Source organism: Athene noctua, chromosome 16, assembly GCF_965140245.1.
Source record: "Athene noctua chromosome 16, bAthNoc1.hap1.1, whole genome shotgun sequence".
Classification (NCBI taxonomy): Eukaryota; Metazoa; Chordata; class Aves; order Strigiformes; family Strigidae; genus Athene; species Athene noctua.
The window spans coordinates 8,078,343-8,149,931 of record NC_134052.1 but is presented as its reverse complement, the minus strand read 5'-3'; the positions used below and the strand labels follow the sequence as shown (position 1 = coordinate 8,149,931).

Here is a 71,589-nt window from a genome sequence, read left to right as displayed (position 1 = left end):
CTTTGCAATGCAAATGTTGGCGAATGTCAATGGATCTACTTGCACACTTGCAGAGATTTTGCAGAAAATGAGTCTCATAGGCCTAAGGTGTTCAGTGTATCATAGGAGCCTAAAAGTGTGCCAGTCTTTCCAGTTTTGTTGGGAAAAGCAGGCAGGTATGTGGCATGAAGGAGGTACCACAGCTGAAGGACACAAGGAATGGCTGAGCTGAAAGTGCTCTTTATTCGCAGCACGTCTGTTCCTTTGAGATAATTTTATGAAGCACATAGACCCTTTGCACCATCCCCACAGCTCAGCCCTCATCATTGCTATGAAATAGCTGAGAGCTGGAAGAGTTTTCTCTGTAGTGATGTTTAAAGATGACTGTCAGGTATCCCCCACTGTGACCGGGGTAGCTACAAACTCTGTGGATGGTTCTTAGCTGGTCTGAGTGCTCCCTACTTATATTTGGGTTTTATGCCCTTTGCTTTCCAGGCTTTTGTGTGATCCTAGGAAAGTAACCCCAAGGTGTGTGCTAACCCTTGACTCACAGCATCAGAGCCTGCTGCAGGACCTTCAGCTCATTGCTCCACAGATGTTTGCCCTGCTCCCCTCTGCTTTGGTCTCTTCACTGAAGTTTGACTGCTGAGAAATGATGGCAAGGGGTGAGATGAACTCTTTGTGGCAGGGGAAGGTGGAGGGGGAGCACCCTGATTGCTGTGCTGGCTGTTCCCTCCTGGCAGTGCTGGCACGGGGTGGGATCCAGCCCTCAGAGCTCTCCTGGGGATGCTTTGTAGTATTCTGTCTGGGGCCATGGAGCTGAACAGGGCTGATTTAGTGAGAGCCTGGGAGAGGATCCTGAAAGTTAAGGGTTAAACTCTGGCCAGCTGGACTTTAAGTAGCAGGCAGCATTCAAAGCACAGCGGACAAGTGGGATGTGAGAAGCCAGAATATGCAGGCACTGGGAATTGTGGGTGGCATTGAAAAGCCAAATACAAGAACAGAAACATGTATTTTAATATATATTTCCATTACAGTCACAAGCACAAATTGTGAGGGGGGAAGTGCATCTCAAGAGCAACATATGTGTTATCTCATGCCTCCATCTAAGTATACAAGCATGGGATTAATGTCTATTTAACATAAAACTGAAAGTTTGGTGTACAGATGGTAGGAAGTTGGGCCACAGCATGTGTAGCTTGTAGCATAGATCTGTCTTAAATGAATGCCATCACCTAGTGTCGTTTCTTGCAAAATGTTACCCTTCAAATCCATCCCTAACCCACTCGCAAAGATGCTGAGCTGCCTCTTCAGCACAGACGTACTCAGGAAATTATAGGCCAGTGAATCTGACCTCAGTCAGGCTAGGTAAGAATCTAGTGATGATAAAATGAAATGAGAACACAAAACGGTGGGAGAAATATGAGTTGATAAAAATCAGCCAGAGTGGCTAAATCTTGTCAGAAAAATGTAGTGGGTTTTCTTCCCCCCCCACCTTTTAAGGTGATGATGCAGTGAGCAGTGTTACACACAGGCGGCGATGGACATGGACATCTGTAAGAGACTTGACAGAGAGAGGCACAACAGACTGATGGGTAGGATCAGTAGGTACAAAATGTGCCTGGGAGATACCAAAGGAGAAAATGTGACTGGCATGCTGAAGAACTCATTGCGTGCAGTTTTTGGAGCCATCCACAGACAGGTAATAAGCAGAATCTCATACCACACTGTGTGCAAAACAAATACTATTAATGCTGTTTGCAGGTGGGGATACAGAGGCCCAGTGAGATGATGCGTTTCACTAAAAGGGACAGCAATGGAACTGGAAATAATGTTTTCCAAATTGATTTCATTAGTATGACACACTGTGACTGTTTTGATACATCCCTACTCTAGCCAAATGATTGTGGGGTACTGAGAGAGGGGCTAAGGCTTTACAGAAAAACCTCATTTATGTTCTGGCAATTCTGCTTCAGAATTTTCTTCTGTGCCTATTTGTGATTATTTTCTTTGTCTTTGTGAATCTGACCAAGAGTATCTTGAAAGAGAACTTACCTTTCAATCAGCTGTTATTGAGGTCAAATGTTAGGAGCATGCTTTTAGGGAAATCTCTTTGACATTGTTGTTATAGCTCTGTCTTTTCTAAAGGTTAGGACACTGTTTGCTTTATGAAGGCAATTGAAATCGGCACATTTATTCTCTGCTCTCCATTTGCTCTCTAAAATTAAATGCCTTTGTGGTCTGAGTGGAAGCCAAGAGTGGTAGTATGCAACACTTTAGCTGCAGCTGGCTGGCTTAGAGACCTCTTCACAAATTTTCTGCCAAGTGGGGATGATAATGCTTCACTAAGACACCCTGCTCATACATGGCAGTGGAGCTGGGAAGGGACTTACAGAGTATCTGCTGTGTTTAGTCCCTTTGAGCAGCTGCTTGAGCAGATCCAAAAGCCCTCTCTTCAGTTTCACATGTTTTATTTAGTGGATCAGTTCTGTGTTTTTCATTGTATTTAAAATTAATCTACTTGTTGATCCCTGGTTTTAGTTGAAATAGTCACCAAGTTTTGTCCTTCATGGGCTCTATTTCATCACAAATGATCCTCTTAATTCATCACTGCTTATTTTTATAGACCTTTCCTTATACTTGGTAATTCTGTGAGATATTGGTCTGTCACTTACTGACAACTACAACTTTCTTTCAAAATAATTTTGTTGATTGTCCTGAATGAATTTTGCCTGGCAACTGCTGATATTCCTTTAAAATTTCCTGTGGCAGACCTGACTAAAACATCAGTGTGCTTTGAGCTTTGGTATTCTTGGGCCAGTCATGGGCTGCAGGCAAGTCATGTCAGTTATCCATCCTGCTGAGTGCTTGCCAGTACATGAGTTTAATAGCAGGGCTATCACAAGGAGTTAAATACCAGCTCTGTCAGTGAAAGGTTTTATCTCTAAAGTAAGGAAGCACAAATGAGGATTTGTACTGACTTAACTCTTCATCTCAGTTGTGGCTACCAAAGCTTAGTATCACCCCAAGAGCTGCAAAAGGTGCATTGTTGGTGTTGCATGATGGAGGTAACAAGACAGAGTTTCAGTCACTTGCCTAAAATTACAGAACACTTCAGAAGCAGAGCTTGGAGCTGTTCCTGTGGATGTGAGTAGCAAAGTCTGTAGCTTGCTGCGCAATGGGCAGGACAATACGAAGACTGGAAGAAGGTGGCTGGGATAAATGTTCAGGAAAATGAGTTCCCAACACAGGATGAGGAATGCTGGAAAAAGGGGTTTATCCAATAGTTATGTGGAGGTGATAAATGTTGGTGGGAACCTGATGTAGTGCAACCTCTAACTCGGAGAATTATGAGGGAGATCAATGTCCAGACAATATTTTCTGTGCTTGTATAGGTTCAGAAATGAAGGTTCTACCTTGGCTTTGTCTGGGAGTTTGGCTTTGGCTGGTGAGCAGTGTTGCCCATGGTCTGATCTCTGTGGATCTCTGTTCTTTGAAAAATAAACAATTTTTTACTGTTCTTTGAGACAGGATGTTTTAAGGTCGCAATTTGTCTAGAGATTGGAAGAGGCACCTAGGACCAGGGACTTTCAGAGGTCCAAGCCAGCTGTCTCGCAGTGGGAAGCCACTGCCAGCCATGTTTTCTTTGTGTTTGTTCAGTACAGGCATTGACTTTGGTTACACCACAGGAACAGTATGTGATAGGTAAGTAATTGTTTAGAATAACTTGTTTAGTCTCGCGTAGCCTTTTTTGCTCATACAAAGTGCTGACAAAGGAGCAAGTCCTCCTAAGGGTTACTGTTTCATTCAGCTTCCACCTGAAGCTTCTGCATTAGCCCAAACAGGTTTGGGCTGCAGTTGTGCTGATGCCCATGTATGGAGAATGTCAGACAAGGGCAGAAGTGAATCCCTTGCAAGGATGTCGTGCAAGAGTCACCCTTTGGTTCTGATACTGCACAGCATTGTGCTCTATACGTGATGGGCAAAGTGGGTAAGTGTGTCCATCTGCACATCAAGACCTTTCTACCCCTCCCATGGCCATTTGGTTGGTGTCCCTCACACTCAAAACAGAGCTGTCTCTTAGGGAACTCCCTTTCCTCCAGCCACTAGCACTGGCCTGTGCAGTGGAGATAGTGTTTGCATCTGGTACTGAGCCTTTTGCTGCCTGCAGATAGCCCTGGTATCGGACACAGCTGTTTGGACAGTTCTATGAGTCATTAATCCAGGAGAGTATTGAGATAGTTTCCTCCCAATTGTCTCTGCACTCTCTTGTTCCATGAATACATCCATAGACTAATTTTTCATTCGACTGAAGGATGAGGCTCCTTTCAGCTCCCTGACAATGCAGGATGCAGCAGCTTTTGGTTTGGGCAGCACAGTGCAGCTGGCAGACTCATACTCCTTGTGACCGCCCCTGTCCTGGCGGTGAGACCCTTTCATGGGGCTGTGCTATTTCTACTTGCTCTCAGATTCGTGACTCTGTCCCCTTTTGCACAGGAGTTTGAATTTCCATCTCCTGCTGACATGCTGTAGTGGGCTGCCTGCTCCTGCACACGTTTGCTCTGCCTCCTCGTGCTGTCTCCCCGAGCCTCCCGCTTCACAGGTGAGCGACTGTGGGGCATAACAGCTCTAATTCCTCCTCTCCATCCCATTGTCCTGCTGCTCACCTGCTTGGGAGGTGATGGAAAAGACTCATGTCTGAAACACCATGAAGGGCAAGGCCACCCCCAGAGTCTCCATCTTGACCAACCAACACAAAGTGATTATTCAAGCCTCTCTCTCTCCTGAATAGTTTTGATATCATGGTTTTTGAGCACAACATCCTCAGAGCTTTATTGCCACTTGAGCCCTGGATTCCTGCTCCCTGTCGCTTTATTTTTGCCTCTCCTGGCTTGATTATTGATGAGAGCAATTTGCAGTATGTGCTGCTTTATTCGGCAGGAACAAACTAGGTGTATAAAAGAGAAAAATTCCCATAATCTTTGTAGGAGATTGAGCAATGTGCTTCCAAATCTCTGCACACATGTGCTGTCATTGATTTATGTTTGTGTGGACAACTCTGTCATTTGCATATGAATGACCGTGGTTCTTCCAGGCTTCACCACACCTCAGGCTGTGGCTGGTCTTCATGTTCATGCTATGGAACATGTTCCCAATCTGTATCTGTCACTGCTACTTAATGAAAAATCTAAACATTGCCTCTCTTGCAGCCTCCTCTAATGGTTCAATTTTAATCTGCGTGTTGCTGACTGATTTTCTGTTCAGGCTATGATAAATAAAAATAAAACATTCAAAACAGATCTCTAGCTAGTGATGTCAACACATTTTGCAAATGTAAATTATGCCTCACAACATCCCTGCAATCTGTTTTCTTCTGAGAGGGAAACTGAGGCAACCAGAGGTGACCAAGGAGACAGAGAATCCTAATGCTGGAAGCAAATCTGTTGCTGTCAGCACAGGGTCACTGGGCATAGTCCAAGTAACATCTCTGTGTGCCAGCCAGGGGCTGGTCTGAGTTACCAAGGGCATCAATTGAAAGCTCTGGAAAATCTGGTTGTAGTGGTCCGAGGCAATCCCATCCATGACTGTCTGCTCTGATCCTCTGCTGGAACGAATGTACTGCAGCAGAGACTGCGGGAAGCAGCCTACTCCTGCACATCAGCCCCTCCAGTCTGAGCCTCACGTTTCATTATAAACCTTCTAGCTGAAACGCTCGACTTTGCAAAGAAATTATTCAAGTGTGGGAGAATTTCTTCTTTCTTGGCTTTGTGCTGAGGGTCTTAGCAATTCAGAGGTTTCTGTAAGACTGTTCCTAGAAGTCATTGGGATGGAAAAGAAATGTTTCACTGGACATTTAGATGTGCCACTGCTGCCGTGCTGTGTGCAGGTGATGCGTACGCACAGTTATCTTCTACTGACATCAATGTTCAGTCTGTTAAAAGGATGTTAATGTTCAAACTCAAGAATTTTACAGGGAAGGGGAATGATATTTTCATGTGCTGCTGAATACTGGAGTTTCTAACATTCCGGGATGTTAGTAAGTGTTATATAAGTGTTGTTTCCTTACAGTTTTCTAATAGTGTAATTTCCTTACAATTTTTCTAAATGCCTGTCCCTTTAAAAAACTGAAATGTGTGATTAGAAGAGTTGTATGGGTTTGAGTTCAAGGTGTAGACTGCACCTTTCATTGCCCATAAAGGTCACTCACGTAAGTAGGAATAGCTCTTTGTAAGCAACATTATCTGCCAACAATACAGGTTTCATGGATGTTTTGCCTGAATCATTACCTGTGTTGATACTGTATTCAGTACTGCCATTGCCAAAGACCTTTAAAATGGGTGTAAGCATGTCTGTTTTCATAAAAAGAAAGAGAAACACCATGGTTTAAGAGTAAGGGCAGAAGACGGATTCAAGACTCAGCTCAAGCCAAGGAGATCATTAGGGTTGAATTCAATGCCGTTACTAATCAGGAACAGGCCACTTACAAAATGGCTCAGATGATGGAGTTCTATGGATTTCAGGATGGTCTCAGTCTCATGATTGACCATAACAATCCTGCCTCTTAGTCCATCAGTGCTTTTATCAGTGATGGAAACACACTAGATAACCTAATCTAATTTTAAAATAAAATATTTGTACCGCCAAAGCACTGAAATACAATAAATTCACAAATGACCTCCCAGCTCTACTGCTGTAAAAATCCTAAATGGAAATCTGAACTTCATCAGGGCTTAAAAACTACTTAGAAACAAAATAGATAAATACATTGAAAGAACTAATAACAGTTTGGGAACGTAGGAGGTCTGTGTGATAAAACTGGCACTTGCTGCCTTGGCGATGGATCAGTAACAAGGAAAAGTCTGATAGCATTTTTATATCGCTGAAGCAGCTTGTGGATGCATGTAGCACATCCACAGAGCTTTCTGTTCAAAAGGAAGAGGCCAAAATCTCAGCCTTGGTCATTAAAGCAACCATCACAGACTGGAAGGGCTGCTTGATTCACTCTCTGAGCAGCACAGCCCGTAAAGGAGCCTGTCTGCCTACAACTCACTCTCAAACCTGTCATTCATGCCAATACACCCATCCTACCATGGGACACAGGCTGGCTTGGCTGCTGAATGGCAGAAGTTCACCCTCACCAGCAGCATCGTCCCAAGGAGCTGTCTGGGGCCTTGAGCCTGGGCTGAATTCCAGGCTGAGGTTGAAGAATTGCTATGAGTTGCTCTTTGAAAATGGTAAGGGTGAGGCCCTAGGGGTGCTTGGTGGGGATGTAACTCAGGTCTGGTTGAAGGCATCATCCCTGGGTGACGGTGAGTCCATTTTACTTTGTTTGCATGGCCTTTGATGGAGGAAGAGCAAGATAGGAATAAGGGTATAAAAATTTAAGTGCAAGGTGCACAGTTCATGCTGCCTTCTTAGGAATGCTGGTTTAATTAGACCTGTCTGTGATCATGACAGGTCTAGACTTTTGTGTTGTTGAGGAAATTAATAGCTAATTAAAAATTCTTTAGTTAGATTAGTACCAGATGTTTCACAAAGCACTGTTATAAACATCTGTCCAGCTGCCTTAGCAAAATCCAGGTTGTACTGATCTTCAGTTTGAGGAAATACACTTGACAAGTGTTTTCAATTTTGGATCAAGTTTATGTAAATATTTAAAGATATATCAGATTAATAGGACTTTACAATAACTCCAGAAGCATTTTTACACTCCATGAATACAAGTAGTGTCTTTCTATACACAGCATCAGCCTCTGGAGATGGATGACAGCTCTCAGTTTGATTGTCAATTACGTGTTTATACTCGGTTTGACAGTTAATTTTTTCACAGTGATTTACTCTTCCTCATAATTAGATGTAGCAGTTAGGATATCTTATATATTATGCTGGAATTTTCTTCTAATGATGCTGTAGCTAGATGGTCTCTCAGACACCTGTTCCACAGCAGAGTGAGCATGGGAATTAACTCTCCACCACACCAATCTGTTTTGTTTTGTTTTGTTTTGTTTTTTCCCTTTGAATCATTTTAATCTCCTGGTATTGGGGAACTTCCACTGTTTTCCCAGGATATTCTCTATCCCTAATTGATGTTTGTTTATCTTTATCTAAGTTACTTGCTTACAGATCTGATTAGCTGGCTTGCTATCTTTTACTGAGCAGCAGCATCTCTCCTCATTTGTCTTGGAAAACAGATGCTCTGCCATGTCCCTTTGGTACCTCAAGGAATGCTTTTTCATTTCACCATCAGTGCAAAAAAAATGGCCAGAGATGAAAAAAACATACAGAGAACTGAGCACCTGGCAACACTGGCAGCACTGCCTGCGGCCATGTATCCTCTGTCCTTGACCTCTTAAAACCAGCTTTCCTTGCTCACTATCACAAAGCATGTACTGCAGTAAGGAGGAGAGTTCCCAGCCAGAAATTGCTGCTGGGGCAGTATTCAGTGTTGGAGTTGATCTACAGAAGAGGCATGGCTGTGTGTCTATTTTCCATGTACAAGTGTTACACAAGTAAATTAACTGCAAACACACCTCCATAATGAAAGCTTATGTGTTGAAATGCCCGCTTTGCATGGAAAAGGATGTAGGATTTGCACATACAACTTAGGTGCACAATGATGTAGTTTAAATGGCTGAACACGCTGGTAGCTTATGAGTTCCTGCAGTCAGTGTCTCCCAGCACAGAGGCAGAACTGCAGGGAAGGAAGTCCAAATGCAGCCAGAGTGGTGGTTCTGTCTCGTCTCCTCCTTACCTCCAGCACTATCAGCGTTGTGCTGCCAGCATTTTAATGGGGGGCTCCCAGGAAAGGGTCCTGTATCTGGTGGCGAGCTGGTAGTTTCTAAAAGGCAGAGGGATACGAGTTTCAGGTTACTTCCCACCATCTGGACTTCAGGAATGCTAAGCTGAGGCTGGGCAAGGACACGGCGCTGCAAAGCACCTCTGATGGGTAGCAGCTGGGCTGCACTGCCCCTTCTTCACCCTGCACAAAAGTGATACCAGCATCCTCGCTGGGCCAGCTGGGCAGCAGGAGAGCCAGCCCCATGGGGGAGAGCAGCCGCGACCTGCCCTGAGAGGCTGAAAGCCTGAGCAAGCAGCCGTGAATATAACATTTCATTGGCACAGCTGCAAAACAAGGCAACTTCTGTAGATTTGTGTCACTGTGTGTAGAGCTGGTTGAAAGTTTTAGGAGGTGAGCCATGCTGTTGTTTGGCTATAACGTGCCTTATTAGGTTCCTCTGGGCAGGAAGGTGTAGCATGTGCACTGCATGTGCATTTTCTTTCCCTACCAGCTTCCCATGGCTGAAGGAGAACCCAGACATCCATTTTGAAGGGCCATAGTAATTTGATTTTGTTTGTTTGTTTCATTTTCAAGTTCTCTGAAGGAAAAAGAGCCCATAAGCTTTATTTCAAAGGTGAAACCTGGAACGCTTGCTCCTGGGTCCAGAGGCTGGTGTTAAAGGGAAGGTGTGCCAGCTGCTGCAATGTCCTTCTGCTCGCTGGTGAGCAGGGGAGCTCCCCTGTCCCAGTGCTCACTGCCACTCCCCTCAGTTTCCTGCAATGATGCTGTAATTTCTGTGATTGTACGCTTTTAAAACCTCACATATAATTATATGAAAAAGCTTGTTTGATTTGATTAGCAGAGACTTACAAAAGCATCTAGAGAAAGTACCTTCCCACAGGGAAGCTGTTCTTTACAGAGAAGAGTTTAGAGAGTTAAACCCTGGTCTTTTTTTGAGGCATAGCTGGAACAGAGACCTTAGACCAACAGGATCTGCTGTACAAAGCCACCTCAGCTGTGCAAAGGGGCTCTGGTGGGTTAGGAGTAAAACCAGGTACTTACAGTCTCGAGATTTAACACAGACAGTGTAGAAGTCTTCAGGATGTGACCAACAAGGAATCAAAAGCTTCTGGTTAGGCCTTTGCCTGTGGCCCTTGGGGCAGTGAGGGACAGAGAAAAATGAAACAGGATTACAGTCCCAATGCTGTGATTAATGTTGGTGTTGAAAGGGGAACAGGGCTCTCCGAGTTGCCTGCCTAATCACAGGCTGGAACCTGCTTGGCAAGTTGTCTCCACTTGAGACTCCTCTGGCTGGCAGCCAGAAATATTGTCTGGGACAGGTGACATTGTGTAGGTTTGACATACCTCTTCTGTTGTCCTTGTAATGCTGCCAGCATCCTGTGGTCATTTTTTGTCGATTAGGTTCCTGTTCCTTTGGGGAATTGACAGCTTGAATATTTATTCTTTCTTTCTGGTTCGTTGTTTGGTTTGGGTTTTTTTTTTTTGGTTTTGGGGGAAGGGAGGGAAAGAAGAGAGAGCTTAAAAAACAAAGTTAGATGGTTGAGATAACACAGGCTATACTGAAATCTTTAGGATTCACAGCAAAGAATTATGCTTCAGGTCAATTTTGATTTCCAGAAATCAATTTGTTGATTACATCCCTGTAGAAAAGTGCTCCTTTAAAGACTTGCTCTGTGCCTTGACCATTGCCATAAAAAGGCAATGTTGAGAGAGTGTCGTAGGTCTGGGTTTAAGCACGGCTCGCCATGTGCTTAGGCTTTAAGAAAAAAGCTGCTCCATGAACAGCTGACCTTATGAAGTCTAGTTTCCTGCAGGTTTGGTTTTCTCTCTCTTAAACCCCTGCTCCTCCATCTCTCTCAAGAAATCTCTTGCAGACAAGAAGGGAGGCAGCAAACGGGGGTCTGTGGGTGCTGCTTGATCAGCTGCCTCCCCATGGCATCCTCACTGAGCTTTCTCACCTTCTCAGCCAGCTCCTTTGGGTCTTCCCCCACTGCACAAACCAAGTGGGAACTAAATTATCTCAAATACATCAATCTCTCTTCCAAATCTGGGTGATAATGGCTGATGAATGAAGTGCTATTGGGGAGCAGCAGTGTTGCTGAGGAAAGGCAGACTGAGATGGAAGTCTGTTTCCCAAGGAAACTATGCTAAAAAAAATAATGCAATTGTGCAAACATACCCATAAAGTTTAGTAACTATTTGCAGTCCCTGCGTAGAGCGGGGTGTGAAGTGGAGAGTGCTGCTGCTCCTATCTGAGCTTGTGAGTCTGCCGAGGACTCTCTGGGTCCCTTGGCGTGTCACTCAGTGTCGTACCTCGGGTCCATCCCAGGTGAAAGGGAGGAAAGGGGGCACGTTCCCTGATGGATGTTGGGCTCTTTGGGTTAACTCTGGCCATGTGGAGGGGACTGCACAATGGGGCCTCAAACTTGGCCGAGGCCTTTGCGTTTCTGGAACACAAACAACTAACTCAGTTTATAATAATCTCAGTATGTATCTATTTACATAGCTGTTTAGTTCATAAATGTTTCTCGTGAAGGCTCTTTCCAAAGCACATAGAGTACATAAGGCTATTGCTGTGCGTTTCTCCAGCTTCAGGGTTCCTTTCTGAAACAAAATTAAGCCCTGGAATCCAAGCTGACCAGCAGTCCTGACAATATTTGGAGCTCTAAAAATGAAAACTAGGATTTTTGATACTGTTCCCATTTCTAACTGGCAACCAAGAGAAAGCTCTTGGTGTGGAGAGAATTAACAGAACGCACAGTTAAGTGATGGTCGTGACTCGTGTTTTGCCAAGCAGAGACAGGTCAAATGATTTGGGTGGAAAACAAAACCCAGCTCCGATTGGCAACAGGCTGAGCACAGCGATCCCCACCTCCTCGTCTCCTCTGTCACTCCGAGCATGTCCTTGGAGCACCTCTCCGCGCAGCATGGGGTCGTGCCGGGTGGCCAGCCAGACCTGCAGGGAGAGGTGAGTGAATCACCAGGCTGCTCCCCTTGGGGGGGATGAGAGGAGGTGACCAAGGGGAGGAAAAAGTGAGCCTGGGGATGCTGAGGCCACGGGCTCCGGCTCTAAAGCGCGCTCTCCGTGCCTCAGTTTCTCTCGCTCTGCAAGGAGCGGCCCCGGGGCCGGTTGGTGGGGATGTGGGGATGTGCGGCTGGGGCAGAGGGTTCCTGGGCTGCGTGTCCGCTGGCAGCGGAGCGCGCGGGCTGAGCCGGCCGTGCCGGCCCCGCAGCACAAGAGCTGCCCCGGCTGTGGGGACGGCGCGTCCCGCAGCCTCCCCAGCGCGGGGGCTGCGCCCGGCGCGGCGGGAGCGGAGCTGTCCGCGGGAGCGGAGCTGTCCGCGGCCGCCGGTGCTGAGCCGCGGTGGCAGCCGCCGAGCTCCCGCGGGCGCGGAACCTGCGCCCCTCCCGCCGCCCCCCCCCCGCCTCGCGGAGCTGCCGCGGGAGCCCCGGCAAGTTTCTGGCGGCGCAGAGCGGAGCAGAGCGGGCTGCGCCGGGGGGCTCCTCCGGGAAAGGTAAGCGGGGGCCCGGCCGCGGGGGAGACGCTGCCCCGGGCATCCCCGGGAGGGACACGGTGGCCCCGCGCAGCCCCGGGCCTGGGTGCGGGGAGGACACGGTCCCCGTGGGTGTCCCCCGCCCCCCGTGTCCCCGGCGGGGGCCGGAGCGCAGCGCCGGGGCAGTGCGTGTCCCCGCAGCGCCAGCCCCGGGGCGACCTCAGCTCCCGCTGGGCAACCTCGGTGCGGGGGGTGAGCGACTCGTCTCGCTGAGAGCTTTGGTGTGCGCGGGGGCATGGGGTTGCCCCCCCACAAAGGGACTTGCAGGAGTCCTGGGTGGCTGACAGCGGGAGGAGAAAGCACCCCCGGTTTGTCTGTAACCCGTGGGGATGGTCAGCCCTGGCACAGGAGAAGTGTCATCTGCGAAGTGATTTCGGGCAGCAGACTGAGGGCTGCCTTTCCCTACGCTGCAACCTGTCTTATAGATACCCAGCAGTCACTCAGCTATGCTCTTTTGCTCGTCTGTGACTTTTTAAGGCTTGCTTTATTTGCTAGGCAGGCAGCAGTGTCTAAGCTTCCCCTGGGCTAGGAATGCCAGAAATCGATTCCTGCTATTTACTATCAAAAGAGACTGGAGGTCAGCTGAGTTTCCAGGCTCGTCAGGTTTCCTCCTCCTCTCCAAGAAAGTCTTTGTGGCACGTTGGCTGAAGAAAAGCAACTGTCCAGGTCTGGAGAGAAGAAAGGCAAAACCAACAGTCACACAAAATAAAAGGGATAGTTTTTCTGGTTGACAGAGTGCATGTGATCAGGCCAGTGTCCTCCCAGGTGCCAGACAGGGACATGGGATGTAGGGTTGATTCTTCCTATGAACACAAGAGCAGTGTTTGGGATGCAGAGTACAAGGGTTTCCTGGTAATGTACCTGTGGCAGCAGCTGCTTGGAAAACTTCATCTCATTTTGAAGTCTGATTAAATTGAGGGGAAAGGAGCTTTTACAGTCTGTCTCTTCTCAGAACAGAGTCTGAGCAATGGAGCTTAAATCAAATTCAACAGCAGCTTTGTATGCCCAAAGACTACGTGGCCAAGCAGTTTGATTTTAAAGGGCTGCACTGTGCTGGCTGGGTAGCCCCGGATGAGACACCCTCCTGTGAAGTCCCTCCCAGAGGAGTCACAGATTTAGTCTTGATTGAGCATAGAAGAAAGCATGGTAGAAAGCTCCAGCAGCTGTTTCTGTCAGAAATGAGTGTGAATGTGTTTAGTACCTGCACTGATATTTCTACAGCTTGTGACTCTCCACTAAACATGACAGCAGAGGGAGAGGCTTGTGCAAGCTTCCCCGTCTGTCGCACGCTCACCTGAGAGCAGCTCAGAGAGAGGGAGGCCTTTGGGCAGGTTTCCAGCAGGCAAGCAGAACCAGCACAGGTTTGTGAGTTGGCAGGGAAGCAGGTTACTCACTGTCTTGTTTCCACAAAGGTAAAGATGATGTAAGCACCTCCTGGGGCCAGGTGTCCCCCTCACAGAGGTGCTCAGACAGGTGCACTACCTTCTAATTCATCTTGGGGGGGAAAGGCTTTACAGGCCCCCAGTGAAGGCAGCAGGGCAAAGTCCGAGATTTCTGCAATAGTTTTCGTACTGATCCTAGCTTGCCTGTACTCTGCACAGAGTACAATGTTTACAGGATCTGGTTTGTGATTTACTTTCAGACACAAAAATGATAGCGCTCCATATTTCTATAAAACTGATTTATTGTCCATGTGTCAATGACATCAGCATATCTATCAGTGCAAGAGATGCATTTTTATCATTTTCTGTAGTACAGTGAGAGATGTGTGCTTTACAGATAGCTCAAACAACCATAAAAATAAGGCCTATCCCCAGTAATGTGTCAGAAATAGAAGTTCCTCACCCCTGGATTATTGTTACTTTTTGCCAGCTTGATCTCGCAGGACACTTGCAGCTCCCCTAATGTATTGCAGGATGGAGACCTGCCAGGGATCTGAAGGAAATAAAGTCCTGTAAGCTTTGCCAGTTCTCTCCTTTTGCTGCGTGTGTGCATGCACGCTGAGGAGCAGGAACAATTCCTTCCAGACTGTTTATGCTGGGCCTTGCCCTGTCTCGTCACCAGTGCAGCTGTGTGACCACAGTCCCTCCTTTTTCCCAGGCTCCATGTTCTTAATACACATATGCTTTGTTAAAGCATCTCAGAGAGGTGGTGTGCATGTGCTGTGTTCAGCATGTCTGCTTCCCAGGGCTCTTGAGGAAGAATGAAAGATGGCCTGGGGGGGGGACTATGAATTATGAGAATTTCAGGACTGATTTGCTCAGCCCTAAATGAAGGTTGTTTCCAATTAGGTTAATGAAGGACGTCATTCTCATGGCCAGAGTCACTCAGTCTGGTACAGGAAGGTATAAATCACCTGTCCCTGTACATGGACACTCTTTACCCTCCGAAGAGCACAGGAGAGTAAGGAAGATTATTTTCACTGGGCTGTGAAGCATTTAGCATCCAGGGTGCTCTGTGGAGATGGAGCCAGCAGCCCCCTTTCACCACCAGCACCGTGTCTTCCTGCCCACCCATAGCATCCACTCCTGCTGGATTAACTCCCCTCTGCACCAGCTTTGCCCCTGGGGCCAGTGACTCCCTGTCCCATTCCCCAGGTGCCACTCTGCAGCCTGGGACATCACTCCAGCATTCCGACTCCTCAGCTGGGTCTCGCCCAGCCTGCACTGTCACAGGGCTCTCATCACCAGAATCTGCATGTCCCTCCCTTGCAGTCTGTTGCATATAGGGATGGTCAGAGCAACAAGAAACGCTGAAGGCACTCGTATGGACAAGTACTGTAGCTCGGTGCCCCAGACAGAGCTATAACTGCCCGACAGTGCGTGCATTTATCCCAAAGGCATAGCCTCATATCTCAGTGCACACATCCAAAATGTGCCTGTGGGAGCTCTGCCCATTTTTTAATTGCTTGTGGTTAAGGGGAAAGAGTCACTTTCTCAAGAAATTCTGAAGAGAAACTTAAAAGCTGATGAATATGTAGCAAAACCACCTCCCTCCTTCCCTTTTCACAGCCACAGTCTCATACTGTGGGTCTAATAACTTAGTGGTTTTCTAATAAATTTAACCTTAGCATCAATTAAGATGATTTGGCACACAAGGAAGGGAGAGGTGGGCTCCTAACGACATTCATCATAGAAAGCACATTGAGATTAGATTTTCGTTAGCTGTGAAATTAAATACTCTGAAGCAGCTTTTTCACCCTGACAATTATGAATATGCATCAGAGTGATGTTTGCACCCTGCCCTGCCTGCTCCTGCATGTGCTAGTGAGGAGAAAAGCCCATTTCCTCACAAATCTTTGAGAGGGTGTTCCAAAGAATGGAGAATTTGGGCCCCAACCTCTCCTGCTCCCCTGTGATGGAGAAATCTCACTGGAGAACTTTTCTGCAGTGTCCCATCAGTTCTGCCTGCTCTCTTCAGTTAAAGCCTGAGATCCCCTAGTTGTCTGTCTTGCAGCCTGATGACTGTTTTCCGCTAAAGCCCGGATTTGCCACTGCTGCTTTTTCCTAAGATAAAATGACTCACAAGATTTTAAATAAAACCTGAACACAAGCCCCATTTATTTTGCTATTCTTTATGAGTCACTGCACAAGACTGGCACAGGGCAGGTGAAGAAAGGTTGGGAAATATTTCCCTTTTCCTGCTAGGGATTTCCAACACTTGTGTCCAGCAAGTCGGGATTGTCAGTGAAAATCTCAAGGAAGAAACTAAGTCTCCACTGGACAGTCAATAAAGGGAGAGATTCAGCTTGAATCCTGGGTGTGCTTGCAAGGGGCTCACATCACAGGGTCAGTACCGGGTATCCAGGAACATCCTTTTATTGAAATGATTGATCATGTAAAGTGAGAAAACAATCATCTCCCACCCCCAGAGCTGCTGTGCTCCCCTCTTAAGTGATTTTGTAGTTTCTCTGCAATCAAACAGTGTCTGCCCAGAGCCTGGCTTGCACTGATGTGTAACCTCACAGGAGCACAGCAGTTGGGCTCTTTCCGCAGGCTGCCCTGGCAGAGGGAGCACACTGAAGTCATGGGGTCTGGGGCTACCCGGCTCCCAGAACAGGTAATGGCAGTTTTGCTATTGCTTTAATATCTGCTGAAAGATGGGTCCTGCACAGATCAGACAAGGAGGGACAGCTTAAAGCTGCCTAGCATCACCTCTGTGCTGGTGCCTCTGCCTGGGATTTGTAGGCTCTGCTCAGGACTCCTGTTGATTCAATTCCCCAAGCTCCCAGGGAGCAAACGGGAAGGGCCACCTCAGCTGGACACCGGCAAGTCCCAGTGCCTCGGCCGGGCAGGCGGGGAGGAGCTTCCCAGAGCTGCAGGTGCCATCAGTCATGCTGAGGACACAGAGAGGGGACAGTCACCTTCAGCACAAACCTGTAAGTGAAAGCCTGCGAGCAGGTGACAAGCTGAGCAAACGGCGTTACTCTGGGATGATTTTAGTGTGGTGTGAGTGCAGAAAGATCAGGCAGTACATTGCTTCCCTGGGTATCCAGGGCAGGCAGAGGACTGGCAAACAGCTTCCCATGTTAATATCAGCTGCAATAATTTTCTGCCTAAACCCTTTTCTCTCTAAGCAGAGCTCAGGTTGGATCTTGGCCCATTGGTGCTCAGACTCCAACCTTGTGTGCTCTGTAATTATGTTGTGTAGACATTTACAGGGACGGCCAGGGAGTTTCCAGCCCAGAGCAGCTGGAAAGCCCAAGCGGATGGCGATTACAGTGACTTCTCATGAGCAGCATCTGCTGCTGTGGGGCCACGCTGACAGGGCTTGGCCCCCTGCACTGTGACCCAGCAAGATGAATAGGAGAGGGTAGGAGGGGTGTAAAGCAAGCTCCTTGTGAATTATGTTTGTTAAGAAAAGCAAACTGATGTAGCTGAACTATATCATGCAAATGAGGACATTCAAATGTGTTAGAGTGGCGCAAGGCTACCCCAGTGCCAAGGCAGAACTGAGAGAGCAGTGTCCCCCAGCCAGGAAAGCTTAAGGAAAAGCAGAGCAGAGGAGTGTGCACCTGCAAAGTGTGTGCTGGGATGGCAAGGAGAAGTCCTCCAGGTCAAGTTGCTGCTGTGACACCAACGCTATATTATTTAAAGTAGGAAGCCTCTAAGATGCAAATGTTAATATTTTCCTTACATATTTTAGCAGGTGATTATTAAAAGGTAATGAATTTTTAAGACTGAACATCAAAACTGCATGTACATAAATACAAGTAATGATGTATGAGAAGCTGCCATACTGTATTTGTACGTACTGGTAACACGACAGGGGACATTTGGTATGTTCAAGGAGCAACTGTGTGGCAGTCAGCCTGCCTGGGCACTGCTTGGTGCTGTTTCCTACAGGTGGCTTGCATATCAAACTCTAAGGGCTAGCAGCCTCTTCCAAACCAGCAGATAATAGCTGGGGCTTAGTTTCTTGGCAAAGCACATGCTGTTGTTCAGTGTGCCTTGTTTTGCACAGCAGAAGATTGGAAAAATCCCAGGTGTGGTGGTCATTTCCCTGAAGTGAAAGATTGGAAACCCAAGCAGAAGTGGTTAGACTTCCTGGCTGTCCATGTTTGCCTTCATGATGTCCATGCAGTGCCGCAGACCAGACTTTCCAGACCCAAGCAGGAGAACGGGATGTTTCAAAACAGAACAGCACCTCTTTCTCATCACCAAAAGCCAATAAATGAGTTGGGAAAGGAGGCAAGCATGCTCCTGAGAGCCTCTGTCAGTTTAGCAGGAAGATGTAAATGGAGCTTAATTTAAAATCATATTTGCATCAAGCTGTCAAACTAGTAACCTGGGTAAAACGTGTCTCAAGGATGTGGGAGTCTGCCAGCAGCACAAGGGCTTTGGCCACGTCTACTAGAGCAAGCGAGCCAAACCCTGGCTTGCTGTTGCTCCTTCTGTCTTCAGTGCATGACATCTCTTTCTGTGCAGCACACACTTGCTGGAACTGTTTTGCACAGACCAATTCTCATGCTTTCTACCGTCTTTGTCATGAGGGTATCAGGAACCATCCAGAGAGGCCAGAAGTTCAACAGAGTGCATTAAGAACCATGGATGAGCATTGCTGCTCCCATTAACTAAATTAACCAGCATCCTGCCTGGCCTGCAGAGGCAACTCCATCATACTCATGGTATGTAGGCACCAACCATAAAAATATTTGATTGCTTAACATCAAATGCTTGAGATAGTCCCACTTACTACTTTTCAGTGAGCCTATGTAAGCTGTAAACATTCCATAGGCTGTGTACCCACCTAATCCAAGAAAGCCATGAAGTAGGCCAGAGGAGCCATGGTTCATCAGTATTTGGCTGTATGGGCCAGTAACACAGAGAATGAAGAACTATTGGCAGGATCTCTTGGCAGTTTAACACCAATTAGTGTCTTAAATGTATTCATTTACACTCAAAGCTAATTTACTCATTACTTCAAGTAATTAGCTCCATCTGTCTGAATGCAGCCTTGGGTGTGAGGCAGGCATTTTCACCTGGGTACGGATAACAAGGGTAGTTGCTCTGCTTGTGAAGTCCATGTCAGCAAAACTCATGGAAAGAAAGGCTCCATCCCCCGTGGCTCCTGGCCCACGGGGTAGCTCCTAAGCCACCTCGTGGCAGTTAGAGGTCAGGTAGGGATATGTGCTGGGGATGTTACTGTTATTCACCTCCTCCGCATAAGGCCAAATCTCTTGCCTGTTCTGGCTCGCAGCATGGCCCCATGAAGACTAGGCTATGGGGCAGGAATAAGCAGCCCCTTCTGGCCCCAGCTGCCTTTCCCTCCCCAGCCCCTGCTCCCTGGCAGGGCACTGGTGCAGTTCTCCCACAGCGTGCAGGTGGGGACCTTGGAGAAGGAGGCAGGACTACTGCATGCATTAAACATCCCAGCAAGCAAGCTAACAGATATCGAAACATATAATTAAACCATTATTTTCTCTCACCCTCTCTTTTTTTTTTTCCTTCACCTGAACAAAATATTTTTCCATTTACTTGTTATCAGTGAAGGGAGTGAATATACTGAAATGCGTCTGCTGTTCTGCTCTACTACCCTCTATTAACTTCCTAAGCACTTGGGAACCTTTGGCTCAGCTGCATGAAATAACAGGGAAACTAATTAGGCCGATAAAACTTAATGATTGAGTCAGGCACCCCGAGAAAGGGAATGACTTTTTGCTACCTTCTTTTTTTTTTTTTTTTGTGGTTAATACATGTGTTCACTCTCGAGCTCTTCACTCCCTGCGCTGCTGGCAGCATAGATCAGATTTAGTTAAAACTGAAGAAGGAAGGTCCCAGCCAGGAGCAGTGATGATTGGGGTGACAATTCCTTTTTGTCCTCAGTTGTGGGGTTTCCTGGGCCGGGGCTTGATGAACAGCTTGTTGCAAGTCCCCTTGTCTGCACGGGCCCTTCTCAGCACACACAGTGCACGTCTCGCAGTATTAATACGCAATTAATATGCTGCTGGGATGGCACGTGAACAAGTCTTGGCCACATGGCAAAGAGAGTTTGGGCCAAGTCTTTCTCCTGATGTGGACACAGGGACAGGTGGAGGCACATGACGTGAAGGATGGGGCAAGCCTGGAGGAGACAGACGACTTCACAAAACTCGAAGCCTCCAGCTCTGAGCAGCTGGTCCCCATGTCCAAACGCGCGGTGCCTGCTGCAGTCAGCACGTGGCCAAGACTTGCAAAGAAAATCTAGATCCAAAGGCTAATGCTAATCAGTAGAATCTGTAATTGAAGAAGTGGTTACCAAATGAGGTTACCATCCTGATCCTATTAAGGGCCCCCTGGCCAGGCGTTAGGTCAGTGCTGCAGGCAGTGTTCACAAAGCCCCCTCCCGCAGTGGCGGGGCCGGGGGTGCTGGCTGCTGGTTTGGTTGTCGCGTGGTGCCGGGATTGTGTGGCAGAGCTGTCCTCCCTGCGAGCCGAGCGAGCCGAGTGCTCCCTCGTTAGCCAGAATTCGCTCTCACTTGTATTTGTATCTTGCTTTGCAGATGGGAAATGTGTCCAACACCTCAGTGTTCATCTCCACCTTATCGAAGAGAGAAGACCTGATTTTTGGCACACTCTATTTAGTCTTTGGTAAGGAAAGACAGCCTGTTATACCTCTCTCCCTGCTGTGGGCAGTCCAGGTGTCTGCCTGCGGGAGATGTTCAGGCCTTGTGCAGTCACTGATGCTTCCAGGAGTGTTCAGTCATTAGCAGAATAATGAAACTGGGCCCTTCCCATGTTAGCCCTCTCCACATAACTCAAAAGGATGATCTGGACAAAGCTTGGTGACTGCATTCCATTCTCAGGGGAACTGCAAGTACCAGTTATGTTTTTAAATATTCGGAAAGTTGTAGAACAACCTTTGAGGAATGTGCTGTAACTTCTGCAGCCACCTGATGTGAGATGGATAGGGACTGTCTGTTAGCATTGCCAGTTTCATGACTATTGAAGGTGATTTGGACATCCCACTGGCCCTTGCTTTCAGCAGATTCTGATCAATGTCCTGTGATTTAGTTAGTGGCACTGAAAAGCCAGCAGGCAGAACTGAGGGGCTGGGATGTGCTCTGTGGTGGCCTAGACCTGGTTGGTGTGGGCCAGAAGTGAATGATGAGCAAAGAAAAGCCTGCCAATGTGCTGAGCCCTGAGTAAGTTGTCTCCCAAGTGCTAGAAGAGCTTTTCATGCCTGCAAGGAGGGGGAACCCAAGGGATGCTCATGCCTCTGGGACTATCAGCAGTCCTATAGGCACCTACAGATCCTAGGGGTTAGTAAAGCTACTAAAATGTCCTTAGTACAGATGCGAGATTAGATTGGTGGGAAAAATGCCTCATGAGGCCGGGAAGAAGGACAGACATCAGTACTCTACCCTCCAGCAACTCCAAAGCCTCCAAAGCTCTGGATTTGTCCAGGTCCTGAGTGGGAATCCTTCTCCTGAGGGGAAGTTTAGTGTTGGCCATTCAGCGGCTTTGGAAATTGGTTCTTATCATGGTATTTCATTTGCAGCCTATTCCATTAGGGAGAAACTATTATCCTACCCAACCTGTCCTGAGAGCAGCAAAAATTCCCCTTCTGAGGATACTGAAGCCTCTTTTCAATGAAAGCACAATTACGTAATAAAAAAGAGAGAGAAAGCTCTTGTTATAAAATTTGAATCACCCCTGTTGTTTGAAATACACTAATAGCAAACAAAGGGTGGCCTTCTGTTTAGTCTGGATTTTCCTTGATCTTCATAAATCCTTTCTTCTTGTTTATTTTGTTACTGTGATATTGGACAACACAGACTCACAGGAGTGACATTGCCAGGAAGAAATTAAAAAGGCGAAGGGGCCCAGGTCCTTGGACTCACATCAGAAGAGCAATCACACAAAGCTCCTGTTATTTTTCTAGCTGGAAGGAAGTGCCCCCCTTGCTCCTTCCAGCTGGAAGTAGTGACTCTGGCCAGATACTGCACCCGGAGCCCATTGCAGTCTCATCCCATCACTGCCCTCCTACCAAACGCCTCTGTAGGATCTCAGGAAGGGAAAGGGATCAAATTCAATGTAAAGCAGCTCCAGATGTGCTCACAGAGCTCTGCAGGTCCCATGGGCTCTCCTGCTCAGCTCACTCCGGAGGGGGAAGCCTTAGCCCTTTCCACCCTCTGTGGACATCTCCGGTGTTTGCTTCCAAACATCTCAAGATGATCCTGGCTCCTTTCCCGACTGTTTCATACAGCACCGTTCCTCTGCCTTCTCCGCAGGCATCGTGTCCCTCTCTGGGAACTCACTGCTGCTGCTGGTGGCCTATCAGAAGAGGTCCATGCTGAAGCCTGCCGAGTTCTTCATCGTCAACCTGGCCATCAGTGACCTGAGCATGACAGTGACGCTCTTCCCCTTGGCCACCTCATCCTTCTTTGCACACAGGTACCTTGTGGAAGTGGTTCTGCACTGGCCAACAGCCCTGGCTGCAGTTTGAAAACCTTGTCTTGAAATGGGGAGATCCCTGACAGGGGCTGCGGAGGGGCCCAAGGAGTCAGTCTGGTGGCACTAGGGCACTGTCTACCCTCACAGACAACCATCCCGCAGCAGGGTGCTTTTGCTGTTCCCTGTCCCTCCGGTTTATCACACAGACCTGCTGTCAAAGAGGTTTGGTGGTGGGTTTCTGAGCTGGCACTCTCATGGCATGGGCACTGCCGTGGTGCACACTGGTGTGGATCTGGGCAGCTCCTGCACCTGTGGCTCTGTCTGTGCTTGTCACTGGGATGTCAGGGAACAAATTAGGGGCAAGATAATTTCTTGGGCAATCAGGTGCTTGTATCTGTGCAGCCTGTTGCAACCACCCCATGCATGGCCAGCTTTGCTTCTGGTGTGGGACCAGCAGCTGAGGCCCCATCACCAGGAGAGTGGCTGGGAAATACCCAGCCTTCCCGCAGAGCAGGGGCCACGGAGAAAATGCCCGTCCAGCCGCCTGGCGGGGGCTGTCAGGCAGCTTCCCGGGGCAGAGGGGAAGGGCTGGGTTTACCCGCAGGCTTTCCCTTGCAGGTGGCTGTTCAACCAGGCGGTGTGCACCCTCTATGCCTTCTGCGGGGTCTTGTTCGGGCTCTGCAGCCTCACCAGCCTGACGGTGCTCAGCACGGTTTGCTGCCTGAAGGTCTGTTACCCAGCATATGGTAGGTGCTGGGATGTGTTATCTGAGCTGTGCTCACATCCCTCCTGTTAACATAACCCTTTGTTTTTAGGGCCAGATCCACGTCTTCTGGGAAAGCTTTGCCCCAGGGCAACCTATTCCCAGGTGCAGCAGACTCTGAAGGCTTTTACGACTTGTGTATTCACCCCTCTCCCCCTGTGTGCGGCTATAGATCCCCGGCACCCTGTGCCCATGCCCTATGTACTCATCTCAGCCATCCCTGCCCCCAGAGCCTGCTTCACTCTAGGGCTCAGGAGCATAATCCAGAAAAGTATCAAGGGAGTTCTCTTCCCTCTGTAGAAAAGTCCCAGCTGCTGTATCACAGCATGTCTCAGGGTTTGGAACATCCGTACACAGACCTGAGCACAGGCCAGAGCAGCCTCTGCATCTGGGAAACCACAAGCTCTGGCACTGCAAGGAAGAGTCACTTCCCCTTGTCCCTGGTGGGAGAGGCATAGGGCCAAGTGTATTTAATTCACTGAAATAATTAATACAGGAGGGCTGGGTTTGCAGTGTTATAGCTCACTTCTGTAGCCGTATTTTCACCTGGACTTTCTCTGCAGAGTTAATGTGAATATTTGCAGCTCTAAGCTTGGGCACTGGCTCTTTGTAGGGGGCAAGCACTGCAGAGAGCACCCAGGGATGTCCCCTACACATTTACAGCTCCTCCTATTTGGAGTCGCTTCTTAATTTCCTCATTTCAGCTGCTAATCCTCCATCTAGCATGTATCTTCAGAACAGACTTTGGATTAAAGACCAAAAATAGAAACAAATAGAGAAATCAAAGATGTCAGTTTAATTTGCAGACCAGCACCCCAGGGTGCATCCTCATCCCTCTCCCATGGCTCCCAAGCCTGTGGCTGTTGCCAACTGCCAACATGTGTTGTCCCCAGCAGCTCTCAGAGCCTCAGGGACCATGCTGGGGCAGAGCCACTTTGATTATGTGCCAGCACAACAGCTCAGGAGTTCACTAAAAAAGTGGAAGGAAAGGTAAAGATAAAAATTGGCTGTTAAAAGGCAGCCCAGGTACCAGTGGCTTTTCCCTGCACAGACTCTGCTCTCTAGATGAGCCAGTGCTTGGCAGCCTGGCACGTTGAGCTTATCTCTCTATGATGCCCCAGCCCATTTTCCATGAGGAAAAGGCTAATCTCAATGTGCTTTTAATTGCTTAGTTTCAAGAAAAAATGTTACTCCTATGCATGGCTGAAGATTTAGCACTTTATACCGAAGGCTTAGAAAATTAGGGAGTTTTAGATTTGATGGGGATTGGGTCAAAAAGAAGAAAACCTGCCTCCCCTAGTGCTTCAGTCTGCCAGAGAGGGAAAGGTTCTTCACATGACAGTGTCTGGGATGGCTTTGAGCAGTCCCTGCCCCGTGCCCAGGCCGTTGCAGCCAGGCAGCCTCCTTCTGGGCCCCATGGGTTGTGGGTGCAGCCATATCCCCACAGGGCTGTGGGTGCAATGTCCCCCCCATGCCACCAGCAGCCACACAACCCTCCCAGCGATTCCCCCCAAAGCCGAGAGGGGTTGCACCACCTATCCTGCCAATTGCTGCGCGGATTGTGGCAAACCCTTCCATTTCTCTTGGCTCCTTGCTCTGGCCGCCTGCCCGAGGGGACGGGAGGATACCCTGGGGCCCTGGGGTGAGCGCTGGTGTGGCTCTGCCTGCTGCTCTGCTGTGATCGGCAGCTCCTGCCCTGTGCGGGTGACCCCAGCTGTGTCCCAGCATGGCTGGCCTCGTCCCCGGTGCCTGGAAGTGCGGGCAGCTTGGGGTCACAGCCCCTCTCTCTGCTCCCCCTTGCCTATGGGAAACCATCCTCACCCCAATCCCTTTGCCACAGGCAACAAGTTCTCACCCTGCCACGCCGGAGTGCTGCTGCTGTGCGTCTGGGCATACGCCCTGATGTTCGCCACAGCCCCCTTGGCCGAGTGGGGCAGCTACGGCCCCGAGCCCTATGGGACAGCCTGCTGCATCACCTGGAAAGCCTCGAGCAGGGAGGCCACACTCTACATCCTCGCTCTCTTCATCTTCTGCTACCTTCTCCCCTGCCTCCTCATCCTCATCTCCTACTCCCTGATCCTCTGGACGGTGCGGGTGTCCCGGAGAGCCGTCAGGCAGCACACGTCCCCGCAGCGCAGAGCTCGCAGCGTGCACAGCCTGATCGTGAAGGTAGGGGAGGCCTTGGGGCACTGCAGGGTCTTGGGGTGCCCCCTGCCCCAGCCCACTGCCCCGTGGGCAGGGGAACACAGCAGGACCCCTTCTGCCAGGGTGTCTGCTGCTCCCAATGAATTTTCCAGGTGTCTGTATCAGTGCAGGTAATAACACGTCTCCTCATTTAAAGCTGTCAGGTGGAGGAGTTTTGATTTTAAATTACATTGGAAAATATCTAAAAGGAGCTTGCATGAGTCATTGTTCCCCAGACTACAAGCTAATACTATAATTTACCAAGGATATGTCAAAAAAAAAAGTGGATACCCTTAAAAAAAACAACCAACCAACCACAAAAGAAAACAGATCGCAAGCCTGGTGTAGAAGGAAACGTTTGTGTCTGCTTAGAGGGGGGGGGGGTCTGAGCATAGCCCTTTTCCAGAGCCTCTCGGTCCGTCTGCATGCTGGCACACAGATTGCTGGAGAGATTTTGAGTGCTGCCAAAAGGCTGTTGGATTCCAGTGTTGGCCTGGTCCCAGCTGGGTCGCTGGGTGCTTCATTCCCATCTGCCGTGGTGGACTGAGGCAATTCCCGAGTTTCCCAGGTGAGATGGGGTGTGAGTTGCCTGATGGTTTATGTGCCCATGCTGGGACGTGCTGAGTCGCTGCCCTGATGTCTGACAGCCTTGATGCTCCAGTGTGACAGGTCCGGAAGGCTGAGCACCTTTCCCTGGGGATGTGACCGACTGCTTGAGGTCCCATTGCACATCGCTCAGATCTGGGGGGTGGGTCAGCATCCTACCTGTGCCACAGGAAGCTCACAGCACCACCATCTCCATCTGCTTCTCTTCCAGCTGAGCATTGCCGTGTGCCTGGGGTTTCTGGGTGCCTGGACCCCTTACGCCATCATTGCCCTGTGGGCAGTCCTTGGCGACGCCAGCCAGGTGCCAGCACTGGCCTTCGTGCTGTCAGCTGTCTTTGCCAAGTCCTCGACACTCTACAACCCCCTGGTGTACCTGCTCTTCAAGCCCAACTTCCAGAAGTTCCTCTCCAAGGACATGGTGCTCCTCCAGGCCATCCGCACCCTCCTCTGCTGCAGCTGCCCGAGCGCTGCGCTCCAGCCTTTCCCGTCCCCGGCCTTCGGTGACCACCCTGGGGCTTGCAGAAACTGCAACGACACTTTTGAGTGTTTCAGTAACTACCCCAAGTGCTACAAACTCCCCCAGGTGCCCGGCAGCTCGCCCCAGCATGCCCCCCTGGCTATGCTGGCTGATGGAGCTGCTTGCCAGCCGGGGCTGAAGAGGACGGTGCAGGTGATGGTGCTTGTCACACGGAAAAGGTCAGGCCTGGGCACTGTGAATGTGGCGGGGGAAGGTCTGCCATCGGATTTCATGAAAGACCTTCTCTGAGCCCAGCCGTGCCTGGCTGTGTCCTACCAGCGCACTGGAAGACAAACCCAAACACAACATTTCTCTCACCTACGTATCCGATGGATCCCCAGCATGTTCTGCAGATGAAGTGACATGAAGACTTAAGAGCAGCCTTGTCTCCCCCTCTGGTTTGCCTCTTGCAACTCTGAGCCTAGTATTTGCACTTGCAAAAAAACCCAAATCTAATAGACCCCCAGTGCCTGAAACCTGCCCAGGGTGCAAGTCCAGGGTGAAGTTTCTCCTGCAGCTTGCTCGCTGGGCCCTTGGCCTTTGGTTTCCATCCCGGTGCTCTGATGACCAAGTAGAAGCTTGGTTGTCTTAAGAAACTGTGCCTGGCAGGGAGGGCTGGGGGCCAGGAGAGAGGCATCCCACCTCCAGCGCCAGCTCCTACAGCCCCTGCTTTCCTGTGGGGAGCAGGACCACGCCACTCAGCTACCTCACTTGGGATTATGAAGCATCTTTATATACCTCTCAAGAGACTACTCTCTGTATGGGCTGGGTTACCCCACTCCCTTGATTTGAATGCAAACCCAGCACCATCCTATAGATCAAAATGGGAGCTGTCTTTAGAGTAAGGATTTGGGGTTGAGATAATCCCAGTGTGAGTAATAGCAGTCCCAGGTCGTGCTCTCCAGGCAGGGAATGGCAAATCTGTGTCCGAGCACCATCCTGAAGATGGGGCTGTGGCCGCAGGGTGTCTCCCAGTGCCTGGGACGAGGGGGCAGCTCATGCCATCTGTGCTGCTGTGCAGGGGAGCAGCTGCCTGGGCAACAGCATCCCGTGGGCTCGTAGTCAGCGTCTGGAGACCAGTGTGGGCAGTTCACCCACAGGAAGAGTCTGGGATGAAAAGGACCAAGAAGCTATGAAAGGGCCCAATGCAAAGCCATCAATAAAAACGTTCTCTGCCGTGGCAGGCGCAGGGCAGGCTTGCAGCCATCTCTCTCTCCCATAGCCTGCTGGTAGCCCCGTGGTGAAGCTCCCCTGGGGCTGAGCTCAGGGGCTCCCCATCCCACCCCAGGACTGAGCTGCCCGTGTGCCCAGCCTTGGGCACAGCAGGAGCTGGTTCTGCTTTTCAGGGCCTGAATAACACAGCCAGGGTGCCCAGAGAGGTTAGTTATGCCCCAAAAAATTAAAAGATGCATTCAAGGTGATGAGAAGAGTCAGTTGCAGAGGTGGGAAACGTGCTGCCCTCCGGCACCCAGCCAGCTTGTGGAAGTACTTTATGTTGTCACTAGTTAACAAACAAAACCATGCCACAACCCATCGCCAGAGCTGCAGCATTAAATCATAGACATGCTAAACAGGAATAGTGAACCATTTTCTGCACCGAGTGCTGGGAAACAGCCGCTGCCCTCGATGCCGTCACCGCCTGCCAGCTCTGCCTGCCAGCTCTGCCTGCCAGCTCTGCCTGCCAGCCGCCCTGCCTGTAAGCCGACCCTGAGCTCTCCCTCTGCTCTCCAGATACAGATATTGCTATTTTTAGCAGTCACTCCCAGAACCAGGATGTATCACTGCCTTTTCTTAGCATGGATACGGCACCCTCCTCTCTTCCGAGGACACACAGCACTTCACAAAAGACCTGCCAGCTGCAGGGGTGTGCAGAAATACAGAGGGCCAGGTGTGCTCCTGGGGGGCAGACGGCAGATCCCCACCACCAGTCATTTAAGCTACTAAATTGATACCACTGAGCCTAGGCATTAAAAATACTGGCGTTTTTGGCCTCATTGTTATGGCCCAATTCCAGCATAGGTGGCAATGGGGCTGGTGCGAGCTCTGCGGTGGGGAAAAAGGCACCGAGCGAAGCAGCACAGGGTGCTGGGGCGCGGGCGGTCCTGCCCTTGCTTTCCCTGGACGTGCCATCGTTTAGTGACTGCTGGTGCACTGCTCTAATTAGCGCACGACAGCATGGCAGTCGTGGCACTTGCTTTTGTCCCTTGTGGTCATTTCCACTGAGACACTTTAACTAGCAGTATCCCCATGACGGGGGAGGGCCTGTGACAAGAGAGGATTGTTGATGCCTTTGGGGTGCACTTGCATCTTCCTGGGATGGTTTTGCCCAGGTGTGTGTGATACTTGCAGGTGCAGAAGGTTGGGCAGGGCAGGGTTTATGCACAAGAGCCAAGTAATAACTGAAAGGCCACGCAGGGAGTGACACTCTGCCTTCGCTTCCTACTCCTGCTATGCAAAAATCCCCACCCAACCCAAAGATGTCCAATATTTGCAAAATGCTGCAAACAAAAATCAGGGCAGCCAGTGAAGAGATAGGACAAAGTTTCCAAGCTGGGTGCAGGTTTCTAGGAGGGCCAGTCACTGCCCGGCCCAGGGTATGGCTGCTCGGCCCCTCTGCACCCCGCAGCTTGGGGTGCTGCTCCCCGTGCCCTGTCCCGGGCACCTCAGTACACGAGGGAATCACAAGCACTTGGTGTCTCTGCTGACTAATCATTGTGTTCCAGAAACTACATTTTAAAGTAAATTCACTCACACACAACTGGTGTTTGACTTGGTTCAATTCTGTGTTAGCGGCCGCGCTCTGGGATGAATGGGAATACTGGTGCTGTGCCTGCCGTTGCGCATGGCCGGTGCTGTGGGCGAGTGGGGCAGAGACCAGGCATGGCCCCTTGGCCCTGGCATGGGGACCTGGGGCAAGCAAACCTCTCCTGCCCCAGCAGCTGAGCCTTCCTCCTGCCAGGGTGAGGCAGGGCTCTGCTGCAGTGCTGCGTGCTGGGGCAGCCAGGCCCATGGGCTGCACCCCTGAGCTGCCACCTCGGCCAAGTGCCGGCTCTACCCGCTGCCCATCACTGCCTTGGGAGGAGAGGAGCCTCCAGAGAGGTGGCCAAGGGCGCATGAACACCGCGGGGCATGAACACGAAGGGCTGATGCCATCTCCTGGGGGCTCTGAGGGCATGGCCACCTGGGGTGGGCAGGGGGCCAAGGATGTGACCCCAGCCGTGCTGGGGCTTCGGGCTGTTAATGGGCTCAGGGACATGGTGTGGTCCAGCCAGTGATGCAGCGTCAGGTCCCCACTTTGCTTACCAGCCCCCCTGGCCTGCCCCTTTGTCCCCTGGTAGCTAAAAAATACCATGGTCCAGAGTCACCTAAAGGAGGCAGGAAAAAGAAATTTGCAAATCCCCCAGGTCCATTATTACTCCAGAAAACCCCAGATCAGCACCTTCATCTTTAGTTTGGTGTGAGAATGCGTAACATTGAGAGCATGTAACACTGAGTGTACTCTAATCGACAGTCATGCTGCTGGGGAGTCCAGGCAGCAACACTGCAGCCACTTAGCAAAATTAAAATCAATTTAATTAACTCCCTGCACTGTGGCCAGGCCAGACAGCAGGTCCAGGCTCCCTTCCCCAACACAGCCCAGGGCTGCCATGACCCAGGTACCTGCCAGGCCGGACCGGCCCCTGGGGCCTGGCCCAGCTGGTGCTGATTTAATCAGTGTCCCCAGCTGGGAATGGTGCCATCAGCTGCCACCAATTACCTGAGGACAAGAGCCCTCCCTCCCTGCAAGGGCAGCTCCTGGGGCTGTGAGGAGGATGGTGGCTTCACCCCTGGGGCTGCAGTAAGTCTGTGCTAGCTGCTGTGGCTGGGCACCGCTTGGGAGGTGGTTGCTGGCTGTGAGAACTGATTTCTTTAGCTTTTGGTGCTGCCTCAGCCTGGTCCTCAGTCCTGAGCCGGGTGGGAAGGAGGGGTTGGGGGCTGGACTGCTGTGTTACTGCTCTGTGAGAGTCTGGTCCTGGTGTGGGGAAGAAGCCAGGGCTGCCTCGGGTTGGGTCTGGGGCCTGGGCAGGCGTGCTGCGGTCCCTGCACTTCCCGCTTGGCGCTGGCTGAGCGAGGGAACTTGTGCCTTTTACTAAGCTCGATCAACCTCTTGAGGCTGAAGATGCTGAGGCAAGTGCAGACATGTATGCTCCACTGATCTGCACATAAGCAGTATATAGTCACCAAAAGCCCAGCCTGAACCAGAAAACCTGCAGCAAGAAATCATTCTCAAGGAGAGAGACTCCTTCCCAAAGGCAAGCTGGCAGAGGTCAGTTAAAACCATAAGGTAGTTCCAGGCGGCCTATTCTGGGGATTATTTTCTGCCCAAATGTTCCATAATTTCACATCCATCAGTGTTGTAAAATCACTTTGATACCAACCTGACTGCATAGGGCAATAACCCCTGGGATTTCCGTGTTCCCCCCGGCAGTACCACAGGGCTCTGGGCTATGCAGTTTGCTCACTGTGACTCCATTAATAACCTGCAGAGCAGCAGCATTTCCAGGACACCTTCTCCTTTGCTGCCTTACCTTGAAAGGTAAGCAGGTGACTCACGCGCTCCTGCTCCTCTTGGGTTTAGGTTTGAAGAGAATTTAAGGATGAACTAAAGCAGCCAGTGTGTGTCCACACAGCTTTCCCACTCATCCTGGGGACAAGGGCATGCCACTCAAATCATAGAATCAGTCATAGAATACCAGGTTGGAAGGGATCTCAAGGATCATCTGGCCCAACTGTTCTTGGCAAAAGCACAGTCTAGACAAGATGGCCCAAGCAGCTGATGGTCCAGCTGAATCTTAAATTGTCCAAAGTTGGGGAATCCACCACTTCCCTGCGGACATTATTCCAGTGGCTGATTGTTTTTGTTGTGATAAATTTTCCTCTTGTGTCCAATTGGAATCTCCTCAGGAGTAACTTGTACCCATTACCCCTTGTCCTTTCCATGTGACCCCTTGTAAAAAGGGACTCTCCACCTTCTCTGTAGCCACCCTTTAAATACTGGAACACGGTGATAAGGTCTCCCCTAAGCCTTCTCTTCTCAAGGGTGAACAAATCCAGTTCTCTCGGTCTTTCCTCACATGGCCGACTGCCCAGTCCCTTGATCATCTTTGTGGCTTTTCTCTGGACCCTCTCCAGCCTGTCCATATCTTCTTGTATAGCGGGGAACAAAACTGAACACTATATTCCAGGAGCGGCCTGACAAGTGCTGAGTAGTGAGATAACGACTTTATCTCTGCTGGCAATGCCCTTGTTGATGCAACCCACCATCCCATTGACTTTCTTTGCTGCTGCCGCCCACTGTTCTCTCCTATTGAGTTTGTTGTCCACCAGGACCCCCATGTCCCTTTCCACAGAGCTGCTCCCCAGCTGGGTAGATCCCAGCCTGTGCTGCACTCCTTGATTATGTTTTCCCAGGTGAAAGACCTTACACTTGTCCTTGCTGAACTTCATAAGGTTCTTGTTAGCCCACTCTCCCAGCCTAAGCAGGTCTTTCTGCAGGGCAGCTCTCCCTTCCAAAATGTCCACTTCCCCACTCAGTTTGGTATCATTAACAAACTTCATCAGGGTATACTTGATCCCATCATCCAGATCACTTATGAAGATATTAAACAGCACTTGGACCAGTATTGATCTCTGGGGGGCCCCACTTGTGACAGGTTGCCAGTTTGAAAAAGAGCAATTTCCCATGACCTGCTGGGTGCAGCCTGGCAGCCGATTCCCCATCTCCCACACAGGCCACTTGTCCGGACCATAACGCACCAGTTTCTCTAGGAGAAGGCTGTGGTGAACTGTATCAAAAGCCTTTGGAGAAATCCAGGTAGACAATGTCCACCACTCACCCCACATTAACCAAGCAGGTTACTTTGTCCTAGAAGGCAATCGGGTTTGTCAAGCACAGGGTGCTCTTGGTGAATCCGTGCTGGCTTTTTCCAATCGCGTGCTTCATTTGACTTGTGACAGCCCCCAGGAGGATTCGTTCCATAACTTTCCCAGGGATTGAAGCAAGACTGATGGGCCTGTAATTTCCTGTATCCTCCTTTAAACCCTTCTTGTAGATGGGGTTGACATTAGCCTTCTTCAAGTCTTCTGAGATGTCCCCCAGTCTCCACAACTCCTCAAAGATTTTGGAGCGTGTCCTTGCAACATCAGCCAGCTCTCATAACACCCTCAGGTGGATAATAATCAGAACTTGTCGATTTGTAGGGGTCAAGCTCTTGTAATAGTTCACACACCAGATCAGTGCCGTGTCCCGCCGACCTCGGCAGCGCACGGGGCCGGACCCTGGAGCAATGCAGCATCCTGCAGTTGGCAGGGTAATAGCACTGGCAAAACAGGGGGTGTGTGTGATCTGAGCCTCTGTCTTTCAATTTATCCCAAAGGCTGTCCCTTCTTGTGTATTCCAGGTCCCGCAGGGCTGTGTCCTCCAGACCCCAGGAGCAGTCTCTAGGGCCACATTTCACAGGGGTCATGGCCTGTAAAATGTGATTTTTACATAAATGAAGCTGAGAGCTAATGTCATTCTTCTGCCACTTCCCTCTCTGCTCCTGTCTGGACAGTGGGCTTGGCTAAGGGTAGCAGCAGTTGGATTGTGTACAAATATGAACCTCTGGAAAAAATCTGCTTTTTGAGTTCAATTTCTGTTAACGCTTGTTCTGTAAACTGGCTCTGCAAAGACAGCTGCTCCTCAAACAAGGTGACCAGTGCCTGCTGTGCTCCCTTGGAGCTGCTCTGAGACCACAGGCACATGTTTTACTGTTCTGCTTGGTTTTCAGTTTGCCAGACAGAAAAACTCACAACAACTGGAGGTGCCCCATAGCCAGGGTACATCAACCCAAATGTCCGCAGGGCCCACTGTGAGCTGCGTTCCACCAAAACAGGATCACTTGGGGGATCTGAGGGTACAACAGGACGCTCCAAGGTGGCCACATATCCTAGGAAAGGAAAAACAGGGAATAAAAAAGTCAGCAAAATTATAACTGAATGTGAAAAATCAGTCATTGACATAACAGTAAAATTTTCTTCCAGCGGTTCCAAACTATGAGGGTTAATGTGTAGGCTGAGGGAAAATGAGGTCTTGACTCCAAGTCATGACAAGTGTAGTGGGCACTTTCTGAAGTTTTACTGCAGTTGCTTTTTCTCCCCACTCCCCCCCCCGCCCTGCCCCAAACATTCCTCCAGTTTAATTGCTTCAGAGCAAGTTCAGTACTTCTGGCTGCGGTGGTGAATTGAATGTGTAAAGCCCTCCCAGCTGGTGGCGCTTGTGCCGCTGTTGGCCTCTCCACCAGCAGCACTGGGAGTGGGACCAGCTTCCCCAGCACTCCCCATTCTGGCAGGTCCCACACAAGCTTGTCCATCTCCTGTTCAAATTCAGAGTGGGAATCACTGATGAAGAATCCCATCAGCTCAAATCAGAGCTGCCCCCAGCCTGCACTATTCCAAGAAATGGCCAGAGGCCCCTTGCACCCAGACCCTTCATACCTCCAAAATCACTGGCTGCACGAGGTGCACGCTCCCCTTTGGTGTCTGTGCTCGGTGCTGTGTCACCTCCTGGGGCCCTGTTCTTCTTGAAGGTTGGGCAGTCCTCAGCCACAGTCTGTGCCACTGAGCTTTAAATGCAGCCCCATGGTTGGAAACATTGTCTGCGGGTTGGGTGACCTCACCTACAGGCTGCACAGTCACTGGGAAAAGGTGAAGGGTGTTTAACAAGCAAAGCCCAGAGACCCAGTCTTTCCAAAAGTTAAGCTCCTGAACAGCAGATAATGAGTACTGCTTTCTGTCCTTTTATGGCAGCTTTTAGATTAGGCTGTAGAAACAGCCCGTAGGTGCTTTAATGTTTAAAATAAATGACTGTCTCTTGGAGTGGTTGTGTTAAAAATAACATTATCATGGTGAAACCAAGGCAGGAAAGCTGGAGGTGTTTGCTCACATTTGGCTGGTGAGTCATGAGCAAGCTGGGGCCGGGGTCCGGCTCTTGGGCACCCAGGGCAGATGTGGGGCTCAAAGATGGTGCAGGTTGGATGTAAACCAGACCCCGTGGTAATGATCATCTCATCTGTGACTGTCATACAGCCATCTCGGGACGCAGGGTGCCCCCAGACATGTCCCTGTGGGGGACAGGAGTGGTGATGGGGTGGTGGTGTCTGCAGGAAGGACGTGCTGGAGCCCCATCGTGTGCTCCGTCATGTCTCAGGGGTGAGACCTGGGAGCTCTCCTCGGCTGAGCGGGGCTGGGCGCCACCTGGCACAGGGCTGCTGTCAAGATGGCCAGTCTGAGCATAGTTTTAGTAGCCCCCAAAACCAAGGAGCTCAGAGGTGGCTTTGCAAGGGAGATTTTGGCTAGTGGGGAAACTGAGGCACGGAGCAGGCACATGAGCTGGCAGCAGTGCAAAGCAAGTCAACAGACAGGTAATTTTTCTTTTCTAAGCTTATTAAGTGAAGAAATCCAAACTGTGAAATGACTGTCACAGAAAAGTCATTGTATTGATAAATTAATATGAAAATTGGTTACTGAAATAGTGGTAAAAACTTTTCTATTGGTTCCAAAATAAGGAAGTTAATTCGTATTTTGAGGGAGAACAAAGCTGTTTTAATTCCAAGTTTTGACAAATGTAATATTTTCTTAAGCTTTAGAATGGTTGTTTTTAAATTAAACCATCCGAATTTTTTTCAATTTAATTGCTTCAAAGTGATTTCATTAGTTCTAGCTATATCAGTTAATTGCTTCAATTTCATGTGTAAAATTATTCCCAGCAAAGGGCTCATTAGCTGTCGGAGTGCTATCACTAATTGCCAGCAGAGGGCAGGAAACGATCACTTTACCTTGATGAAGTTACCAAAGAGCTGATCTAGTGGTACAGACCTCTGTATTCCGCAGGTGACACATTCCACTGGAATAACAATAGAAATAAGAGGCTATTTTGCATTTCAGCACGACTGTCGCATAATACTAAGCCAGGTGTAATAGCATCTGGATCAATGTACACCTTCCAGTGACAAGAGAAGCATCCAGAGACCTTCCAGCCAGCTTAAAATGTTCAAGTTAAGAAACCCAGTTAAATGGATGGGCAACTAAAATGTAATTAAGTCTACCATTGTCTATAATGGTGAAGAAAAGAGTCTCATTTTTACACAGGTCCTCTCCTAAGGATAAAGCAAGCACCGACTTCTTTCCAGTCAGCACCAGAAGCTGAGTTCATGCCTCATTCAGGATCCCTCCTGTGTGCGTTTCAGCTCTGGGAGTAGCAGAGAGAAGCTCTATGAACTAACAGGGAGGGGGAAAAAAAGAGGCGAAGGGAATCATGCAGCAAGATGCGTTATTTTGGAGAAACTGCTCAGACAACACAGGTTCACGATTCTAAAGACATTCTTAAACTTTATTCCTCCCAGCAAGTAAGCAGATTAAAAACCTTAGTAGCAAAAACAGACCAAAAATACGTCTCACACTTTCAGAAACAAGCATGTGCACTTGCATGTCTGATTTACGTGCAGAACTACAATCCACATTTCAAGTGAATATGCAAATGATTAATGAGGAATTTGGGTTGGCAGCAAGAGCAAACTGCTGCATGTGTAACCATGGCAAAAATATAACAAACACCGCGTGTTTGTTTAGGTGTACGCAGTTTTGAGCAAACTGACTAGGCCATGTAGATAATGAAATGAAATGATACTGCTGATTTTGAAACAGTGTAAGGAGAAGAGAAAAATCCTATTAATAAACAGGACAGCTTAATGAAAGCTGTTTGGCACTTTCCATCTGAGGCTGCTTCAGCAATGTGCAATATTAACCCTTCTGTAACCAGATTAGATTTTGTAGACTCTTTTTCCTGATGTACACACTGCTTTTGCTTCCACTAGAACTTAAAAATTCCACTAGTGAATTCTGGAGTGTTAGGGACACTTCATGAATTAGGCAAAACAAAAGCTGCTGTTTTCTAAGATTTGAAGCCAAAGCGCCAGCAAAGAGCAACTGCCAATTACAGAAACCCAACTGCAACTGGCTTTAGCCAAAGAAAAAACATTAAAACTAGACTTTCAAATGCAGTTCTGTACTGTGTCACACAATCCCCCACTCGTCCAAACCATGCTATAAGTACTGTGGATTAGATACCTCAGTATGAAAAAAAAAAATCCCATAAAATAGAAATCAAGAATTTCTTAAAAAGACAAACCCACCAGTTTTCAGGAGTGCTTCCTTGTATGCACAACATCTGCTTTTTGTCAAGGTATGCATCTTTTCTGGATTCATAATGTGCAAATCCCATAAATTATACATTTATTCCAGTCAGATTCCCTTACTAGTGCTGAAACAAGTTCACAGTATAAACTGTCAAGACTTCCCATGCTGTGAATGAATACATATATATATTTTTTAAAAAAAAAGTAAAGTGCAATTCATTCTGTTTTGCAGAGTCACACAAGGGCTCTGTACTTCAGCATGTTTACAGCAGATTTGAAAATAGAAAGAAGAACCCCCATTAAACAATGTCATAATTTCGTGGCAGGTGGTTCTGCTCTTCAATACGAAAACCTGCTATGCTGTAAAGCCTGAACAAAAGGTTCTTCATTCAGTCCAGTGTCTGACACTTAGGGGCTTCCATTGCTGACTCGTACTATCACGCACAGCAGATCTGTGGTTTTATACCTAAACGTATAGCACAAGACATGTCTGAAATCAGAAAGGTCATTCTTAGCTTTCCAGCTTTTGTGCAGTCAGACTCCTGATACTTAAATCCTCTTTCTAATGTTCCAATGATAAATTCACTGCGCTCCTGCCCAGGTCTGCTATAGCAGCTCTTGCTCATCATCTTCAGATCCTGAGGGTCCTTGTCGTACCTCTTCATACCATTTGTTTGTGAGGGTTTTCATCTGTATGCGCCCATTATGCAAGTCCTAAGGCAAGAGCAAACCAGAACAGTTTGTTACTTAGCTATACCACCACTTGCATTACAGGAAAAGAGAAATACTAGTTTAACATATTCCCTAGGAAATAATCAACTCCTGGTCTCTAAGCACACAAAGCAATTCTGTTTCCTACCAGAAAGTATTTATCAAGTGTTCAGTCAGTAATTATTTCCATGGATGGCATTTTCAATGCCAGGTATTTTCTAGACAGTCCTGCTCTCCGGGTTTCAGCAGTCCTAATGCTGTCTGGCTTTGAATCCTCTCTATGCCTTCCCAGGGACAGTGGAAAGCTTGTGGCCTGCTTTGGTGATTTGCATACTACTTCTTCTAGTCTTTGGTTGCAGTCTGGATGGCAGTCGGTGCTTCTGGCTACCAACTACGAATCAGATGCTTACTCTGGTTTCTTGATTTCTTTCTGGTTTTGGAAAAAAGGCCTTTAGCTTTTGTTGGAAAGTGCTGAAAGCATTATTTTGAAAAAAACGCACAAAACAAGAAGAGAAACAGTACATTTGTGCAGGCTAGGAAGATGGAATGTGCACAATTTACACAAAACTATCAACCTCACAGCAAAAATGCTTAATTCTATGGCAAACTGGTAAAACAGTGAATTATGAGGTTAAGGAGTATCAGGTTTCTGAGGCATGGGAGTGAAAATGGCATAGTATTTTCACCTCTTGGAGCCACTCAGTGTTAAGTTACATGTTCAGTCAGGTGTCATTTTGCATTTACAGCTTCAAAGTCTTGGTGTCCCAGTGAAGAAGTCTTGAAAATGAAAGTTACAGTGCTGGTGCATATTTCCAAGATAAAAACTGCACTCTGCAGAAAAATGGCAGGTCCAGAATTCACAGGACCATGTACTTAAAAGGCAGGAACTTTGTGTGATAGCACTGTAAAAACTCTGCATGAGGGGTGGATGCTTTTTCTAGCAACAGTAGTAATTTCTGATACTCTTCATGGTACTCTGCAAGATTAAAGGCGAGTTCAATAAATCCATACACCTTTTAAAGTTTAATTGTGGTAGCCCTGAGAGATGCTCATTTAATTCAACCTGCAATTTTGCAGTGCAGCTTTTCATTACAGCTGCTCTACATATGCACAAGTATTATATGAGATGGTTCACTCTTCCTACGGTAGCAGTTCCATGGCTACACTCTGAGCCTTGAATGGTACAGCATGAAATAACAATCAACTCTACCATGGTTTCTTTTCCTCAAGAAAATAAGAAAGACTTACTTCTTGTGTGAGTCTTCTGGTGAAGAAGGGATTCAAATACTTGGCATCAAACCACATAAACCCTTTGAGGTCCTGGCGTTTTATGTATTGGGCTTCATATTCCTCCTCTGTGAGCTCTGATAAATGTTCAGATTCTATGGTATTTCCCTAGAGAGATCACAAATATTGGAATAACCTGAGAAATGTGGCAGGCATCTCTCCAGCTTGCTTCAGCCCCCTGCTCTCTGCTCTCCCTTCTAACAGCCAATTCCCATGCTGGAACAATATAGAAACTACCACTCCAGCCTGCCAGGGCTTGCGGCTGTATGAATCTGTCCAGGTGTTGATTCCCAGAGCCACGTAGCTTCCATTTTCATGCTGAAAGGTAAAAGACCTCAAATGTTCCATATTTTGTAGTGTTACTACCGCTGAGAATGGTTCTAGCGTGCAGCTTTTCTCTCGTGAGCTGGACAATGATTTTATCCAGCAAGTAACACTAATGTCATCATCTCACTGAAAACAAGCCCTGTATTGGAACACACCCTGTCCTTGTGCTCTTCCTATACACACCTCCCTGTGTGGACAGAGTAAGATAATTCTGAAGACTGCAAGTTTTTTCACCTCACTCCAAGAGGAGCTGTTTTTCAGATCCTACAGAACAATACTCCACATGTATTGATTGATGGTTTAGGGAAAAACAGGCAAATACTGGGATACTTTATGTACTCCAGCCTCTTGCACATGAGATTTCAGCCTGGCTGTTAGTTTTCTTCAGTGTTCTTAGCCAGAAATTGCTTTAAAATAAAACCCAGTCAGAGGGGTGCTGTTGTTACCACCTTCTCATGGCCTTTGCTTTGACTTTTTCAAAATAATTCTCATCCATCTGCCTTTTATGATTAATACATGACTCACACTGTACTAGCTACTTTCCCTCTCTATATGACTCAATCCTGTATCATCTGCTTTATGCTTTTGCAGGGTTTACTTTAATTTGTATGGATCAATTTATAATTAGATTGAGTTAAGGGACTATTTCTCCTCCCTTTGTCCAGTTATTTTGTGTGAACACTAACCAAGTTCTGTCTTTGGGATATTTTAAAATTATATTGCTTGGCTTTTTCCTACCACCTTGGCTTTTTTCATTGATTTAATTTCACTTTTTAGTAAAAATAACTTTTTAGTAAAAAATAACGTACTAGTAAAAATTACTCCCCCTGCCCCAAACAAAACCATGATCCTCTGAATAAAAAAATCTAAACAAACCATTTTCTCTGTCTTGCTAAGATTAATGTCCTTCTTGTTCCTCTTGCGTGCTTTGGAGTCCTCAATGTCAATCAGTCTGATGAGAGGCATGGTTCCTCCTCCCAGCAGCAAAATTGTGAAGAGTACTATGATGATTGTTGTTGTCCCAATAAGCTGTCGCTTCTCTATTGGTTCCAAGCCCAAATGGAGGCTGAGGGCATAGGGAATTGCACCACGTAAACCTTATCAGAGAGAACAGTAAATTAATTAAGAGAATCAACAGCTACATTGATCTTCAGCACCCTGATGACTCAACAGGAATTTCTCCATCTTTAAAAGATTTTTACAATCCTATATCATGTCCATTTACCTATCATTTGATTACCACCTTAAATGAATCTGAGCTCTTCAGATACTGTTGTTCAAATTCTGAAGTTGCTAGACCTAGAAAGAAAAGTAGACTCTTTGCAGAAAAGCTTTAGTGGGCATCATCACTGCAAAGTTCTCAAGGGAAAGAGAACATATCTATTGCACTTGGGTTTGTGCAAATGTTCAGTTTTGCTCCACAGATGGAAAACCAGTTCTTCCCAGAGTAGACCACACAATGAAAAAACTAAACCACTTTTTCCAGTTCTCCATACTTTGAGCTTTAACTTACCACTAAACCACATGATAAACATCATTTTGGGGGTGATTTTATGATCACGGAAAAAGTTGAGTAGGTAAGAAAGTGGGAAAATATTCACTGCTCTACCAAACAGAACAAGCACCTGAAAAACAGAAATAAAAGCAAAAGACCATTTGACGTGTTATGCTCATGCAGGCTGCAGTTGCATCTGGTTTGTACAGGGTAAGATGAACACACTCTTCTCACTCACAAGTCCTACAAGTAGGTGTGCTGCTAAACTAACACAAAGAAATCTCTCAGCATAGGTCAGTGTGGAATTTAACTTTTTGAAACATTTTGTCTGATTAACTGAAACTAAACCAGACTTGTCACTGACAGAGACCAGACACTACTTAAAATATATAAATGAAACCCAAGAGGCACTCCAGGGAGACCAAGAATTACTTTGGGTAAAAGCTCTCCTCAGTTCAGTCAGTTCAGCTCCTTTAATCATTCCCCTGGCGCAGCAGCTAAGAGGCAGTAAGATATTTCTATGGTCTCCCCATGGACCAGTTCCTCAGAGAAAAAGGCCAGAAGCCAAACAAATAGCATGTAATTTGGTTCCTCAACACTTCCCTCTGTATGGTTATAAAATATACCATACACTTGAAGCAACATTCTGGGGGGGGAGCAAAACCAGTACTACTGATTTAATGGCACACATTAACGAATACAGTGAAAACTTTTAACTCAGAAAAACAAAAGTTTTCACAATGGCATTGCTTTTAAGCTCCACCACAAACAGACCTTGATAAGGTAAATATCCTAGAATTAGTCAGCAGGATCCTTGAAGGGCTGTGCTGTTTTCCTTTATGAATCACCCCAAAATTACACAATTTGCATTAGACCTATGAGGGCAATGCTACATAGAAGGAAGTGTCACACCTTAGATATATATTAGATAAGGAAGTTGGGTGTAAAGCAGTGAGAGCTGTTCCCCATGCTGATAGCACTATCTGTACACTGTAGATAATTCTTCCCTTGAACCACGGAGTAAAATGTACTAGTATACATTGCTGTACACAACTGGAAATGGATTACATTTCCTTCTTTTGACTCATACTTTGAGCATACTTTTTATTTCTATATTAAACAATTATATGGGCAACCCCATGTGAAATGTAATTCAAAGTGCCATTACATAAAGCTACAGTGAAATACAGAATGAAAGAAAAAGAATTAAGAATGGAGTCAAAGAGTGAGTACACATTGGAAAAGGTTTGAGTAAGGACTTCCTCTGAAGAAGGTGAGCTCAGAGTGAAAAAGTGATGTATGGGCGAAATTGCTTTGTGTAAACAAACTGCAATGATATATGAGAGAGAGACTCAAAAGCTTTAGTCCTGGAGAGACGAAACAGAGCAGAGTTTGATACGAGCTTGCACTGTAGCTTCTATGAACTGCTCATTCATATAAATTGTTTATATGAAGCTAAAGATACATGAAAACTCAGGATTGTTATCTAGCAAAGTAACTTCTAGAATAATGTGGCGTGTATAATTATCTCAACATGTTTTGAGATTTATTTTATTTTAATAAATCTAATAGGGTCAAAACAAGCAAGGCTCTTTTCCTTGTTTTTAATAATGTTATACAGAAGGGCTTCAAAATAACAGCAAACTGGAATTCCTTAAAGAATACTGATGTATTTGTACACCAAAGTGCTGGGAACAAGAATAAAAATTTCATGCTATTAGTGAGAGTTAACTTTGTCCAATATATAAAAATAGAAAAGTATTTTCATAAAAACCTATAAAACATAACCATTCTAAAATATTTTAACTGTGTTTCCCTCCTTCCCAATACCAAAAACACATCTAAACAAATATGTAAGAAAGTAAATACCTACTATGCACCAGATGACAAAGGACATTTCAAACTTGTGAGGAAAACTAAAAATTGACAGGCCAAGAAATGCAAAAACACATGTTTCTGAAAAAGAGAAATCACATTTTAAATAAACAGTTCTATAAAACCTTTTCTTCTCCAATTATAACTTATTACATACAGTACATAATATTTCCTGGCTTTTGAATGCACAAAATAGGCACAAAGCCATTATGCAAAAGGCCAGATTCTTCCACTCTCGCCGTCAGTGGACAGCACCTTATGCTGAATGCCTAGGCTGTAAATTACTCATGAGTATGAACAAAGCTAGCAAAACTTTGTCCTGACTGAGGAATTTTTTGTCCTATACTACATTATACATTAAGTAAAACTACAGGAGCAACTACTAACCACTTCCATAGCTTTGAATCAGATTCTATATGAAACTGATATGTCAGGCATAATCTCATATACTGCAAGTTGAGCACTATTACAAAGTATTCAATTCATTAAATTCTTATAAACAGCAGCAGTTCATAGCTTGCTTTGTAATAAAGTACTAAACTGGATGATCTAACTACCCTTGTATATTCTAATGACCTCTAGAAGTGATGCTGGCAAATCTGAAATAGTACCACCAATCCCCAATGACTACAGCAATCTAAACATTTTATTTCCACAGCACTAGCCCATTAGCATCAGAGAACTTAAGAGTCAAAATGTTTCACCAGTTCACTGCTGTCCTAGCAAGGTACATTCCTTACCATAAAGGCAGTTAAAAACAGGATGGTTTTGGACCCAGTAGCAATACCTGAGTTACTGCAGCACTGGACATTGTTTGGTCAGGCTTTGGGTACTGGATACTTATATCCACATGCTCAAAACCTGCTGCAAACGTGTACAAAATTGCACCAGTATCTTAAATAAATCCTTTACAGTTACCTGAATGAAGATGTGCTTTTTTTGGCATTTATCACAGATTAAGACCAAATCCCGACGAGCTACTGGTGCTCAGGTAATGAGCATGGTTAAGTTTAGTTTGCAGCAAGGCCACTCCCTGACCATGTTCCAGATGTATCTCCCTGCAAACAATACCCAACACTTTCATGTCATCCCCAAAAAATCAGGGATATATTTGTAATACAGAAGCATGTAATTTCTTCAAAAGTTTGGCTTGTAAAAGGAAATGGAAAGACTATGGGACTCTGAGCTCCTTGTATCACTTCTTCCAAAAACTTCTCAATTTGTGAAGCTATTGTTTTTGCAAGTAGGTTTTTATATCCAAAACCATTTAAAAAAATACCACTAAAAATCCATCTCCTAAAACTAAAAATAGACCAGAGTCTAATAGGAGTCAGAGATCTCTACTCGGTTATCAATCTTGTGGAACATCTTAGCAGGAGCCTACAGGATGGGAGAGAGATTTACTGTATGTTTTATCCAGTATGGCAGGAAAGGTGACTTTTGACTGCATTCCAGCCTCCAATATTAGGAATTCTTCTCTTAAAGGTATATATTACTGACATACAAATGGCTCGAAGAAAATTCACACCTCTGCTGCTCCCACCAGAATCACCATTTCAGGCAAATAACATTTTAAACTATTAATATTATATATTAATACTAGGTAGGACCTACCACACATGAAAGCAACAGTTCTCAGTGTCTGCTGCATTAAAATCTGTGTAACTGGGGACAAGTTATGGTGTGTATAGTGAGACATCACGATGCCAGAGAAGAGGATTGCCATGATACCTGCAGATAAAAACGTGGCAGTCAACAGAAGAATAGCTTGTACTCTGCAAATATTTGTATTTATAGCCCTTACTAATGCAAAAACTTTTGAAGCAATAAGAGGGGTTTCTATTACCATTCTTTTTCATACTGGTCTCACTCCACTGGTCTTATTAAATACTAGGAGGTCTAGTATAGGTCACTTGCAAACTAGAATAAATCCCTGTTACGTCATGTTTTCCCATTGCAGTGACGGAAATAAAAAGGCGCAATCACACTACCAGAAGTAAAATGAGACCAACAGGGCACGAGTGTGAATCCACTCCAGTATGGTGCACCACCTCTAATACCATAGAAAATTACAAACAAATAGCACACGCTGGTGTATCCCCAATTTTCTATCAATCTGAGAATCAGGAAAGCTATTAAGACTTGAGAATTCAGGGAAAAAAATTACCTTTGTAGGAATCACAGAATCACTTAGGTTGGAAAAGATCTTCAAGATCATTGAGTCCAACCATAAGGAAGGTACAGCCTGATATGTTGGGCCTTCAGGGAATGCTACTGTGCAGACTGTCCCCTGCCTCCAGCAGAAAGGGTCACTACACCATCTGCTCTAAATTACTACAGAGGTTAATCTCAGCTATCATCTATGGAAAAGCCACCAAATTTTCCATTATAGTGTTCAGTTGCTCTAATGACATGCACAGCTTGGACAGAAGTACAGCAACTGATATCACAGGCCAGAACAGCTACCTCAGATTTCATTATATTTCACAAATCTTTGATTTGTGTTTAGGGATTTTTTCCATCTTCCCAGCTCTTCGTTATTTACGGGAAGAATCTGAATTTTAACCTATTTCGCTAACTGCTTAAGACGTTATCACAGACACTGTCACTTGTTCATAGGGAGCTGGGTATCTTAAAGGAAGTCAAGCATTTCCACAGTTGCTGCACAGACTTACACCTGCAAAGGATGACACCTAAAATGATGGTTAGGACTGTGAAAAAATTTAGTAGTCCACTTGAACAACTACGGTACTCCTTTTGAGAAAATAACTGACCAAAATTGACAATATAACCGAAAAGAAATCAATTGCAATGCAGATCTTGAGAGGACAGGATGACATGTGGGAGTGTGCCTGCTTTGCCCAGAACAAGGGAAGTTTAAAAGATTACAAATATTTGGCTGGAGCTACATGCCCAGGAGTGGCCCAGATGAACACAACTGAAAGGATTAGAACAGCGGAGGTACGGTCAAAAGAATCCTTTGTCTGAAACACAGAGGTGACCTGACTAAGGTCATTCAAAGTTTATGTTTCTTGAGAAGTCACTCTTGAAAGCACTTGAGCAAATTAGAGAGGTTGTTACAAATAAAATGACAAAGAACCTCTATCATCCTGAGATTAACTAACACGGAATCTTATGCAAATTCTTTTTGACTGTATACCAACGTACAGATGCATTGGTTATGCAATGACACTCTAATTCTGTAATATATTATAATTTTATATTAATAAGCAATATAAATTAGAAATACAAAAGGCCAAGCGCTGAGACCCTCCAGAATAATCTTCTCACAAGGAAAAACTTGTTTTTACAGCAATACAAATATTTTAACGTAACAAACTGCGTGCTCAGGTTTTATACAATTTCCTTCCCCTACATATGTGTTGGCCTATACACACATACAGAGCAGTTCTGGATGCAAGTGGGCAGAATGGAATGCTTGCATTAGGATTATACATCTTGATTGTGTAACTACCATGATTATAGGCCACTTCTACATACATATAAAAAATACAACTCCACTGACATCAGTGGAGGCATGCCGATATACACTGCTACAGATCCATTCCCAAATATTCACTTTAGTTCACATGTACATTTCTAGGAAGTCTGATTTCATACCTGCAGCTCATATACAAGAAATCTAGTCCTGCTATTACTCCTCACAAACTTGTAACATTCTTATACAGTCCAAATTGTAGAGACAATATATCATTTAATGCACGTAAAAAAAACCAAACCACCAAACAACAAACTCCCTGCCCCGCCCCGCCCCCCCCCCCCAAAAAAAAAAAAACCAAAACCAAAACCTCAAGCAGATTCCACAGCTATTTGAATTATACTGTTTCATCCCTTCCCACTTTCCTTCGAGAAATGAGAAAGGAAGCTGATTGGCTTAAAAAACCCACTTAAATCAGCAAAGGTCAGAGATATTGGGCATCCAGCAGAACTGGACCCTGCCTTTGTACTTGATTCTACAGAATGATGGAAGAAGGCCACCTGTAAGCCTCCCCTCATGGCCTTCAGCAAAACTTCTACCATGTATTCAGAGATACAGGCAGTACTTGGTGGTCTCAGCTGACTTCCCCAATGGCACTGGGAACAAGCAGAAAACCAGTTACAGGGTAGTAGGCTGGACACTATTTAAGTGGCTGAGATCTACAGCATGCAGCTGAAATTTTAATTCTGTGTTAGGCAGAGGTAACTGGGGAGAATACTAATATTTACATTGGCTAACTAATGCTTATGAAAATGCAATTACTTTTCTATACTTTTGGAACATGAAGTAGAGAATAACTGTTTCTTTACAGTAAGTCAAAATTAAAAGCAAGAGCACAGGTTAAATGAGAAAACACATAAAAAACCAGAGGCCCTCTTAGACACAAATAATACCCACTCCCTAAATTTATCAAAGAAACTTACACATAGTCATTTTGCTACTCACCTGAAAGTGAGATACCTTCTGCAAGTCCATAAGGAAGGTAAGCAAAGATAATCATCATCCCAAACTCTAGGGAGGGTGTCTTCCTTAAATCAATGTGCTTTAGCACGTACACACAAAAACGTTATGGAAAAAGTAAATTTAAAAAATTCAAAGAAAAAAATAAATCTGGGTCATTCCATTACAAGACGATGATTATGCTTGATGTACTTATCTACTGAATAGCTAATAAAGTCTGCACACTGGCCTTTGACTCAAGTATGGAAAGATGAATAATTTCTTATGAGGAGTGTTTCTTATAGAAGCTACTGCTGGTAAAAGTCTATCAGAATGGACAGACCTAGAGACAGAAAAGATCTGCTACTGATGTACCTATACAGTATGGATAATAACATGCTAAATTGTTTGGATCTAGCAGGGCCATTTCCCTACATGTTCAATCTTTGAAATCTCTGCTCCAAAACGATTCCAGAAAATCCACAGAGAATCATTAAATTAGTAAAGGCATTTCTAAAAATAGGGGAGAGCTATGAAACAGCAAATTAAAACAGATCTCATTTGTGTTTTAACGAGAATAACATCCTTCTGATACTCAAGATATTTAAACTTACTTTACATTTGTAGTCATAAAAGTAGACGTTTGTCAAGGGCTGCAAATTCTGCTTTGCATCTCATGCATGGTTCTGCAACACAGCTGCCAAGTACAAGTAGATTTTGCCTCAAACATTATTTGCCACAGTAAGCATGCAAGCAATCTCCTCTGTTCAGTCACTAGACTTCTAGTTACTTTCAAATGGGTGACAGACTTGCAGTAATATTAGCTGTGAGGAATAGTCCTTCAATCACATCCTTAATGCTTAAAATACTCCACCTACCATCTTTGTTAAAATTCAGAGGATTATATGCCTGTGACATGGAAGTTCACATTCCTCCTGGGTCATGAACCAGCAACAACCTTCAACTGTATTTATCTGCTGGCAACTAGTAAGAGATGTCCTCTGCTTCACTAAAATTTTGCATGCTTAGGGTAAATCCAATACTCTGAGGCACAAATAACTGTATTAGGGCAAATAAGCTGCTTTTCTCTTTGTCTTAATATCATTTAGATATCAAAAAAGTGTTGAACATCTGTCTCCCTCTTTTGTTGTGATGTATGGAATAATTTAAAAGTTCATGGAATCAGGCTAATGAACCAAGAGATGAAATACGTCTATATTTAATCAAACACTGTGTTCTTGTTATGTACAAACAAAATGCTTAACATTATGGCCCAGATGACATGAATAACTGTTGTACAAGCCTAACACAAAAGATTACCTACAGTGAAGTCAGCATTAACGTTAAACAAGCATAGAACAGTAACAAAGGTGTCTGACTACAACAAATATCCTTCCTTATTGCAGCAAAGAAGGTTCTGGGTTGTTTAGCAACCAATTCATGGAAGAGGCAAAATATAACTCAGTGTAAATCCAAATAGAACAGTATCTGTATTCAGCTGTCTGAATATGATACATAGGGACAAATGAGCTGGTCTGACTCAAAAGCCCTCAGGAAAAGCAGCTTTTTTTTTTCTTTTTAATTAACTGGTTTATGTATGTAAAAAAGGAGCCATATGCTTGCAAAAATGGATCAGTATTGAAACGGAATTAATATACTTTGAATTTACAAAACAATTACCATATTTTATAACACTCCAATGCACATAAGCTACTGTACAGCATTTCAGACCTTAAATATGTTCATAAAATTTTGATGCAACTTTTTAATACACACCCATGAAGACTAACATAAAACCAAAATGAACACGAGAAAGTCCTCACCCAGCAAAATAATGACTAATAGGAAATATTGCCTAAGAAATGCTGGAGAAGCTGGGAAAGAAAGATACTATTGAAATGCTGAATTTTGATAATTTAGACAACTATATCACCAAAATTAAAAAAGGATATTAATGCAGAAATAAGACCAGTAAGTGTGCCAAGTGCTGCTGAGCCAAAGAACATCTTAAGAAAGTATCCCAGTGCCTGTAGAAAGGTTTGCCATCCACTTACATCTGACATATTTTCTCTTGTCAAACCTTCTGCTGTGCTAGATGTAATTAAAAAATAAATAAAAAGAAAGTTATAAATTCTGAGCCTGGATCCAAAAATACTAAACATCTTTTGAGAACAACAACAAAAAAGACTTGCATTTCTTTGTTGCTACCACTCTTTAAAGGCTTTTACTGTGATATATATAACAAGAGGAATGTCAAAAGATGTTAAATCAAATCTTAGTGTAATCCCCAAAGGGAAACCTAATTCTGCTAAAAATCTGGAAACCCAGCATTGCTCTTCTGAAAAATCCCCAGAATGGCATAAATAGGCTATGATAATGCCCAGTATTACAAAACAATTTTCAAACTTTGAAAAGGAAATGAAAACACATTTTGCAGTGGTAAAAATTCAGGGCATGAAAAAGAAAAGACAGATCACGTGATCCTCAGGGAAGAACAAACGAACAGGAAGACTTCTCATCAAATATTTAGGTGTGGATGAGAGACAAGAAGGTCACTGAAGAAAAACAAAGAAGCTCTTAGGAGGAAAGGGGAGAAATCTCTTTGAATTTCAGGAATGTAATAGGATTCCTTGCAAAGACGACATGGATTCTAACTAGTGTTCCTCTGGATTGCTGTTAGCTTTCATGGTCTTCCATAAAAGAACCATGACTGTATTAAAAGCAATTAGTTTATTAAAAAATTACTCCAACTTCACTATCGTCTTAGTATATCTACTTCTTTTATACATTCATAGTTCATCTACTGACTTCAGCAATAACATGAAGATATATCTGTATTTCTTTTTACTCTTTCAGACCCAAAGTATTATCATGTGCAAAGGATAAGGATGTTGGATATTACTCTTCCTTGTGAGAGCCCCAACATAAATATAAAACTATTTCATGGATGTTGATGTATCTCCTGCCCCAAACTGAAGTGTGACTCTGGGTATAAGCCAATGATACAGGAGACACAGCTGTGTATTTGGCAAGGTAAATATTTCTGTGTGAGCCTGTTGGTTTTCTGTTGTCAGGACCTTCAGATAGAAAGAGAACTGGTAAACATACAGACTTAGAAAGTAATCAATTATCTGGGGTCAACGAGATGAGGCACTAATGTAGGTAATAAGACATTCATTTACTGTCTTCGGCCTATGCAGTTTATGTTATGGATTGCTTTTAACAAAGAAGGATCACACAAAATTCAGCTTTACACCAGAAATACATGATTTGTTCCAAATAGAGATGGAAGAATTACTGTATATCTAAACTAATTAACATAACATAATGTGGATGCTGTTTCCATAAACACATGTAGTTCAAATGCACTTACTTGGTCAAGACAATAGAGACTGCATCATTGAGAATGCTTTCTCCAAAAACCAACATGTTAAGTACAGGATCCACATTGAGGGCATTGAAAATGGCAATAGTAGCCACAGGGTCAACTGCAGATATTAAAGAGCCAAATGCAAAACTGGGAGAATACAAAACAAAGAAGAAAGCTAGATGAAAGAAAAGTAATAAGCTTATATGAACAACTAGTAACAAAAACATTAAATGTTACAGTTTCTACACAGTGAAAAGTTATGCTCTCTTCCCATTCATAACAACTTCAAGTGACAAAAGGAAAGTTTTTGGTTTTCATTTACTGATATACCAAAGATATACTGATATACATATACTGATATACCATTCATTTACTGATACACCAAAGCCAGAAGAGATGTTGAAGAAACACCCAACTCCCAGCTCCCAACAACAGTATCAATGTCTTACTCCAACTAAGTAAGAAAAAAATCAGAGGAATGGGAAATCAAACAACTTTACAGACACAGCCAAAACCATGCACAGTGCTACATGTTTAGGAGACTAGAGAGGAACATTTAAAGGGAACTGCTAAAACTTCATTACTTTGGAATCCAAAGAGAGACAATACAGAGGCAATAGGACTGCTCAGCTGTGTAAAGTCAAACACTGGAACCAAGTAAGGAAGATTTTTGCTGTCCATACATATTTTATTTGTTATGTTTCTTGATTGCCACCCTATTTATTTGTGGATTTTAACAGAAAACTGCTGTATTTGCTATACAATAAACAAACAAACACACACATATCCCAAATAAACAAGGAATGAACTTTATTTAATGATAGGGTGGTGTGCTCCTAAAAAACTGATTAGAACCTTTGCCAGGTTATTGAAAAAATCTACATTACTGATACTGAAAAACTCATTCAGTCTTTTAAGAGAAGATTTGCACAAGGAAGTTATGCCCTTATCATAGTTTACATATTTTAAATTTAAAGGTGAGTTTAAAAACCAGTATCTTTCTTATTTAGAAAAACCACTGAGCACAGAATCCTATTTTGAAATAAGGGTGTAATAAATAGGATTTAGAAGTTTTCAAGCTATTTATTAGTTTCATACACCATGTTGAACCTGAGCAATCTAAATAATAACAAGAAGAGCTGGCCAGCTACATTTCCCATACACAATTATCTTGAAGAATGCCTCATTTCATATACTACACCATTTCCCCAAGAGCTTACCTGTCTGTCATGTTGAGTTTATAAATTACATCAGCCTGAAAGAATAGGTAAAACATAAAAAAAAAAAAAAAAAAAAAAAATCACAGTCAACTGTGGTTTTTGCTGTTTTTAAAAATGAAACTATTCATCAAATAGTTCATAAAACTATTTATCAAAATTTGTAAATTGTTATAATGAAAAAAAATCACAGTACTGATGTTACCCAGTCAAACAGTGTTCTCCAACAGTGATCTACTGCTACAATTCTGGTCACCCAAAATCAGGGAAGACCAGATGAAACTGGACCAGGTGAGTAGAGTGACTAAGGCATTCAAAGGAGAGGAAATCTGAGAGACAAAGAGGAAAGTATGGATTGCTTGGGCTACCAGAATGAAGTCTGAGAAAAAAATATAATTATCTATGTCTACAACTAACAAGTGAGGAAACACCAAAGCAGAGAAGCAAAAAAACCCCAAACTGCTGACAGAAGACAAATAAGTTTAATACTGGAAGCCAGAAGATGGCTCTAGAGAAGACAGGTTCTGGAACAGGGTTCCAATAGGAAGATTAAGTAAAAAAAAGTAAAACTCAAATCAAGTCTTAACTACTTTTAACATTCAGCTTGCTTACATAACATGGAGCATGGTTATGTAACACTGCCTCTGTCATAGCAGAGCACTGGAGTTAGTGACCCAGGAATTCACTTTCATTACGTTTGTCTGCTCTTGAAAAATGGACTTTCAAAGAGCAAGCTGGATAAGTATGCTTCTAAGTAGTTATTCTTACCTGGCCTAGGAAATAAATTCCTCCACCTACAATAAAAGCTGATATTGCAGTGCCAAATACAGAAAACAGAGTGATGGAACCAATGTTCTGAAAAAAATTACCCTGAAACACAATAATAAAATGAGTAAATTAGTGAAAATTATCTGAGGGAAAAGTCATGTTTAGGTTTGCATCTAAATTAGATTCTGATTCACAACTGCGTTTCTGATAACAAAGCATCATTTGTTTGGTTCCAGGTACCCCAGGACATACATCCACACCATATGCTCTCCTGAGGACAACAGCAAATCCCTCCGATACCCAGGAAAACATGTCGGTCTGGTACCCTAACAACAAACAATCCTCAGATGAACAACTGGATATTCACCAGCACTTTTGACACATTCCCCACCTGACAGAACTGTAAATGAATCCATTTATTGTAAGACAGGGCATGTGAAAGGCTTGTAAACTTCCCAGTTGCTTGTTCATTTCTTACGCTGTGATTTTGTACGAAAAATTCTTCAGTGTTGGTAATAATTCATGATATTACTATCACCTGCTGCTCACCCCCTCTCTTGCAGCACAGCTTAAGTAAAAAGGCAGCACACAGGGAAGACCAAAACCACTTCAGCCAGGAGTAGCACTGTGAGAAATGGCCACGGAAACACAAGCTCCCAGGCAAAGGGTGAAAATCCTTGTAAATGTTTTCCTCTTCTTTAGCTATGGAGTGACCCCACTTTCTCAGTTCGGATTCTACTCCTTCCCATTTGCCTCCTTCACATCAGCCCTTGTACAGCTCTGATGAGGTAAGAAACCTCTCCAAGCAAGGAAAGCAATCCTTGTGCAGTACTTAACACCTTGCCAACATTCAGTTAACAGTAACAAGCTACATGCCCAGCATTCCGGGTTGAAGAGGCTTAGATTTTGCATTCTCAATTCCCTGATGATTAATATGATGGAATTTAATGCAATTATTCTAAACTTAATGAAGATAACTAAACGCAGAATGTGTTCCAAACAAAACCTCAACATGTAAATGAATGTCTGGCAGGAGCTAACCTTGTGCAATGAATATCCAGATTCAAATATAATAGGTGGAAGCAAAAGCAGAAAAAACATATTCGGACGAAACATTTCTTCTTCCTGCAAAACAAAAATTAAGTATAGTTTCAAGGATATCATAATTATCAAAATAACATCAAATCTACCAAAAGGGAAATAATTTAAAAAAAAACTACCAGTGAAAATGGCATTAATATTTCTTCCTTCTTATCACAAAATAAAAGACTGAAGAATAGTAAACTACTACAGGGTTGCTACTTCTACTGTTTTTTTTAATCCAATGATAGAAATCTAGGCATTACTTATTTTAAATTACTGTCTCCAAATAAGCTGCACAGAAAACAGGTTATTTATGGCAAAGGAAAATTCTTTGTTTCCACAAAAACTATTCCCATTTTATCTCAGTCTCAAAATCTGTAAGGACTGTTGAGGAACAGTCACTTCTTGGCCACTGGTTTGAATATAATCTAGGTAATAACTGTGACCAAGTACAGTTTCACTGGAAAACTCATCACCTGACAAGAAGAAATCAGATCATTATCTTAGCACACTTGCAAGTGAACAGGCTTAAGATATATATTACTGTGGCTTAAGATATATACACCACTGTTAAAGAGTCTGAGGCCTGATTCTTCTCAGCAAATGTAACTTACGTGTGTAATTCAATGACACTATTCTGATGGTTCCTTTTTAGCTTCGGAGTGATATAAATGAAACCTACTGTGAAGTAAGATGTTATTTTTTGGTGACCTTACTCTTTGTCACCTATCTCATCACTTGGCTAACACTACTTTATGTTGTGCCTTCAGACTGGCACTGTGTTTTTTTCTGATGGCAGATTAATGACAGAAGGCAAATTAATCACAGCTGAATGTGCCTCTCTCTCTCTTTACCCATCAGGTTCCCTCTCCTGGTCACCACAGTTCTGAATACAGCAGAAATTGTTACCTTTGTAAGCAACGATTAATTTGTTTAAATCCAGGTTAAACAGCTGATTGACTGTTCTGTTAAAACACCAGCTTACAAAAAAGTAGTACTCATCTCTTTAAAGTCTCATTCCTGTCTGTACCGGTGATAATCATCTTAAAGGATTTGCAGGACTTGAAAATAGAACTCATCCTTTATACTGAAATGCTCAATTCTGTGTGTCGATGGCTAACACTACCTAGGTTCTGTCAATACAGGAACTGCACTAGAACAAAAACCCCACCTACCTGATTAAAAACCTGTGAAAGCAGAGCTGGACAAGGAGGTGAGAAATAACAAAAAGGAAGGACTGCATCTGTGCTGCACTGAAGCAGAGACCAGGGAAGTAAAACATGAGGAGTATAATTATCAGCTGTGCTAGCCAGCTAGAATCACCAGCAAGTACAAGGCCTACTGAAGCCTTAGTAGACATGATTTAAGAAATTACATTACAAAGTTCTTAGGGCAGGGATATGATCCAACATTTGCTTTGAACACAAATACAGGCTGCAATTAAATATTCTATTTTTTCCATATCAGATAAAAATTATCTAGTAAATTAAAAACCATTTTATAAAGTACATAATTATTGATTAGAACATTTCACATGTGAAATTATGACAGCCTATGTTAAAGCCTAAGCTTTAGTACAGTGAAAGTAACTTAAATAAGCAAGTAATAATGTGGTATCTGTGACCCTTTACTTTAGCTGATAATGTGAGTAACCAGACACGGCATCCCCAGTGCGTCCCAAGATCTGACCAATGCTTACCAGAAATAAACCACGTAATTCACTAGCTATGATCAATATTTCCTGTGTTTATAGAATCAGTGCTCAAATCAGAGCATGCTTTAACCTTTCTTTTTTCTTCTTCCATATGTGACCTTCTTCAGATTATTTTATTTAACCAATAAGAAGCTATTTTAAAATGCTCATTTTGTGGCTGTTTAACTGACTTTCAAGTCAAATTCAGTTGACACAAATCAGGAATGAAAACCCACTAACTAGTGCACCACCCACTGTTTCTAATAAGTAAATATGTAAAAATGAAATATCACAACATGCTTCTTGAACTATGTAATTGCTTAAATGAATGAACACAGAATTAGTGTAGTTAGTTGACAAAAAAGAAGTATATTATATAATTAAAAAGCTACATCTGATTGAAAATTTATGCATTTTAATGTATTTCAACTACAGAGAAAAAAAAGATCTTCCTTTAGGGAAATAAATGCCAAGAAATATTAAGCGGGAAGCTAGGATTAAAATTCACTACTCAGACCAAGATTTTCATCTTGCTAATACAAATCCTGTTCAAAACTGGCGATTCAAATCACTGTGATTTCAATCAGTTCACTGATCTAATCCTAATAAAACTGTTTGATCCTATGAAACAAAATCACAGTTTAAATACTGCAAGATTTTAAATTAAAACAGGAATAGCGAAGAGTTCATTGCTATGATGATGTTGATGAACTGTAGGAGTCAAAATCCTTGCTTCACTGTGGACTTCACCTCTTGGGAGACACTTCTGACAGAATTCTTCCTCCCTGGGGAAGCTCTGTAACTCCACACATGCACAGGGAAGATCTCATACCATCACACACTAATTCAGGTTGAAGCGGACCTCTAGAGGTGTCTGATCCAAGCTCCTGCTTAAAGTAGGGCCAACTCAGAGCAACTTCAGCTGCTCAAGGCTTTATCCAGCCGAGTTTTGAATATCTCTGTGGATGGACATTCCCACCATCTCTCTGGTCACATGTTCTTATGTTTGGTTGCTATCACTGTTAACATTTTCTTCCTACTATCTAAGCCCATAAAGCACTGCACACCAGGACAAGGACAACCTTCTGCACAGAAGCTCTGCCTGTACTTTCTGCTGAAAACAAAGCGCAAATCATATTTCCATTGTCCCAGCCAGGCAAAAAATGCTGCTGCTTCAGGCCCACGGGTTTCAGCAGTCTTTCCACAAGAAGTAATGGGAGTACCCAAGAAACATACCACGCTGAATGGATTGCTTTGTGAACTGCCTGTTCTTAGCACCACAACTTGTTGCAGTTTTAAGTAAATAAAATTAGTAAATAACATGACTTTTAGTGCAACTATTCTGAAGAAGCACTCCTTTTTACCTCTGTGAAATCTATGTTAACACGTTCAGGTAAAACATGTGGCTTTACAACTTGTCAACACTTATTTTTTTCCTATGAAAACACCTACAGAATTAACTCCAAAAGGAGGAAGAGGACTAAATACAATCAAAAAGTATACAGGACAAATAACTGAATTGCTGTAATTTTTACTGTAACTGACCCCAAAAATGTCCAGTACCACCTTCTACCATGTATCTAACAGGAATAGATTTGGTACTGTAAAAAAGATTACTCAGGGGGGAAAAGTACTGTGTAGAAAACGTTCAGCAGGATCAGGACCTCAAATTGGTTGTACTATTATTAAAAAAAACCCAAACTTTTGCTCCAAATATAATATACATAAGCTTTTTGAAATTACATCTAAAGAAACTAATATTACAACCAGTCTTACTGTAAACATTTAAGGATTGTTCTACAATTAAAAATTGTTTCAAATATACCTTCCAGTTGGCCAGCTTTTGAGCCTCTATGATTTTTATAAAAGCTCCCATAAGGATACCTAGGAAAGAATGAGATAACATTCTGAAATATTCACAAAACACATCACTGTTGCCATTAACTGTTTATCAACTCTCAGTCAACAAGGTTTTAAAAGTGAAAACATGGCACTACATAAAGCAGTAAATCTTTCATTCCTAAATCACAAAAACACAAAGTGGTTTTGGGTCTGATATATGTGAGTTTCCAACACGTTACATTATTACATAGCTTGCCTACACAAAAGATTGTCACTTGGGATATCCAAATACTGACCACGCATTTTGAGTGCTGTGTTCATTGGTTCATGAAGGTAATGGGTTTAACTACTCAAAAATGCTTCTCATCTAAGCTGCATTCAAACAAAATTCTACCTTTCTTGCTAAAGAATCAGGGATTTATGAGCTAGATATCTGTGATAGCACAACACGTCCATGCCACTTCAACGCTATTTGCAGTGTTAACACAACTTAAGTGAAAGAATTCTTTACAAAAGTGAATTTTGTCTTAATGAAATCATAGCACTTACTGGCAATGAAGTAGGCAAAAAATTCTGATCAGGGTGGAGACACTGTCAGAACTATTTCCCAAATGAATTACACATCTTTTAAGTCATGTAGAAATACTAATTTGACTATAAAATTTTACCAAGGGTGCTGCAAACTCAATGGTTAAAGGTTACTGTTCTCTTTCCTCCTATACATCTTCAAACACATAAGACAAAACTTCAAACTAACAAGATTTCTTCTGGAAGGCATGAGGATAATTTATGAACTGTCATTAATTACTTTCATGGAGTTATGAGAAATTTGTCTTTAGTCGGATTCCAGATCTGTGGTTTTGTGTAGTTGTGTTTTATTATAAACAGAATGGAGACTTCATAATCAAATACTGGGATGCAGAAGTGGAATACACTGAATGAAAGGTAAAAAGGGGCTGAGAAGCTTAAAGTATGCTTTCCCGTAACTCATGTGTTTTTATTCTCTCATGCTGTAGCTATCAAAAGAGTCTTACAAAATAGCATCACATGGATTACTGCTGATGGATGTGTCATACACACAAAGCCATGAGGCTTAAGTCTTCTTTCATACAAAAATATGTGAAGGCATTGGTCCCAGAGGATAGAAGTAATTGTTCCATGAAATGGTTTATATGAAAAGGAAGGGCAAAACATTAATGGAGGAACATCAAAGATCTGCCGTTCTTTGAAGGAGGTCAGAATGCAGATACAGTCACTCGCATGCCCTGTAAACACAGGTCTCAGTATTAACAGTCAGGCTTTCCATTCTGGGATGGAAGCTGTGTCAGAAGCCAAGGACTAGAACATTTCTAATTTTTGCAGAGCAGCAACATTGTATTCAACCAGTACAGGCAGCACTTGTATTACTTAACAAGTTTATGTTAGTAAAAAACAAACCCCAACAATCAGAGCCTATAGATCCAAAGGCACAGACTTCAGGAAGCATACTTCCTGAACAAACTTCGAGTACTTTATTAACATTGAGAGCCTCCACGTAACACTTTGTTTTGAGGGGATTTAAAAGAAAAGAGAATCCCTTAACTCACTTCTGCTGAGGTGGAAGGGCTCCAGCGTGACTTTGTGAAATCGGACCCCTGTAAGTAGACCAACCATGGCCCGTGGGCTACACACCGGACATCCCTAGTCTATGAGCTCAAGGCTGGTCTGAATCTCTTTTTTAGAGGAAGAGCTAATCATAAACTGACCCTAACAACAGTGCAATGGGCAGGCAAGGTCCTTTCATGACATCAAAAGTTAAACGAACAACAATATAAATGTAAGGCAACAGCAGAAGTTAAGGGAAAAGGATGAGCCCGAATCATACAACTTAACACCTCTATATAGCACAAATTACTTCTAGCTGCATATTACACACAACAGTACTACTAAACTTAGATTACACTAAGTAAAGTCATGAAACAGAGCTAACAAAATAATGCATTATCAAGGTGATTTAATCAAGGGCAGAATCAAATTTTTTTTTAATGCTGTTTTTTAAAACCTGTCCCACACATCTTTACAAATGACTCTTCTTTTATTACTCGATTAATGAATGCAGTATTTGTTCAGCTGGTTCCATCTATCAGATGGTAGATCAGTTTTGTTAAGGGGCTAACTGGAAAGCTAAGCCTGTAAGAGTTAATCTAATCTTCATTCTTCTGAAAATGTCATAGGAATCTTCTTATTACAACCGACCTTTATTTTTCCTGAGAACATGTTAAAACTCAACAAATCAAGGAGAAAAACCTTTCTGGCAACTATTTTTACCAACAAAATTCCAGTAACTTTTAAGGACAAAGATCAAAATCCCGCCTTAGAGAATGCAGTCCTGTCCTGTCCACCAGGAGAGTAATATGCCCTAGAAACTGTAAAACAGAAACTTATGAGCAGCTTAGGCAACGGGAGGAAAAACAGTTGTGTAAATCATACTTATCTTCTCTGCTGCCATTTTTATTAGCCCTCAATAACTGTCTGAGAACATTTGCTTAATTTACAAGTCAAAATAGGATACACCTCACTTCTGGCACTGCCAGCAAAACTGGATACTTGAAACTCAAGCTGTGCTCGTGCAGCTGTGTAGATCATTACCGGTAACAGAGGTTCACTGACCAGCAATTAGCTGGCAATTCCAATGATTATACAGATGCCACGTCCTGTCAATAGAGCTGACAGTATTTAAATATGACTGAGTCAATAAACTAAATAAATAAGACTTAAGTGCCACAGGACATCTGTTAACTGGGCTGTTACTGGGTATAACACTCACTTGACTTAGTGAAATTGTATTTGCTGGTGTCTCGTCTGGTTTGAGAGACAGACTACAGCTATGCTGTGGCTCACACCAAAAACCAAACTGTGCAAGTTTCCTACATGCCCTCTATGGGAAAATACAAGAGACGGGATGCTGCTCCTTCTTACTCATCCTGAGCAGCAGTGACAGCCCCAGCATGAAAACTTACCAATTTAATGAACAAGCTTTTGTTGAGACTGACAGGAGGACAGCACATACCAGCATAGCTAAAATCCTTGTCCTGCTGCTGAGATGCCAAGAACAAGAAACAAAAAGAGAAGAATGTCTGTCTCTCTGCAAAGCTTAGCAGGAGTAGCGATGCAACCTTGCCTAACACCTCAGCTCAGCACTGCCCAGGAGTTGGTTTGGGCAGAATATAAGGAATAATAGTAAAGAAAATCCAAAACTATGCCAGCAAGAGCAATCAATATACTGCTGCATTTTAAATTGGGGATTATGCTTAAATTTAGGTTAGTGATTTAATAACAATGGTAACTAACCTGATTAGAAGCCAAATTAACTCCTTTCACCTGCATTTTTGTGTACAAAGAGGAAGGATACTGAAGGGATAGTAACATCCTTTTGGAACCTTTCAAGAGACTGGAAGATATCCTACACAAGACATCTCACCTGTTCACAGCAATAATCTAAGGAGGGAAGGAAAGAGGAGTGTGTCAACAGTGAATCAAACACCGCATGGTTTCTATGGGGATGACAAAGTCAGGATGATCAGCAGCAGCTCTGATCTTTCTATGTCATACTACAGTAGAAAGAAGCATAAATGCACAAAAGTAATGGATGCTGCTGCTATACAGATGTGTGTGTGCAATACCCAGGAAATCCATACCAACAATATGACAGATTTCTTAGAGGTCTGTTTGTTTTTCAGCTGCACAGAAGCATCAAAACTTGACTTTGCAAGTGAATGTCTCTAAACTTCAACACTTTCTACTACGCTAGTAACGTGATGTGGGCTGCATCAAATAGTTATCTAAAAATTCAGGAAGTCATGCCTGTAGGAAAATGTTTTTCTTTCTGCTAAATAACAACTCCAAGATCTTCTCAATCTAGCACCCAAGATGCAAGAAGATTCCTATTTTCCAGACAGCCTAAGGCACTGACAAGCACCAGAAATCTTATTTCCTCATGCTGTGCAACTGTGAAAATACAGTTAAGAGAAGAAGGTACCAGAAAGTAAAACAGGCAAAGCCCAGGAGAAAGACAAAAACTTTCCTGGTTCAACAAGTATTACACTCTTCCATACTATGTTAGGAGTACAGCTAAGCATCTTTCTCTTTTTGTTGTATTTTTAGAATCACTGCCAGTGAAATTGTCACTAGTAACAGAAGCAAAAATATCACAAATTCTCATAAGCAAGTTACAGAGACAGCTGAAAAACTGTTGCTGGGATTAGTGAGACCAGGTTCTTTAAACATTATGTTAGACAGTATGTAAAGAAAACAATAAATGTATTTGGCCTTATTTCCTCCTCATTTACAGATTCATAAATCAGGAGCAACAGTGTACAAATAAATAAAATTACAGGCTTAGAAATACTCCAAATTTAATTCAAATTAAGTAAGCACCTGATCTTCACTAAGGGTGGCATTCTTATAGCTCAGGTCATAGGAAGAGCTCTCGTCATGGTACTCAGGGATAGTTAAGTATCTGGCAGTCCAGGCAAGTTTTCAGGATACAATTACAGTCCCTAGCTAGATTAAAATCACATATACGGACATAATTCTACCAAAACTAATACAAACACATGTACCACTTCAAAGGGAAGGCCAGAGTCTCGCTGCCAGGGAGTGCTGCAGTATCTGGTCCTACAGTGCAGATGCAAGTACTTATATAGTGACATCCCTATGGGTCATTTTACTGGAGTAGTCTCTGCGCATATGCTGATTTCTGGATTTCTTCCATGAATCTAATTCTATGGATTAGTTGTTTTCTTCACTGCATCCAGTTTGCTGCATCTTTCCAGTGATGGTTAACACACAACAGAGCATTATTTCAAGTTCAGACTACTGAGTCCCTGAATTAACACAAATTCAATATAAAAATGTTATGGTTACTCACCTAAAGAAACAACAGCCACACTCTCTGGTAAAAAATGAAGTCGGTATTTTATCAGTAAGTGCACCAATATGATGCAGATAGCTGTAAAGGAAAAAAAATAAATTGTCAATTTAGAGGCGTTAAAAAGATATTTTATTCTCTTCTAAGTAGTATTTCTAAAATACCCGCAGCAAAGCCTCTCCTAATGATTTAGTAGAAATCCACTAATGCAAGTAACCAACTTCTAGCTTGAAACTAATTCTCACTGAAGTATGAAAATGGATCTACAAATGACAGAAAATAACTCAGGCAAATTTTAGGCCTTAAATTTATCTTCTAAAAATACCGGTATTATTACTGTTAGAGACTGATTTAGCTTACAAGAAAACTTCTCTGAGCAGTAGCTGTAAAAAATGCCAGTTAGACAGAATACACTGTTTTAATAAAGTTTTTGGTAAACATTTCATATTTTTTAAATAAAACATACATGTACACATGGCCTCAATTAAAATTTCAAAGTTACACACTTTCACATATGAGTCCCTCTGAGCAGATAGGCTTTACTCAAATGGATAATCATAGAATCAGGAAAATTACACTGGAAGGGATCTCTCAAGGTCACCTAGTGTAACTTCCTGCTCAAAGCAGGACTAACTTCAAAGTCAAAGAATGCTGCCCAGGGCCTTGTCCAGTCAAGTCAAAAGATAAAGAAGTTACAACCTCTCCCAAGCCCAGTTCTAGTGCTTAAGTGTCATGGTGAAGAATTTTCTTCTCTCCAATCCACATTTCCCTTGTTGCAAGTTGTGACTGGTGCTTCTTGTCCTTTCGTGCACCTCAGAAAAGTCTGGCTCCATAGCCTCTGTAACTCCCATTCAGTGGGGCTACGAGGTTGCAGAATGCAAAACCATTTAAATATCCTGGTTCTTGTTACAAGCATCAGCCAAATTCTTATCCAAATCAGCATGAGAAATTTACTGCTGAGCATTCATAAAAGTTCAACTAGTAAGGGTAAAGGACCAGTGTAGAAAAACACAAAACATATGTGGCTTGAAGTTAAGAGAGTCTAAATCTGAGGTAACATCCACTTACTGTTTTTAAAAAAGTCAATTTTGTACTTTAGCAATGTATTTCGCCCAGTAGGGAGAAAGTCTATGTCTCATAACAAGAACTAAGGTTACAGTAATATGAAAATCCCATCACAGCGTCTATGCCAATGGTAAAGGCAAGTTACAAAGGCTCTATAGCAGATCTGGGCACCATCTGTGGATATGGCTGGAACACCTCTTGATTCTTCTAGAACTACTGCAGACAGGAAACTTATCTATAAAAATGAAATAATCCCAGATTATTAAATTCATAGCAATTTTGATCTGAATGTTCCTCGCATTGAAAGTACCACAATTCTCCTCCCATTTTAATTTAGCTCAACAAAGAGTCAAACAAAAACCCAACATCTGGCCTGCATGCTGGTAATACATGTATTTCACTCTATTTGCTAACAAATCACTCCACAGCAGCCTGGGATATAAGCAGCATTACTGCTCACGTTTTGTCAGAAAACAACTAAGCTCAAGCAGTCAATAGCATTTTATATACTGGAATCAAATTGTGGCCAGTTAATCGCAGCAGAGACTGTTTTAAACTGTGTATTTGGCAAACCTAATCATCAAGACTGCAATGGGAATCTTCATTTTCCTTACTCTGGGCCTCGTAGTGTCTGCGGCTCTCACTCTTGCAGTGTGGGCAGCACAGTGCCAGGCCACACTAGAACAGCACACATTTTGAACACTCAGGAAGGAACTAGTTTCTCAAAACTGCTTAGTGATTTGGTTTAACAGCTCCTTCTAGTTAACTAAAAACCAAACAGCCACTAGCAGATGGGTCAGAAGAGCACTGAAAAGGTGCAAAATGGTCCACAAGTATTTCTGAGCACTGGCATAGTTTGCTGGATCACATCATCTGTAAACTACTGGGGCCTACAACATGATCTGTATTTACTATACAGTGTCACAAAAAAGAAGTACAAACCTCATAAATACAAATGTAATTTGTCATTGTTCTGCTCTCCAATACTGTGCCCAGGAATGGATACCACACTGATGCTTGCATTCTCCTACTTGTTATCTCATATACCCAGTTCACACACACAACATGGTGAGCATTTCATTGATGTACATGTGAATGAACAGGCTTATGAACTGAGCAAGGACTTATGAAAAACTAGTATTTGCCCAATTACTGGCATATAATTTTTTCAGGGCCAAAGCTATGGGTTTGGTGTAATGAGCAGGGATGGCTTCACTCATGACAACTGGCAACAACTGACAACTTCCCCACATATTTAGTCCACTTCCACTCCACCCATCTTTATGATATCGATCAGTCAGTTCTTAAAACACCCAAGTTTACAGTACAATACTTCAATGCCAACTCTAACTGGTGTTTACTTTAAAATGCTGTCCTAGAAACTGCAGCAGTTCAGAAGCTGACTAACAAGCAACTCAGACATTTGGCCGCCAACTGCCAGACAATGGGAGCAATCGTTTCATCATGTATCCCAAGCCATGTTTTTATTCACCTGTCAATCAGTATTATTGCATTTCATATCAATTTCCTGCCTGTTAAACATGAAAAATATGCATCCAGTAAAGACATCCAGGATTACTCTGTTAAAAGCATTCTATACTACTCTGGGCTAGATCCATAAAGGCATCTGGACATTATGGATTTCCAGCAAACTCCAATGCAAGCACAAACATGCTTTCTATTTAGCAGATCTAATGACCCGCTCCTTTCTACCAGCTTTTGACTACTTTGCTTTGGCAATAAAACAAAAAGCAACCAGTCTAAGAATTAACTCACACCATCATAAATACTATGGCAGGGTGGTATTTTCTTTAGCCATCGGTCACCCATTCCTTGTGTAAGACTGCTCAGCTTGTATCTAGCAGCAGATCATCTGCTCCAGGCACCTCCACTATCAGAAATATAACAAACCAGCAAGAGTCTAGAAAAAGCAGTGTTCTGGACAGGCTAAAAGAAGATCTGAGTGTTCCCTTAAGGAAGAGCACAGTAAAGGCATATAACAGAAGCAAATTCATGGATCACATCATCATGGCAGAATAGAGGTATGACTTTGAAAGTGAAGTGGTGTTTGAACAGATAAACAAGCCCCAGAAATCTGGGGTCAGAGACTAACTCATGCTACTTCAGGCCCTTTAAATGTGGGACATGGCTTTGACAGAACACAGCTCAGAAGAGATTTGCTTCTGGGTCTATTCCAGTTCAGAACATTTTACAGCTCACAATATCCAGATTTAAGAGTATGGTATACACATGCATTTTCACCCTTCCTACACTCTTAAACCAGAGATTAGGAATAACTATGAACAATAAGGTTTTATACTGGCTTTACTTTGTTCAGGACACTCCCCTGTCCTGAGCGTGATGCTTTTAATATCCCTTAAATTATAAGACTGGCATAAATAGGCAGGAACACAGCCAAAAAAATCGTAGTTCTGTTCTTAAGTCCTATGAATAAAATTTTACAATGAATGGCCCTTTTAAAATCCATGAGACATATTAAGAAATTTAATCTTAGAAGTCTTCTGATCTACTGCATCTTGCTTTGGTCTTTCGTTTCTGTTCAAATTCTAATACGCCATTGACCTCCGGAAAAGCATTAACCCTCTCTGAAGACAAACAGATTCTTTAGAAATAAGAAGAAGCCTTCTACTTTTTGCTGCACTTAAGAATATTTATAGGAGACAAAATATATATTTTTTAAAAAACCCAAAGAATTTGCATAAGTTTCTGCATTTCTATCATCTCCATACCTATTATTGTCTTCATTTGCTACTGGAAAAAATAACGACTTGGAAGACCAGGTGACCCATCTGTCACAGAAAGGTCTCCCAGTGTAGCTTGCTTTGGAAGAACCAAGCATGCAAACACACAAAGGCAAACAGATAAACCCTTAACCCACCATGAAAGTTTTGTTGTTGTTACAGTTTGACTACAGCATTGCTGTAAACAGATGGTGAGACATAACTATATTCTATTAAGGAAAGGTAACAGTCCATACTTATAGAAAAGTTGGGCACGCATCTGCCATTCAGAACACCTATATATGCACAATGTCAATATAATTGTGGCAATTTGCAGGTTTTTATTGCACTCTTGTAGGAATGTAAGGAGACAGAAAAACAGATACTGAACTTTAGTCCTTGTGCATGTAAATCTGATTGCCTTCTACTGGCTTATATAACAAAATACGAGGGCTGTCCAGAAGTGCTAGAGGTAGTTAAATCGACATCTAGCTAGTACGCTGTCCTCAAAAGACAGCTGCAAGCACCATGGACTATTCCAACAGTGTTTTTTTCATACCTGAACACAAGCCACGTGCTTGATAAAGAAGGTGAAGACAATTAAACATGTTGTTTGCGCTTTGAGACTACGGTGAAAAGGTTTGCTATGGTCCTCAGCTTTCCACAGGTTTGAGATGTTATGTAACGCGGAGTTATAAACCCAACTTTCTAAACCCCTGTGTCTGTACAATATTCTACTTCACAGAGAGAAAACCAAAGAAGAAATAAAACGCTATGATTTTGAAAATTGGCCTATGTCCTCAGATACAGAGTACAATTAACAGATATTAAAAGACTTTCAATTTATCATTCACCTAAAACAAGAAGACTAAAAAAAATCGTCATGCCACTAGATTGCTCCTCTTGCTGTGCCTGGACTCCAGTCTGAACTGGAAGGATAGGTTTAGCAGGTGTAGGTACTACCAATTTGGTAGTAGTGGCCAGCGTAGTGTGGAGGGTGACATTGATGACTTCATCGGTGACATTTGCAGACCTGTCAGAATAATACAATATGTGATTATACTGGATGGGAGCAGCATGATAAAGAGCCTACTAAAGACACGCACACATGAAACAACCAGCAGATCATACTGAATTTGTACTAGTGACCAACACATTAAAGCTGCTTTTTAAAAGTGCATGTGATCACTGACAAATACTGGAAGTTCAGGTTCAATTATTATCAGTTATTGTCGAGCTCCTCCATGCACTGCACACACCACATTCTGCACTGCAGCTTGGGATGCAGGTGAAGGCCTGACGCAGAGCAAATGAACTAGCCCAATTTGCCTGTCGAGCCTAACAACCCCGCAGTGTCAGACCAACGGCACCCGCAGGGACTGCGCCTGGCAGCTCCTACAGCCCTCTCTGCCGCGCAGGGCCACTTCAGACCTGCTCCCCGCCCCGCTCCCGTGGGCAGGATGGTCCTGGGCCCCTCCAGGGGCCCGCGCTGCCGCCCTCAGCCCAGAGGTCGGCGCAGCCCGCGGGGCTTCCCCCGCTACACGGCGTCACCGCTCAGCCCCAGGTGCCGCGCTGAGCGGAGGGGCCGGCCCCGAGGGGCTAGGGACGCAAACTCCTGCTGGAGAAAAGGCACCCGCGACAGGCACACGGCGGCGAGGCCCTGCCCCGGAGGCGACGCCTTCCCGCCAGCAGGGCCCGGAAGGAGCGGAGCGAAGCAGGCCGACCCCGACCGTCGCCCGCGGCCCGCCCGCCGCCACACTCACTCCGCCATCTTGCCGGCCGCCGGCTTAAACCTCCCACCGCGCTCCTGCGGGGCCGCCCGCACGCAGCCACTTCCGGGACTCCCGGGCGACGCTCTAGCGGGCGCGTCCGCAACCTCTATGGTAGGACCGGGGAGGGGCGTGGGGGCGAGAGCGCGCATGCGCGCGGCGGCCGCCTGCCACCCGGCGTCCTTCGAGCGGGCGCGTGACCGGGGGCGGGGTGTCACGTGAGGGCGGGGGCGGCGGCGCGCGCCGGGCCGGGAGCGGTCCCGCCGTTGCGTGGCGACGCGGCGGCGTCATGAGCTGGTGTGACCCGCGCGCGGCCCGGCGCGGGGGGGCCCTGCCCTGGCGGGGACAGGCGCCACGGCCCAGCGCCTCCTTCCTCAGCCGGTGCTGCCTGCTGCCCTGTCCCTCAGGGCTGTGATCCCCCAGTGGCTCCCTCGGTCACCATGGCCTTGCACCTTGTCCTTCAGTTGCCACTGTCTGGTAGCTCCTTCTGCTTCAGCTACCATTGCCCAGCAGCTCCTTGTCCCTCAGCCAGTCACCCAGTAGCTCCTTGTTCTCAGTCACTACCTGGCAGCTCCTTCCCTGACACTATTGCTTGGCTCATTTTCCTCAGCTGCCATCACCCAGCAGCTTCTTGTCCCTCAGCTGTCATTGCCTGGTGGCTCCTTGTCCCTCAACTGCCATCACTGAAGCTCGTAAGTAACCCTTGTGCTTAAATGGAGACTGAGGTCATGGTGGCACAGGGTTATTGTTTCACAGGGTGTGCTGGAAACCGGTGTGTAATGACTGCAAAAGTGCTGAAGCATCATGTCAAAATATTCTGTGGTGCCTAAAAGCAGGAAATGGATCCTCAGTTTTTAAATAAAATATGCTCAACCTGCAGGTCCCCTAAGCCTTTGCTGCTGGCTGAGCAGAGCTGGGTAAATTCACAGCTGATCCATGATCGGCTTCCACTGCTCAACCACAGACTGAGAACCCAGCCTTGCAGCAAAAAGAAAAGGTCAAATCAGCATTTGCCCAGTTACCATCAAGCTGAATCAGAAAGCCATTGCCTCAAAACCAGTGTCAAAATGCTCTTGAATTACAATATTGTCGAGCTGTCAACCTTACCTGGTGTAAGTTTCAAATTTCAAAAACAGGCTGCTGCTGTGACTTGGGTCTCTAAATTCTCCCACGCATCAGTTCTTACCTGGAAAATGGGCATAATTAGAACCTCCCAGCTTACAAAGCCAGTCATGGACATAAATACATCCAGCCTGTGAAAGTCGGAGATGCTGGGATGCTGAACACTATGGAAACAAATAGTATAATACATCACATGCATTTCTGTTCATTTCTAGTTTGACTTCCTCAGGAAAAAAAAAGGGGATTGTGCAGACATACTGGTTTGTATACCTCAGGTCATTCTGAAGGCCCTTTAGAATATCAGCTGTGCACTTTAATCAAAATGAAATTGTACATTTATGGCACAGACACACTGACACTCATGTGATCTGTTTACATGAGAATGAAAGCCATTCAAATAGGTGTGAACATATGTGAGTTTTAAAAAACAGTGAGGTTTGGGCAGCATCTGTTTTTGAGTCACAGGCAGGGCAGAGCTAAAGAACGTCTGGTTTCCTGTAGTGAGACTGAACCCAAACCTCCTTCTCTGCTCTCACCTTCTGATGTGGTTTTCTGGTGACCTACTTAGATAGTCTTGCTACAGTTATAACCATTTTTTTTTTTCCACACTGGCTAATTTCTGACAATCTGCAGTTTCCTAATCCCCATCTGCTTTAACTCATTCTCTCCATCCCAGTAGCGTTTGGGACAGTTTCAAGTGCATGACTTCAGCTTAGGCCCATGTGATGTAGCAGACTTAAAGCTCACTGGTGCCAGTGAATAATGAGGATGGCACTTTGCAAGGTGATGCAAGCTGATTTCCAGAGGTGATGTGCACATGTTACTCCATTTGGAAACTGGGGGGACTGTGAGCCTCCCACACATCAGAAGCTCAGGTGCTTCTGCTCTTTGATCTCAGTTTTCATGATGCTCTGGAGTGGAGATTATGAACAACACTTCATCCATAAATAATGAAGCTTGATCCAGAATACATTACACTTAAGCTGATAAAACACAGGATATTTCCTTGTGAATGCTGTATTCCTTTTTTGTGCATAAATTAAAATTCAAAGTTTGCCAAGCCTTGGCCAGTTTCAGTATTAGTGGAGTTCTCCAAATGTGCTGTGTCAAAGCACCAGAGGGGTAGGGAGGGTCTCTCCAGTATGAACAGAAACTGGTGCAGGTCACTCTAGGTGACTAGAAGTAACTGGTCACTAATAGGGAAATTGTCAGTGTTTCTGCAAAAAGAGATTGTTCTTCTGCAAATTTGCATGTTTTTAGCTCATAGTAACTTTGGGTTTTTTTCTTTTGCTTTTCTGGGAAGTCCAGTGAAAATGTGAGAAATTAAATTGAAGGGGATTGAGGGAGAACAGGTGGGAATATGGCAGAGGAGGACAGTGGGAGCCACGTGCATCTCACCTCTGTGCAGTACGGCCCATGCTCTGGGTCACACAAAAGGAAGAAGCGCCCCTGCTGTGCAGCCCAGTCCTCCTTGCCCAGTCCTTATCATATCTACCTAGAAATCAGAGAAAAAGTCCTTGAAAGGCACCTCTGGAGAGCTCTGGTCCAATCTCCTGCTCAAAGCAGGGCCAACTTCAAAGTTAGAGGAGGTTGCCCAAGGCCTTGTCCAGAGAAATTTTGAAAATCTCTAAGGATGGAGAATCCCGAGCTGCTCTGGCAGACCTGTTCCTGTGCTGTACCACTATCAGAGTGAAGAACTTTTTCCCCACTGTGCAGCTGGAAGCCCCCTTTTTGCACTTCATAACTGGTGTCTCTTTTGTTGTGCAGCTCTGACAGGAGTCTGTTCCTCCTCCCTGTAGCCCCCTTCCTCCATATCTTATCGCTGTGCCTATGCTGCTCTGAATTAAAAGGAGTAGCTGCATCCGTCTGCAAGGACAAAGTTTCTTAAAAGCGAATCAGCAAATGGTAGAAGATGTAGAGCCATTGCAGCAGTGTTGGTCAGGAAAAAGGGCATGGCTAGAGCACAATGTAATCTTCACCTGTTGCAATGGGCTCTTGCAGGTGTCACCAGAGCGATGTTCAGTTCTGTACCATGCTGGTGAAGAATAAAAAAATCTTGAAACTATCTTTTCTAGTCACTCAGGTTTTGCTTGGCATGATGAGTAGGTCATCTGGCCTAAGAATGAAGCCCAGAAATTTTAGCTGTTTTGCTTTCTCTTTGCTTTTTTCTTTGCTTTTGTTTTGTTTTGGGTTTTTTTTGGTTTTGGCCTTCGCCTCATTTTTTCGGTTGTTTTTGTTCCTTAAATCTTTCAACTGGCATGATCAGGAAACTCCACACTCGTTTTCTTTTACTGTAGCTGTCATGTGGTTTTAATCATGAGAGACTGATGTATAAAAGAGATGACAGCTCCAGGATTTGGGCTGACCTTCTCCTTACTGTGCCTGCTGGCCCTAGCCAAAGGAGAACCACAGATGGGTATTGGGGGCCATGGGAAGGGTTCAGGAAGGGATGTGGAAGGAAGAAGGATTGAGCCAGGAAAGTAGAGGCCTGGGAACCTAGAGAAACAGAAACCCAGGACTGAACCTCACAAAAGCCAGGATCTGAAGGAAGAAAAGGGAAAAAGTAGAAGTAGGACAAGGATCCCAAGGGCCCCTGTAGGAATGAGGAGCATCAGAGCAGCTGGAGGCATCAAGGGCTGCTGGGTCAAGTGACAGCGTGGAGCCCCAGGTACCAGGAGGTGCCGTTGGTCAGCTACTGCGAATTGTCACATTTCCACTGAAATTAAGTGTGACCCCTCAGAGCAGTGTGCCATGGGTGAACTAACCACAGGTGATATCAAATTATAATGTCTAAAATGTTCTGTATGAAGAGATGGTGATTTTCATGTCTCATCTCTGACTCATCAGCAGGAAATGCCACTGCTTGCTTGACTTGTTGTTGCCACTGAGAAGGGTTAAATTAGACTTCCTACCACTGAGGTAACTACTGAACCAAACACCAGTCTAGAGTTGCTGTACAGATGGTTTTCCAAGGACTTGGTTGCAACAGAATCATTTTGGCAGGAGGCCTTTCAGCCTGCTTCTCACTTGTGGTTTTCTGATGCACAGCTACTGAGCATCTGTTGATTAATGTGTGCACTGAATGTTGCTTTTAATAGATCCTGGGAATTTCACAGTTGTTTAAGCTCATCTAAGATGATGTGGTTGTAGGTAACATAGTGTTTAGTTTTAATTCTTAAATTATACAGAGCAGCCTAAATAGATAGCTATGTGGAACACAGAGGGCAGGCACAGATGAGTAAGTGACCAGCTGTAACCTTGTGCTGGAAATGTAGGGGAAGGCACTAATTTACAGGCACAGGATTTTGTTCTCTCATATAAGTAGAGGCTATCGGCTCGAAAGAGCAAGGGCACGCCAGGTTTACTCTAGGGGGTTGGTTTAGCAG

General features: G+C 44.4%; 2 protein-coding genes across 2 annotated transcripts; one reads left to right on the top strand and one right to left on the bottom strand.

The window, feature by feature from the left end:
- The first annotated feature begins 20,313 nt into the window (after window positions 1-20,313).
- On the top strand, window positions 20,314-26,612 carry LOC141967151 (opsin-5-like). Its single transcript, XM_074920600.1, has 5 exons — window positions 20,314-20,401; window positions 22,045-22,207; window positions 22,826-22,953; window positions 24,811-25,139; window positions 25,972-26,612. Exons 1-5 carry the CDS (start codon window positions 20,314-20,316, stop codon window positions 26,524-26,526), a joined length of 1,263 nt encoding a protein of 420 aa, XP_074776701.1. The 3' UTR covers window positions 26,527-26,612.
- Window positions 26,613-35,666: 9,054 nt separating this feature from the next.
- Window positions 35,667-67,154, bottom strand: SLC9A8 (solute carrier family 9 member A8). The gene is made up of 16 exons (XM_074919982.1): window positions 67,076-67,154; window positions 66,167-66,345; window positions 61,507-61,587; window positions 56,581-56,639; window positions 53,021-53,104; window positions 51,980-52,081; window positions 51,215-51,249; window positions 49,998-50,141; window positions 48,577-48,715; window positions 46,631-46,736; window positions 43,801-43,917; window positions 42,185-42,267; window positions 40,330-40,441; window positions 39,693-39,913; window positions 38,451-38,597; window positions 35,667-37,205 (listed from the first exon to the last, which is right to left on the bottom strand). Exons 1-16 carry the CDS (start codon window positions 67,081-67,083, stop codon window positions 37,098-37,100), a joined length of 1,725 nt encoding a protein of 574 aa, XP_074776083.1. The 5' UTR covers window positions 67,084-67,154; the 3' UTR covers window positions 35,667-37,097.
- Window positions 67,155-71,589: the final 4,435 nt, after the last annotated feature.

Bases quoted from the DNA above. Each gene is read 5' to 3' on its own strand.
- SLC9A8 (XM_074919982.1), bottom strand. The intron at 52,082-53,020 runs GTTAGCTCCTGC...ATTGTGTTTCAG, and splicing joins CTGGATATTCATTGCACAAG to GGTAATTTTTTTCAGAACAT. The intron at 43,918-46,630 runs GTGAGTAGCAAA...TTTTATCTGCAG, and splicing joins AGAAGGTATCTCACTTTCAG to GTATCATGGCAATCCTCTTC.
- LOC141967151 (XM_074920600.1), top strand. From the start codon at position 20,314: ATGGGAAATGTGTCCAACACCTCAGTGTTCATCTCCACCTTATCGAAG. The intron at 22,954-24,810 runs GTAGGTGCTGGG...CCTTTGCCACAG, and splicing joins GGTCTGTTACCCAGCATATG to GCAACAAGTTCTCACCCTGC. The intron at 25,140-25,971 runs GTAGGGGAGGCC...CTTCTCTTCCAG, and splicing joins TGCACAGCCTGATCGTGAAG to CTGAGCATTGCCGTGTGCCT.